Source organism: Lynx rufus, unplaced genomic scaffold (assembly GCF_022079265.1).
Source record: "Lynx rufus isolate CCGP_SWC_20201006 ecotype Redwood Valley unplaced genomic scaffold, mLynRuf1.p SCAF_8, whole genome shotgun sequence".
NCBI classification, from domain to species: Eukaryota; Metazoa; Chordata; class Mammalia; order Carnivora; family Felidae; genus Lynx; species Lynx rufus.
Window position 1 is genome coordinate 116,464,379 of NW_025814896.1, and position 71,652 is coordinate 116,536,030.

Below are 71,652 nucleotides of genomic sequence, written 5' to 3' on the forward strand. Positions count from 1 at the left end.
AGGACGTCTCCTTGTTGACCATGATCTCCTCCTCCTTCCTCCTAGCTTCTGTGTGTGTAAATGACATGCCCAAGTCCCCAGTCAGACCAGAGTATTGAGCCCACAAAAGAATGACCCCCCCCCCCCGCCCCAAGCCCCACTGATCCCAGTCTATTTTAAGCCCCAAACAGAGTCCTAGGCCATCTGTAGAGACTCTGGGCCAGGCTGGCAAGTATCAGGCAAACACCAGCTTGTGTGGCCCTGCTTGTCCCTGCACAGGAGGCAGTAAGGAGAAGGGTCATAAGGCATGGGTAATTTAAAGGCTCTGAAGAGTGACTCAGACATTCCAATGGGGCTTTTCTTTTTCCTCTTTGTTGATGTGTGAAATGCAATTGCAGTCACTTTTTCCAATGAGTTGATAAACCACGATTATCTGTGGCAGCTTGTGAGCCAGGGCCATCTTGAACAACTCCACATGCCAACATTTTTCTCTCTCCCGCCCCCAACACCTAAGATAACCACCCAAGGCTAAGGCCAGAGGTATCTTGGTCCCAGGAATTGTAACAAAGGTGCAGGGTGCAAGTGGTCACAGGCAGTTGTCTGAAAAGAGTGGTCCCATGGAGGGTTGTAAGCTTGTGAGCTCAGACCTGTCCCACCCCCATTCCTCTGTCACCTGGCATAAAGGAAGAGCAGACAAACGGCTTGTTGTGCATCAGAGAGGAGGTCATCAAGGAAGGGAAAGACCTACATCGTTTGGTGAGCACCTTCTGTGGGTCAGGAGCTGAGCTGACTGTCCCCTTCCCTCCATGTGTGTCATTTCATGTAATCCTCTTGACAGTAGAGGACTACTTGAATCTGAACGCATACCATATGCCAGATATTGTACATACCCGATCTTTACAGCAATTACCCCAACTGGTTATGGTCTCCCTCCAGTTTACCCAGGAGCAAACTGAAGCACAGAGAATTAAATCACAGGGTCAGCAAGTGAATGGCAGGAGAGTAAGGGTCTTGAACCAGGTCTAACTCTGAAATCCATCCTTTTGCCCCACACAAGGCTGCCTCCCATCAAGAGCTGGCCTTGTTGGCCCATGATGGCCCATATGCCCAGCTATGGCCACAGAATTGAGCCTTCCAGGGATTTCACACAATGTAGCGGCTCTTGGTTTCCTCCTTCCAAAGAGACACAGGCTTCCAAAGAGAACCTCCTGTCCTCATCAACTGGTTCCTAATCAATAGACCCGCTAGGCAATGGCAATGGACCAGAGGAGCTGGGGAGCCCTGCTGGGTGTCACTGAGTCTGCTGTACAGTCTGTCTTCTCCCAGATGAGGAGACAGGATGATGGACCCTCAGATCGGCACTGGTTTGCCAGGGGCATAGCCCTCACCTCTGGGGGGGAGGTTCTCTTCGGTGGCAGGACTGTTGGGGGACCTCCTCTGCCCCCCCCCCAGCCAGAACCCCAGAGCCTAAACCTGGCTGGCGGCCATTGGGTAAAGGATTGAGAAGTGAGCCAGGACTGGGGTGGTTCTTCTGCAGGCTGTTTAAAGACCTTCTAGCCAGTGGGCACTTCTCACTTCTGGTGGGAAGCCACACTGTAGTCCCGGGCTGTGGTGGTGCAGCCAGCCTGGGGTGGGGTAGTAACAGCAGTGAGAGATGGAAGTGATGTTTGGGAAGGAAGTTCTGCTGAAGGGCTGACTGCTCAGGGAAAGGAATCAGAGGACTTGGCTGTGAACAAGAGATAGGAGACAGAGAGTTTTTTCAGTGGACTTTCTGGAGCACCTGGCTGGCTCAGTCAATTAAGCATCTGACTTTGGCTCAGGTCATGATCTCAGGCTTCCTGAGTTCGAGCCCCGTGTCAGGCTCTGTGCTGTCAGTGCAGAATCTGCTTCAGGTCCTCTGTCCCTCTTGTTCACACTCTCTCAAAAATAAACATCAGGGGCACCTGGGTGGCTCAGTCGGTTAAGCGTCCGACTTCGGTTCAGGCCATGATCTCACAGTTTGTGGGTTTGAGCCCCGCATCGGGCTCTGTGCTGACTGCTCAGAGCCTGGAGCCTGCTTCAGACTCTGTGTCTCCCTCTCCCTCTGCCCCTCCCCTGCTCTCTCTCTGACTCTCTCTGACTTTCAATAATAAACATTAAAAAAAAATTTTTTTTAGGGGCGCCTGGGTGGCGCAGTCGGTTAAGCGTCCGACTTCAGCCAGGTCACGATCTCGCGGTCCGTGAGTTCGAGCCCCGCGTCGGGCTCTGGGCTGATGGCTCAGAGCCTGGAGCCTGTTTCCGATTCTGTGTCTCCCTCTCTCTCTGCCCCTCCCCCGTTCATGCTCTGTCTCTCTGTCCCCAAAATAAATAAACGTTGAAAAAAAAATTTTAAAAAAAAAAATTTTTTTTTAATAAACATTAAAAAATAAAATGGACTCTTCTAGTTCAGTTTGTACTAAAGACTGGGTGAGGTTTGCACTCCCCAAGGTGAGTTTTATTTAGACCCAAAAGCTTAACATTCACAAGTTTAAAAAGAGGTAGAGAGGGAGGGATAGACACTTTACCCCCAAAAAGCCTTGGTGCCGTGAATTTAAAACTGCCACTAATACTGTGGGACTCTGAGCTACTTTCTCATCATTAAATTGAGACCAACACTCCTCAAAGTGGGCTTTGTTTTGTGTGTGGCTGGGGAGGGGGGGCTAGTTCAGGAATCACTTCAATATTAAATCCACTGGAATTAACAGTCTTTTCTTTTGACTGCTTTTAGAATTTTCTTTTGGTCTCAGTTCTAGGTTTTATTTATTGTATCTTATTTGACAGAGAGAGAGCATGAGCAGAGGAGAGGGGCAGAGAGAGAGACAGAGAGACAATCTCAAGTCACAACCCTGGGATCATGACCTAAGCCAAAATCAAGACTCTGATGCTCAATCGACTGAGCCACCCAGGAGCCCCATCAGTTGTTCTTTATTTTAATTTGTTGCATTTAGGTGTGTATTTCTCTTCAACTTTTGAGCAAGGGGTGGGAGGTCGGGTGGCGGTCCAGGAGCCTTCTCGAATTTGTGGGACATTGTAGTTAATCATTTATGACAAATTCTCATCCATTTCCTTGCTGGACATTGTAACCCTTTCATGTTTTCTCATCTGCTTCTGAAGCCCCAACTGGATGTGTACCAGATACTCCAGCTCTGCTCTGTCTCTACCCAGTGTTTTCATACTTTTTTCACCTCTTTATCCTCAAAGTTGTGGAGGACAATGTTTGGCACATAGAAAGCACATGATAAACCATTACCTTTCCCGGTAAAGGTGGGCAAACATAATTATTTGGGCAGGTGGGGGAACCTTCTATTTAAAAGACAAACTGGAGGAAAAAAAGAAAAATGAATCACTGCAAAGTATATTTATATGAAGAATGAGGATTTTTGAACGGTCCTCTATACCTTTGCTACTCAAGGCGGTTTTCCTGGGCTGGCAGCATTGGCCTCACTCAGCAGCTCATTAGAAATGTAGAATCTCGGGGCACCTGCGTGGCTCAGTCAGTTCAGCGTCTGACTTCAGCTCAGATCATGATCTCACGGTTCCTGAGTTCCAGCCCCGCATCAGGCTCCCTTTCTCTCTCTCTCTGCCCTCCACCAGCACCCCCCCCCCCCAGCCCACTGCTTGCTCTCCCTCTCTCTCTCAAAAATAAATACACATTAAAAAAAGAAAGAAATGCAGACTCTCTGGCCACCCCGGACCTCCTGAATCAGAATCTGCGTTTTAATAAGAGCCCCAGAAAATGCATACACACTGTAAAGTTTGACAAGAGCTTCTCCCTCACAAACTTGGCTGAGGGTATTAGAATTGCCTGAGGAATTTCTGAAACTACTGGCACCTGGGTCTCATTCCCAGCGACCCTGACTTCACCGGTCTGGGGTGAGTCCTGGGCATGGAGAGGTTTTTTGGTTTTTATTTGTTTTTTAAGCTCCCCTGGTGATTCTAATGCACAGCAAGCCCTGAGGCATATTCAGGTGTGAGGGGCACCTGGGCCGGGAGAAGCAAAAGAAACAGAGGTTCCCTGCCTTTCCCAGCCAGCCGGAGTCTGTCCTGGGTTTCCCCAACCCCCGCCCTAAGGAGGCCACAGGGCTTAGAGGAAGGAATTTGCCCTGGGATTCTGGGTTCTAATCCAGTTCTGCCTCCCCTCCACAGGCTATGTTCCTGAGCCCAGTAACCACCAGTCAAATGTAGGACTAAGTGAAAAATCCCCTTTTGATTCCTGGTGTCCTTACTGGAAAATGAGGCTACTTACTCCCTCTAGCCACAAGATCTGCCGAAGGGGGCCTCTCCCAGTCCACACCCCAAGCGTCTTCAATAGGGAAGGTGTGTGTGCCCCTAGAGGGTACAGAGCACGTGATTCCATTGACGTGAAGGCGGCAGGAGTCAGAAGAGTGGTTACCCTTGGGGGGGGGGGGGTAATGGGCAGCCAAGGGGGCACTCAGAAGGCTTCTGGGGTGTGATAGCATTCTAGATCTAGACCCGGCTGGTGGTTTAATGGGTGTATAAACCTTCGCTGAGCTATTCATCTGGGAATTGAACACTTTATGTAAATTATACCCCAATTAAAAACAAAGAGCAAGTAATGCTCACAGCATGCCCCGGGGGAATCAAAAGTTCAAATCGCTTGACCGCCAGGAGCTGATGATATCAGCTAGCTTGGGAGCTTAAAGCAGAAACTGGGGAGAGGGGGAGAGAGTGAGAGCCAGAGACCCGGATAGACGTGGACAGAGAAGGTGCTTCTGGGAATAAGTTGGCCCAAATTCCAGGCAGTCAAATTAGTCCTAGGAGAAAAGGGTGGGGTTTGGCCTCTAAGTAGGGTGACCGGTTTGCCCAGGACTCCTGGTTTTAGCACTGGAAGTTCTGTATGCTGGGAAACGTCTCAGGCCAAGGCAGGGGGGACTGGCCTGGCTCCGGGCCGGCAGAGCCCAGGGAGAAGCCCCCTGCACCCAGAGTCCCCCGAGTCATTCAGGAGGAGCCCGTGATGGGTTAGGTAGATAGGCTCTCTCCTCTTCGGCCAGAGGTGGGTGGATTCACACCGAGTCTGAGAGATGGCAGCGGCCACCTCCTCCTAGGCCCTTCCGAGTTCCCCCACCTGCATTATGTCCCCACAGTCTCCACCCTCACAGGGCCCATCAGGCTACTTTGCAATTGTTTATTTGCTTATTGGTGTTTTTCTTGGCTTTGAGCCCCTGGGGGGTATGGGTGAGGCTTCCTTGCCTTTGCACGCTGTATTCTAGCTCTGCTCGGGGCCCCAGCACCAGTGCCTGGGGGCGGGGGGGGGGGGGGGGGAGAAGCTTTTAATCTTTTTGTGCCACGGATCCTCCCCGAAGCTTTGAAGAAGTTTTAATCCTCAGAAGAATGCTTCCAATGCATAAAATAAGATGGGGAGGGTCACAAATCTATTATTCGGAGATACTGCTATCAACAGATTTCTTTAAGTGCCTTCGTGATCGAGTCTTAACCGTTGTCCTTCAGTAATGCTCAAACAGAACCCAGAGGCAGGTGTGATGTCGAGAAGCCATGACTACAGATGGTGTTGCGGGATCCCTGCCGCCCCTGGGCCCTGGAGGGGAGAAGACGCGGGATTTCCACTGGTGCCCATCCGAGGTGCCGCTGGCTGGCCCGGCTGCGGGTTGCCGCCTACATTCCTACTAGAGGGAACCCCGGTTTCACTTAGCAGTTAATGAAAATACAGGGGTATATTTTTGCCCCATCCAAATCCACGTGTGCCCCTGAGTTCTACCCATAGACTTTAGGTTAAGAAGTACTGGGTGAGTGAAGGCAAGTCAGATGTAAACTGTGGAGTGCAGTGCCCCTTGAATGTTGCTAGTGCTTGAGGGACGTGGGTGCTTCTGGGATGGGCAGGGGGGGTGGAGAAGCAGGCTAAAGCCCGCTGATTAGCTGGCAAACTTTGAGGCCAAAAGCAAACAGGGGAGCCTGGTCTCCGCAGCTCAGAGCTGGCTGCAGGCTCTCAGTAAGCTTTGTGGTAGTAAAATAACATTTGGGGAGACCCTGGCCACCTCCCTCCATTCCCCAGGGTGTGGGAGGACACAGGGCTGGTAGAGCCAGTCTCTGCAGCCTGGAGAGAGGCCTTTGGGGAACAGCGGGAGGTGCTTTGGGGTCAGCCCCATGTCAGACCACCGCCTGGCTAAGGCAGAGGCTTTGAGGGCTGCTGGGAAGGTCTTGTCCATCCCTTACAGTTCCCTCCCTGAACACCCCCCTGAGGAAGACAAGCTTCAGGTAAACCCTTCTCTTTTGGGGCAAAAGTCCACCTCGAGGGAGGTGGTACATTCAGACCTCAAGGTCTTAGCAGGAGTGATTTTTTTTATATCACCCTGTACAAGAGTGCAGGGGACCAGAGACCCGGGGTCGGGGGTGGGGGTGGGGGGGCAAGCAGCCCCACTCCTGGCACCGGCCCAAGTGACCGCCAGCTGGAAAACTGCCTTCTAATTAGCCATCAGGAAATCAAGGCAAAGCACAGCGCCAAGCAGCATGACCCCAGCCACAGCCTGGTGACATTTCCACCCTGTAGACGGCATGCCCCTGCCCTGCACAGTGGGGCTGCAGACCCCATGGGTTATTTTTATCTAATGCTGCTATTGTTGGTCATTGAGTAGCTGCTGTGGTGGGTTCCAGCAGCCGTGAGCTTGCAGCAAGGGTTTCCTGTGCAGCTTCCTCCTCCTCCCTCTCGAGAGGCTCCCTCCCTCCACCAAGGCTCTCTGGCAACCTGAGGGCTCCTTGGAGCCTAACCCTGGCCTTGGAGGCTGCCAAGGGCCCTGTGGCCTGCCCTGGCTCTTCCCCCGAAGCCCCACTGCCTCTGCAGAGAAGGGGGTAAAGCTGTTACTTCCAGTTATCTCTCTCACACTCCAACGCTCTAGAAGATAAAAGCACTGCTTTCTAGCAAGCCAGGTTCTCCAAGTCAGTGGCTCTCAGAATGTTTTAACTGTGACTTACAGCAAGAAAAAGATTTTTCATGACCTGGTACACACATCGTAGCTATGTAGAAATGAAAGTTTTCAGAGAATAACAACCTTCTATGTCTGCTGCACTCTGGTTTTTACCCCCCCTGTACTGTTCTGGGTTTTCCTAGTTAGGATTCTGGTTGCAACCCACAAATAAATAGATTTCACAACCCAGTAAGGATTCATGATTCCGTTTGAAAAATGCTGTAGCAGATCGCGCTTTCTGGAGCTAGTGCTCTTTTCTGAACGAAGGAAGGGCCCTGGAGTGTAAAGAGGTCTTCTGAACTAGGCACCGTCCTGGTTTGGAGTTCTGTTCATTTTGCAGAAAAGGAAGCCAAGGCTCCACCAGCCTGAGTAGCTTGCCCACAAATCAGCCACCGGGGAACATGGCAAATGTTACAAACCAGGACTTCCCCCCACCCCTCAGGAAGCCAGCTCTTACACATTTACCAGTGCACCCTTGATTCCAACCCTGTTCTTTCTGGTTCCAAAGTCAGTGTTATTTCAAAGCCTGCTGACCTCAGCTTCCTCATCTGTAAATAACATTAAAAATGCCCACTTCATGGGAAAAATTATATTCCCGGAGTACATTCTGGTAAGAGGGACAGTGACTGGAAGGGAACAAAAATGCAAATAATTATCTGCCTCTGTGATGGATTTGACGTGAGGTCCCAAACTCCACCGTCTTGTGTAATTTCCATCACTGCTAAATGGAGTTTGCATAGAAAAAAAAAATCTCTCTATAAAAACTCATGCTTTGCAAAACTGTTGAGAATTAGAAGAAATGAAGGTAAATCTGTAGCCCGGTGCTCTGTAAATGGCAGCCAATGTTCGACAAGAGGGAATCCACGTTTTTCTAATTGGAAATAGCAAAGGAAGTATTGCAAATGAATTGCATTTCAAAGTAGGACCTTCTTTGCAGGTAGAAGGGAGTATTTTGACAAATATTCTGATGCATAAACTATAGCGACACACATAGCCTACATTAGTCACTAATTTTCAAAATTCTAGAATAAAGGCTTACAGCCTCACATTTATTCAGTCCGGCACAATGGTGCCCCTCTATCTGACAGCGGCCTTGGCCTGTCTGGAACTCTTTCCCATTTGTGGCCACCCTGCTCTCCCAGGGCCACACAGGAGTCTGTATCGTCATCCTCATCATATTTATAATAACTGCTCTATCAGTTTCCCACGGTGGCTGTCACAAATTACTACAAATTGTATGACTTAACACAAATGTATTATCTTACCGCTTTAGAAGTCAGAGGTCTGAAATAGGTGTCACTGGGCTAAAATCAAGATGTTGGCAGGGCCGTGTACCTTCCGGAGGTTTCAGGGAGAACCGTTTCCTGGCCTTTTCCATTCTCTAGGGGCCCCTGCATTTCTTGGTGAGTGGACCCTCCTCCTCAAAGCCGGCAGCATTTCACCTATGGACTTCTCTCTGGCACTCACTTTTCTGCTTCCTCGTTTCATTATAAGGACCCTTGTGATTAGATTGGGCTCACCTGGGTAATCCAGGGTCTCCCAAGCCAGGCAGCTGATTAGCAGCCTCAGTTCCACCTACAGCCCTAATTGCCACTTTTCCCACGGAACCTAGCATATTCACAGGTCCCTGAGATTGGGACGTGATCATCTTTATTCTGCCCACCACAACGTTTCACATTTTGAGTACTTACTATGTACCTGGTACAGTTCTAAGCATGTTACTTATAAAAATGCATTTAAATTTTGCCATAACTCTAAGAAGTAGGTATCCATTTCATAGATGAGGAAAGTGAGGCACAGAGAGGGAAAGTAAATTGTCCAGGCTACACAGCTAGTAAGAGGCAGGGCTGAGGTACAGATTCAGGAGTCTGGTCTCAGAGCCCATTTTCTTAAGCTATAACCACCTTTTAGCCACTGAAGGACAGATGTACAAATCAAATGCCACTTAATTTAATCCTCATTTGGTGATCCAGGCGCCCTTATGGGATGTGATAGTGCCTCAGGTCAATTAATACTGACTGTACTTTGCCACTGGTTGAACAACTTTGGATGGGCTGACCAGTGGATTTCCAGGGGCTAAGATGTTTGACAAGTCTGCTTCCTTACCCAGTGGGCCTCTCACAATGGCCAATAGTGATTCTAAACTCTGGTCTGTGGTATCTGACCTCAGCTACTTCTCTTTCTCTCCACTTCAGCCATTGTAGCTTCACAGACATTCCTCAAAAAAACAAAACAAAACAAAACAAAAAACCACAAAAACAAAAACAATAACAACAACAACAACAAAAAAAAAAAAACAAGTCAATTTCTACCACAGGGCCTTTGCACTTGCTAGCATCCCACCTGGAATCTCTTTCCAGTCTACACAAGACTCAACCATCACTTCAAACAGGTCTCTGACCAAGGATCAAAAAGGAGCCACGCATCAGGCCCACCTTGGTGGGTCTCCCCTCTCCTCTCCAATATTTTGTTGGAAAAAAGACATTAAAATTTTCTTCTTTTCCCTGCTTTCCCCCTTCATGGTGGTGAACAAAAGGGGCAGACTAAGGGAGTTATATTTGTAGGTAGGGAGGTGTCTTCACCTTGAGGTTCCCCTTGGCTCTGCAGTGTACAAATGACCCAGAGCAAAAAGCAGGGGACAGAAGCCAGGGGCTAGTTTCTTAACTGCCAGCTCTTTAAGGGGAAGAGAGAAAAAAGTCTTGACTTACGGGGCACCTGCTGAGTACTCAGTCTTCACATCTCTGTGCAAGATGTACTAGAAAAGAACACTGTTGATACTGGATATTAAGAAATTGACCCAGAATTACATTTTTTTTAATGTTTATTTATTATATTTTGAGAGAGAGAGAGACAGAGTGTGAGCCAGGGAGAGGCAGAGAGAGAGAGAGAGAGACACAGAATCTGAAGCAGGCTCCAGGCTCTGAGCTGTCAGCACAGAGCCCGACACGGGGATCAAACCCACGAACTGTGAGATCATGACAGCCGAAGTTGGACACTTAACGGCTTGAGCCACCCAAGCACCCTGGCCCTGAATTACATTTAGAGGGGCTGAGTAGGACTTGAACACAAGCCCGCCTGACTAACACAGGAAAGTTTCTCTTCCTTTAGGGAGAGAGGAGGTGAACTGGGATAAGGGGGGGACAATATTGAAGCAAGTGACCAACCACAGGGAAAAAAACTTTTTTTTTTCTGAATGAGTAATTATTGTATTTAGAAACTCACAAGGAGACAATGGGAAACAGAAGTGAAGCCTTTGTTTCTGTCCCTAGGGGATATTTGCATATGGATACGCAATTGTTTTAGCACCACTTGTAGAAAAGGCTCGCTTCTCCACTGAGCTGTCTCAGCACCTTTGTCAAAAATTAACCGACTGTACTTGTGTCTGTTTCTGGACTCCCTAGTCTGTTCTATGGATCTATTTGTCTATCTTGATGCTAATACTACACTGTTTTGATTACTGTAGCTTTGTAGTAAGGTTTGAAGTTGAGATTTGGATCATCTAACTTGCTTCTTTTTCAAAGTTGTTTTGGCTTTGCATTTCCATATGAATTTCAGAATTCAGATTGTGGATTTCTGCAAATAAAGCTTGCTGTATTTTGACTGAGTTGAATTTATAGAACAATTTGGAGACAACTGCCGTCTTAACATAGAATCCTCAGATCCATGGAACATGGTATACCTCTCTGTTGATGGAGGTCTAATTTAATCTTTCTCCGCAGCGTTTTGTAGTTTTCTTTGAACAGCTTTTGCACATCTTTTGTCAAATGTATTCCTATACTTTATATTTTTATGCTAATGTAAGTGTACTTTAAATTTCAATTTCTTTTTTTTAAATTTTTTTTTCAACGTTTATTTATTTATTTATTTTGGGACAGAGAGAGACAGAGCATGAACGGGGGAGGGGCAGAGAGAGAGGGAGACACAGAATCGGAAACAGGCTCCACGCTCTGAGCCATCAGCCCAGAGCCCGATGCGGGGCTCGAACTCCCGGACCGCGAGATCGTGACCTGGCTGAAGTCAGACGCTTAACCGACTGCGCCACCCAGGCGCCCCTAAATTTCAATTTCTAATTGTTCATTGCTACTATCTTGAAGTATAGTTGAGTTTTGTAAATTGATCTTAGATCCTGCAAGCATGATGAACTCACATGTCAGTTCTAGTAGGTTTCTTTGGGGGGGGGGGGGCGTAGATTTAATAAGATTTTTCTATGTAAATGATGTTATCTGTGAATTAAACCATTTTATGAGGGGCTACCTTCAAGGAGGCTGTGTTCTAATACATTGCATCTCAGGCTATTAGAAGGAAATAGAGGGACAATCCAGGATGAAGATGATAGAGGGCTGCAAGTTATTCTCAGGACAGCAGATGCACAAATCTCATGGTTTTATTTAGGCTAGTGCTAAAACGGATCCATAGTCTATCAATACTGGCGGACACTCTCAGCATAGATCACTTGATTATCTATAGTCCCCATGGTTATGAGCCCAGTTGTGGGCCGAGTGAAGGCAAAAATATCCAGCTTTTTGTTGGAAAAGTGTCAGAAAACCCTTCCCACAAAGCGCCACCTCCCCTCACTGCCACCTCCATGAATCCTCCTTCCTGATCTCTGGGCCTTCCATCCTGTCCCCTCCAACCCCATCTCCAAAGAGCCAGACTGTGTAAAAATGTAAATGATACCATTCTATGCCCTGTACAGAGAAGAAAATCCAACCTCTTTCCCCAGGTGTTAACAGCCTTCCTGGCACTATTTCCCTGCTCCCACTAGTTAAGCTCATTCCCAGCCTTCTGATGGAAGCACTCTCTCCGTGCACCTCACCCCCTTCTTCAGGTGTCCATCTTGGCCCTCCCAACAGATACTCTCAGGGCATCCTGTTTTCCCGGCCTTGAACTCACCACACTTATCATTTTACACTAAAGCAGGGCAGTGAGGGCTGAGAATACTGCCCTTGTGTTTACTCCAATCTCTTAATGATGCTTGTCAATCATAGGCACTCGATGCATGTTTTGAATGACTACCAGAGCTTTTAGCGGCATAAATGTCCATCCTTCACCCCCAGTCTTTGTGGATGACCTTACAAGGTACCCTGGGTGTTTCTCTTTCCTTAGAAAGGTGGCATAAAACTGGGGCTGTGTGTTAAAAGCTCCCCATGATTCTAAGCAAAACGAATGCTCAGACCTTGTCCTAGCCACTGAAATCCAAGTCTCTGGGGGTAGAACCGAAGTAGTTGTACTTTTAAAAAGCTTTCCTGGTGATTCTGATGTGCATCCAAAGTTGAGGACCACGGGCGCAGAAGGAAAGGCTGCTTTCATTCAGCCAGGTGACAAGAACCATGGGTGGGTTCACCCCGGAAGGGCCAGTGGGCAAGATATGGAAGGGACCCCAGTGGAGCTCCTCTGAACTCAGCCTCTCACAAGAGTTGCATGCCGGTGCCGTGCTCTGCCCGTTCCAATGGAAGAAAGAAGGAAACCAGACCAGAGTGGAAAGCATTTTCAAACTTTATTTACAACTGTCACAGTGACAAAAAGTAGTTTGGAAAAAAAAAAAAATGCTAGTTTCTCCCTGAGCCTCAAAAAAGAACAGATAGAAGTTACAGGAGGTTCATCTTACAACAGGCATTTTTACTGAAATACTAGGTGTTTTTTTTTTTTAATACGATCAGTTAGAAATACACACAAGTTACTTAACAAAAAAAAAAAAAAAAAAAAACCCAAAAAACAAAAAACAAAACAACAGGAGGCCAGATAGGAGCTCAGCCACTTGTCTAAGAGTGGCTGGGTCCCTCCAACAGGCTCGCCGCGGCAGGCCCTGACTTTAGTTGTCAGCCCCTGGCCTGCTCAGACTCCAAATGGTCGTACAAAGGCATCTAGCGACCAGCAAAATAATAAGACACCCCCATAAACACACATATACACAAAGTAGATTTGTTATGCAGTTTACAAGCACGTTCCTAGCACACGGCAAGACCAGGACAGATGAGAGAAAGGAGCAGATGAAAGGGACACAGAAACACAGGATTTTAAAAGGCAAGGCCCCATCCACAAAGGGAGGCAGGTGCGGGATGAGGGAGGGAGGACTCTCTGCAGCCAGAACAGGACCAGTGGGAGCATGAGGGATGCCCTGGCGGTGCGGGCTGCAGGCCTCGCCCATTCCCGAGGAGCTGGAAGAAGTTATTGCCATCGGTGTGTGTGACACAAGCAGACAACACAGGGGGCAGGGCGCGGGGGGGGGGGGGCGGGGGCTGGGGGCTGGGCGTCGGCTTCCCAGAACCGAATCCTGCTGAGGTGTTAACCGCACACCCTCATCCCCCTGCACCCGCTCCCCGGAACCACGCTAGCCTTGAGGTATTAAATCCAGCTCTCTATACAAGTCCCAAACTGCGGTCCACCCAGACCCACTGGAGAGCTGCAGGGTGCCTCTGCTGGCCCAGTTCGGCCTCCAGGAGGATTTCGAGCTCACCTCTTGGCTGCACACTCATGCTGTGAGCTACAGGAGGTTTGAAGAGTGTGCCCTGCAGCCTGCTGCTCCAGAGGGTTCTTAACCATAAGAAGCTCTAAGTCCAAGGCTAGCTTTCTCGCACAACTGTGCCCTTGCAGGGGACAGGGGAGAGGTGGGAGGGATGAGGGCCAATGCCTAGTGCTCCCTCATCATCATCACCGTGCCATCCACCCACCGGCATCCGGAACATCACGAGGACAAGCCAGGGATCTCATGACACCTTCAGTTTCAAACTGCTGCAAGAGAGCCCTGTTACCCCCATCGGCTAAGTCTCAGATTTGGAATCTCCATTCAAGTTCATCTCCCCAACAGGAAACAGAAGGAGCCTCTCCTGCTCTCCACTCGGCTCCCACCAAAAAAAAAAAAGAAAAAAAGGCCAGGAGCCCACATGGGAGTGGGTACCTCTGCTGGTCAGGCTGGCTGAGATTGGTAACCACCTCTGCCTGACTGCTATGCCCAGGGGCTGGGGAGGGGTGGGTGTCAAGGAGAAGGAGGGCGGGCCTGGTCCCGCAGCTCTGTGCCTCTCTCAGAACGGAGCAGGCCTGGGGGAGCAGGGGGCAGGGACCTTCGCGTCCAAGAGACCACCCCGGTCCTTCCACAAGGGTGGGACACGCTCTCCCTCTAGTCCCAAAGGGCTGGGCCGGCAGTGGGGGGGGGGGGGGCGTGCGCAAAATGGAAAAGCTCAAGAGCGCTGCCGCTTAAGGAACTTCCAGATTACAGCGGGTATGTGAGCCGGCCACGCCACGGCTGGAGCGAGGGTGGAGGAGGAGCGGGGAGTCCTTTCTGCCCACGCCTCACCTCCGGCCGGCTTTGCAGGCAGCCGGTTTCTACTGCTTTTCTTTTCTGCCTCCCGTTAACAGACCAACACAGCCAAAATAAAAGCAAAGGCTGGTGGCGGGCAGAACTGGAGAGAGAGAGAGAGACGAACACGTTGTTTCCTGATGCCCCAGCGCTGCTGGCGGGGAACTTCCTGGCTGCACTCCTCTGCTGGATGCTTTCTTTCAAACGTGTATTTTCTCTCCCTCTCCTGTTTGTTCTCTTACCCCAAATGTTCCTCGCTCGCGGTGCACATACCCCATCCCTCCCCCCCACCCCCCGGAGCGCACTGGAATCCCACTGCTGCCTCTAGCCTGCTCCGGGTTCAGATACCGATCTCAAAGATGCACCACTTCCCCGCACCCCACCCCCCCACCCCTGCTCTACGCAGCTTCCTTTCTCAGAAGGCCTTGCAAATTGTCGCAGAGGGCTCCACTGCCCAGCATCTCAAAAAAAGAAAAGGAAAGAAAAGAAAACCAACTCAGTGATTTGCAGGTGCAAAACGGAAGCCATCATTTGACATTTTCAGAACTGCTGTGGCTCACTCCCTTCTTCCATGGGAAAGAACACAGTTCAGGGACAGATGCCGTCTGGTATGGCCCCCAGGGAGGCGGCGGGGACTCTATTGCTCCTTGTTGTCTTTCTCTGTGTCTTCACAGTTGTCCTGCTCGTCCTCCTGGACCACGAACTCCTCGGGGGGCCACCGGAGCTCCCCGCTCTCCACCTCGCCCTCCGTGGGCTCTACCACGATGGAGGGCAGGCGGTCCTTCACTTTGCAGGAGCGGTCAAAGTCCGACGGGTCAGGGAAGATCTGGAAGAAAAACAGAGCAGGTGTCGGGTCACGCACAGTACCGGAAAAGAGAAATCCTGTTCCTTCATTTCACATACACGTGCAGAACGGAGCCCCTCCGGAGGGCCCGCCACTGTGCCAGGCTCTCAGGATCCCAGAAGTGAGCCCTAAGGCGGGAGTCAGGGAGAGGCTTCGGGGGCCAACACAGAAAATTGTGTCTCAGCAGACATTAATCCCGAAGCTGCAAATTTTCAGGGCAGTGCCACCAAATTTGTGGTGCCTCTCTGTTCGTGCCTTTTCTTGTCTTTTATTTCCAGATAAAATAATTCAAAATCATGTCACCCAGAGTAAGCCACACCTGTCTGCAGCCAGCACGTTACCGCCGCAGTCTAAAGCATGTCACAGGTACCTTAACAGTGAATTCCTCCCAGAGTAACGATCAGCACCTAGTAGGAGCCAGCTCCCGGGTGCTTTACATATATAGTTTGGAACTAATACAGTTGTGCTGCAAAAATAGGTGTTTCTGATACTACCTTAAAGAATCTCAGGTTTGAAAAAGGAGGCTGCCCCAACCATACAGCCTGGAAATGAGTGGTTGTGGAATGGGATTCCAGCCCAGGTCCATCTGACCCACGTGCCCAGGCCCCCAGAACACCCTGCCCCTCAAACAGATGAGTCCTGATCTCGCTGCAACTATAAAGTCAGGGCCAAATCAGGGTTGAGGGCATGACAGGTCCCAGTCACAGGCAAGCCAGGAAGAATTCTGTTCTCCCTGTTTTCACCTGTGAGTAACTCTTGGCTCCTTGATGGTTCTACACCTGGAAGAGTCTTTTCAGAGTCCCGCCAATGAGGCTTCTTTTTTAAATGCCTATTGTGTGTCCTGCCTAGAGCTGGGAGAAATCCCAACCCAGGGGATAAAAACGAGGGCCACGAGGGGCTCTGCGGATTCCCTCTGTACTCACTGCCCTATGACTACAGCTGACCCAATTCTCTGCCCAGCAGCTTAAGTACTTAATCTGATGGGCTGCTGGTCCCTTGCCATCCACAGCCTTCGGTGACACACCCGAGAGCAGGAGAGAGGCGCCTCCGTCTGGGACACTGAGGCTTACAGAACACCGATGTTGAGAGCCATGTGGCGCCTTCAGAGCCACCTCTTCCAGTCTCTCCATTTGGTAGATGAGGAAACCAAGGCTCAGAGGGGCCCGGAGACTTGCTCAAGGTCACACACCTTGTTAATGGCAAGAGAAAGGAAAGCAAAATCGGAGTGGGTGGAGACACACATTTGAAGAGAGCCTGGAGATTGCCCGAGCTGGGCGCAGATCAAGATAGGCCCACGTCAGCAAACAAGGGTCCTCTTTTCAGGAGGTAGCAGAAATGCTCTCCTACAAACTCAAGGCCTTCCCAGCTTTTGTGATGCCCAATCTTATAGCACCCCAGCCCTGAGCACTGCCGTCTCAGTCACAGACCATGTCGCAGGCCACGTCATAGGCCACGTGGGGCTTCCGAGAATCACGGGCCTCAACAAAACCTCCCCAATCCCTGCAGACAAGTGATTATTAACCATTTATCCAATAAAGCCCTATTGCTGGGGATTAAGCCTTAAGCCAGCTGCACAACCAGGCATCATTAAAGACTTAACAGGCTCATAAAAAGTATCGTAATGGCAGCCAGGAGGAAAACAAGCCAGAGGCGGGGTTAGAGTAGTTGGGGCGAAAGGAGGCATGGGGACAGTAGACCCACGCTCTAGATTTTCTCTCCCGGGTGGGGCCAGCCCTGCAGTTCTGCCCTTGGGCTGTGCTGTGCACACAGACCTGATGTGCTGAGCAGGGAGAGGGTCGAGGGGCCCACTTGGGCCCCTCCTCACTTCTCGAATGGAGCTGGAGTCTGTCCATGGGGGTGAAGCACAGGTGCCTTCTGTGAATGACCTTTGGGACTGAGCAAGGGGAAGCCTGGCGAGTGGAATGCACGCCACAGTTTTCAAAGCTCTTTCAGACATCCCCTCATGGAGGTGCAGAGAGACCCCGGGCTCTGCGGGACCCATGGAATGGCTAGGATTCAAACCGAGATCTGCTGTTTTCAGTGCCTGTGCCTTTTGAAAATTGAACGGATGCCCGTTTCACACATAGAAAACTGACCAGGGAGAGTGGGCAAGACTCCGGGCCTTAACCACCCATTCAGCTGCTAGACACTCCAGCTTAGGAGCAAGGATGACCTCTGGGCAGCTAGATCTAGAAGATGAGCTTCCCAGTCTGGACAGTTGGTCTAAATCTTCAGGACCTGAGACAGAGCTATGACATATCAAAAGGAGATGGCCGCCTGGCTCAGCACGGACCTGGGCCTCTTCCCTCTGACCTCAAGCCCAGGGCTGGGCCTACCTGTGACATCCCAGCAACTGGATTCTAATTATGATCACCCGAGCCAAGTAAGAGCGAAAGGGACAAGACGTAGCAAGGCCAGCTGAAGGAGGAGGAGGACAGTGAGAATGGAGAGCATGTCATTTCGTTTCAGGATGGGAATAGGTCTTTAAAATTAGGGTGGGGGGGAATGTTAAAATGATGATGATGGTAATAGAAGATAAGCCAGGCACATTTGGTGGGCAGAATCTCATCCTTTACAATCCTATGAAGTAGTGATCCCTATTTTATAGATGAGGAAACTGAAGCCCAGAGAAGGCAAGGGACTTACTCAAGGCCACACAGCTAGGAAGTGGCTGAATGGGGACCTGAACTCAGACCTGTAGAACCTCAAATTTGATAACACATTGTGTAGAGCCACAGACCGCAAATTCTCTCTACGTCCATGACATTACTTCTATAACCCCAATCGGGTCCTCTCGACTGCCAGTGACTCAGTTTCTCCTTTTGAGAAGCGAAGCGACCTTCACATCTCACTAGATGTGTACAACTTCTTGGCAAACACACAGATGATAAAATGCTTTGAGGACATATGCTGAATTCAAACTGGAATGTCCTCTTTGGAGTCGTTTCAACAAGACTACAGTAAGTATTCAATCTCCAAGCAAGAGGCGGCAATACTCACATGGTAATTAAAATAACTCCAAACAATGCCTTTCATACCAGGAGCTGCACAATTAAGTCTTTTAAGTCCTTGGGGGAAGTCTGAGCACTGAACTTCTGATACTGTTCAGATGCCAGAGAACTTTGCTCCCTGAATGGCTCAAAGGAGGCGCCATTAAAAATTTTTTTTCCTTTACAAAGCCTGTTAATTGCATTAAAAAAAATCACTATAATAATCATACCTTTCCATCAAAGGTTTTATTTTATTATCAAATAATGCCAATTTATGCCTCTGAAAATTGTAGCTGTCTCCAAAGACAAACATGAGCCCAGACCAGTTTCTCATTTCCTCGCATGCAGACAGAAAGCCTTGCAAAGTGTTGCTGAGCATTTTGCCAGCACAATCTTATCTCCGACAGCTGCTTAAGAGGCTGACCCTAAGGAGGTCGAGATTTTTCCACTAAGTCATGCTTTTTAATCATCTAGGCAGCAGAAAAATGAGAGGTTGCAACTGCAATTTGACGGGGTAGGGAAGGCAGTGGAAAAAAGGACTAAAGTCAGACTTGCCAAGCACATGACAGGTAAGGCCGGGGCGGCAGGCCAGCCTGGCATGCTGTTTGCCTGCAGGAACTGGCAGGGAATAAAGAACGGCCCCTGTTCCAAAAAGAAACTGCTTCTGGTTCAACCTCTTACCCCAATGTGCCCCTTGTCTCTGGACTAGAGAAGGGGAAAAAAAAAAAAAATCCTTTTCTCTTCTCTCTGCAGCAAAGACTCATCTTCAAGAGGTCCAGAAAGGAAGATGGGAGGCTCTGAGAAGCCTTTCCCACCATAACCCCCCTGCATAGGGCAGGGCAGATCTAGAAGTATCCATCCCCAGCTGTGAGTCTCTCAGCCCTGTCCCTCCCTCCCTCTGCCGACATTGGATTCCACATCCAGCTATCCCACTGTCACGCTTGGCTGCCGGAGCTGATGGCTTGGATGAAACTAACAGACACTAAGTTCCTTCCTTTGCAAATGGAGTGAAGTGTTGAAGTGCACACACAGCATCCCGGCCGGATCCTGTGTGTCCCACGGTGTGGGAAACAGCAGGCGTTCAAACTTGGCACGAGTGAATTTTACAGAGGATACTTCTCCAGGTGGCCTCTAATCCCAACAAGCCCTGACATTTTGGGAACTCAAATGGGTTCACTTGAAAGGTCAAGGGAGCTTTAGAACCCTCTACGAGGAAGAAATGGTCTGTGAGATGTAGTTTGGGTGCCAATATACTGGAATTTCTGGCTGTATGGATGAGAGCTGTCCATTAGGCCTTTCTGTGATAATGGAAATGTTCTGTCTCTGTACTAACAGTAGCCAGTAGCCACACTGGCTATTGAGCACTTGCGATGAGGCTAAATTGTTAAATTTTCTTTAACTTTTATCAATATAGACTTATCTTTGTAAATATAAATTTAAATTTAAATAGCTGCATGTGGCTAGTGGCTACTGCACTGGGCAACGCAAACATAAATAGTTAAATACGAGGACCAGGAAAACAGGCTGGTCCAGGAAAACTGTCAGGATGTTTGGTTGATGGACCAACATGGGCAGCCTCACAGCAGAGTAGTCTGGGGTTGGGGGTGAGGAATTAGAAGGCTTTTCGCTTGAATGTAAGAATTGCTGGTCAGTCGGCTCCCATTTCACCCATGGAGGGGAACTGAGAGGTAATATCAAATCTCCAAAGGCCTGAAATTTGGGGGCCTAGCTATCAACTGTCTGCCTCTAAGCCAGGTGACCTAAACCTGGCTGCCTCTGCAGTGGGGAGAGAAGAGAGATGTCTGGCACCTGGGATGGAAAATGTGAGCAATTCTGGTGGGAACAGCCCCTCCCCTGAGTGCACGCATCCCTCAGCCATCATTCCTGACAAACGACTCACAAGAGCTGGCCACAAAGAGGGCGGAGGGCTCGGCAAAGAGCTGAGAGATGCTAACAGGGAAAGCGGACACCAGCCAATGCAGGAGATGAAAGGTGGCTAAATGGATACAAAGGGCTAATTACCAGCTCTGCAAGCTGAGACCTCAGGGGCCTGGGCATCCTGCTTCTCTGTGCTGGGCTGGCACAGAGGGATGGGGTGGGGTGGAGAGGGGAGGGAGGGCAGAGGCCCTGAGGTGAATAACCTGGCAGTCCCCAAGGCACTGGGAGGGATCTGCCTCCGAACACAAAACCAGTGAGCCTCTCCCCTCTCGGGTTCCAGAGTGGGGATAATCAACCTCAAACCTGCAATGGAAAATCGCCATTCCCACAGGTGGTAGGCCAGAAGTCTGTTAAGACTTGGCTTTTACTTTGTCCCCCATTTCTTATTACTTCTGTGACCTTGCTCAAGTCATTTTAACTTCTCTGAGCTTCAGTTGCCAGAGTAAAATGAGGAAGGAATTTCTGCTTTATAGTATCGTTGGCATGATTACATGCAGCTCCATGTTGAGAACCAGCATGGTACCCAAGGGGCTCAAAGCTGTGGTGGCCGATTCCCGAACTCTTCTCTTCATCTATAGATTGGGATTAATGTTCATTCCCATCTTATAGTGCTTTGGAGAGAATCAAATACCAGTATGTGTGAACATGTTCTGTAAACGTGGAATTCCTAATAATGGTTCTTATCAGGTAAAACTGCGGTCCCCAAGGAGCGCTTAGAGTGAGGGACTGAAAAGTCAATAGTCCCAATTGCTTGGGACGGGCACAAGTGAGCAGAACTCCTGGGTGTGCACTCACAATTCTAGGCCAGGTTCTATGGAGAAAGGATTTTGACTTTATCCCTTCCCTCCCAATGCTTCTGTTTTCCCAGGGTTTGGGTTGGGACAGGTGGAACGAAAGCCACTGCCTTGGTCCAGGACCTAGTCTAGTCTTCAGTGGATTCCCTGTAGCTAGTGATCTTCCCATCATGCACCACCCCACCCCCACAGACCTTTCTAGGGGCCTGCTGCCTCTCAGCTTCCCTAAGTCCGGGTTTCTTCTTTTTCTTGGAGAAAAACAATGGATTGGCCTTGTGTGTTTATTCCTTCCTAGGAGGGGCTGGTTTATAACAATGGGCAGATCTCTACCAGCATCCTGCTCTGCCAAGGGCTGAACGAATGAGCAGCAGCTAATCCAAATGAAAAGTCACCCTGCTTTTTGACCCCTAACAATATGCAAAGGCAAGAAATATATATGTTCTTTGAAACATTTGCCTCCTGCTATTGTACCACCACCACCGCCGCCATCATCATCATCATCATCATCATCATCATCGTTATTTGCATTTTAATGACTTTTCAAAGTGAAACGTGGCTGGTAAGAACAGAAAGAATTATAGCAAAGGGACAGAGTGGTTCCTAACTGGATTCAGGGAGGAAGAAAAGTCTCATCTCCATTGGGATGCTAGTCACCTCCTTCTCTCCATCCGTGACACTTTCACTATGCTCAAATCCCCATGGCCTGGGACTATAGAATATCCACCTCACCCTCTCTTACCCTTCTCCAGTGTCTCTAATCCTATGGGAGACTTGAGGAGAGATTTAAGGCTTTGTAACAACTGTTGGATCTCCTTCCTTTGGATTAAAGATGCTTAAGCCTCCAGCCCAGAAACTTAAAAGAAAAGGAAATCCTCTAGATAAACACCATCCTTCATAAACATCTCTCAAACACACACCCATCCTGCAGGTCAAGAGTTCCAAATTCCAATTAATTAGCACTAATTGCTGCTGATAACTCTGGGCCCAGTGAGTTGACAGGGCTTTTGGAATGTTAAAGAACACTTCTCTCAAAGTTCTTCAGGGCAGTGAGAAAGAGACTGCAGTTATCTGGCATAGATGATTTCAAATCCCCACATCCTACCATCCTAAGGACTATATTAGTATTGCCCTTTAGAAAGAAGACTTGCCTCCTGGTCACCTCTGGGCCTCTAGGGATGACAGATAGCTTTTTTTCATCCCTCTCCATTGGTACAGCCAAATGCCCAGAGCCACACCTACTCTCTCTCAAAAAGCCTAGACTGAGGCAGCCAACCATTCCCTCATTTTCCATTTTGGAGACAAAAGTCTTGAATATTTGGCCTAGTCCCACAGCCATCCCACCCTTGTGTGGAGTCCCCTTCCGAACCCCTACCACATGGCTCCCAAAGACATCCCTGCATGGAAACAAGTCTCTCAAGTCTCTGAGGATTCCCTTACAGCCCTGCCCCATGGCTTTAGCTCGGCCGTCATGCAAAACCACCACCTCTGTGTCACACTACCAGGTCATTTGGCTTTCGGCTTCACAGTGTCTCCTGATTCTTACGGCCCTGCTCTCGGCATCATCCTAGGCTTTTCTTCAGACTCAGCTTCCTGGCTTCTCCTGTCCATCAGAGGAGGAGGATTCCCCAACCTACAGCTGCACTTCCACTTTCTCAACTTCTGTGAAACATCTTCATTTGGATGACACCCATCATCTCCAACTCACCTTGTCACAAAGTGGGGTCATCAGCTAATATACCTATCTTTCTTTGAGTTAAAAACATTATTTTTTCTTCCCAAATAGGAAGTTTTGCTTGATAGCAGGTCCTATAAAAGACCTGCTGGAGATTTTAGTTGGTCAGAGCTGCAGTATTGATGCCACAACATGGATACAAACAGGGTTGTATTCCTAGAGGCTGTCTACACTAACCGTGAGGCGATGGCCCTGCTGTCCTCTGATCAGACATATTCTTTCTGTTTAATCTAGAGCAGCCATTCTCAAAGCTCATATCCCAAGGTCTTTTCATGGAAGGAGTGTACGTGGGGTTAAAATATTTTCTTAATACAAAGATGTTATTTGCCTTTCTCTCTGTGTTGACACCTGCACTAATGGCATAAGGAACACTGGTGGGTGAAACTGATGGCACCCTGGCAAGAATGAATGGTGTAGCAGCAAACTGTACTTACAGGTATTATATTCTTAACCACAACACACAATAAAAAAAAAGACTTAGTATCCTTGACAAAGCTGTAAAACTTAACTTTTATTAAACATTGACTCTTAATTTTTTTAATTTTTATTTATTTTTGAGAGCGCGCGCGCGCGCGCGCGCGCGCGAGAGAGAGAGAGAGAGAGAGAGAGAGTGGGGGAGGGACAGAGAGAGAGACGGAGACGGAGCGTCCAAAGCAGGCTCCGCACTGACAGCGCTAAGCCTGACGCGGGGCTCGAACTCATGAACCTTGAGATCATGACCTGAGCCGAAGTCAGTCGCTCAGCTGACTGAGCCACCCAGGTGCTCCTAAATATTGACTCTTAGGTACATGTTGCTTTAGTATTCTATGTGATGAAATGGAAAGCCGGCAGACAGCTCGCTGCTGCTGTACTTCAGAGCACATCTCAAGGAAGAGCATGCGTGCAAAGGAGTTGCCAGCTGAACTAGCTATTTCCACGGAACCCCATGGTTACTTGAAAAAAATGACCGCCCAACAAACCATGGTTATTTTGACTTGGGTATCTGGGGGACATGTCCTCAAAAGTGAACAAAACAAGCATGTCACTTCACGGAAAATGACGAATATTTGTTACCAATGATAAAAATCAAACTTTCAAGCATAAATTATATCAGCCACCATAACCTTGTCAGCTTCCTAATTACTTGAAGACTTTCTGATGAGACCAGTAAAGACATGAACAAATGTGACTTTTTGACATTTTATAATGACACGTGTCAACATTTGGAAGACCTGTCTTGTTCAGCGAACATGTGTCTTCCAAATGACCGACGCACCACATCACAAAACCAAACATGGGTAAAAGACTCATTCAAAGTGTAAGACAGACTACTGGGTTTTAATGTAAGAGTACAACTACTTTGTTGATGAGATTTCAGATTCCATGTTGCTACTAACCTTTAAGAAACTACCACTTGCTGAGTTTTGGTGAAATACCAAAGAAAAATATCTGAATAAGGCTATTAAGATATTTCTTCCTTTTCTTAGCTTTTCTAATATATCTGCATAGGCCCGATTTTCTTTATTTACTCCAACCAACACTTATTGTAACAAATTGAATGCAGAAGCAGACATGAGAGGCTAGCCATTTTCTGTTAAGCCAAATATTAAACAGGTTTGCCAAAATGTAAAACAATGCCTTTCTTTTCACTAAACTTTTTTTTATGTTAGTTTGGTTTTGAAAACATATTTGTCTTTATTAAGAACTGTTATTTATATTAACATGCAATGGTTTTACAGTTATTTTAAAATAGGGTTTTTTAAATATTTTCTAATTATATTTGAAAGAGAGAGAGGGGGGGGGACAGTGCTTGAGTGGGGTAGGGGCAGAGAGAGACACAGAATCTGAAGCAGGTTCCAGGCTCTGAGCTGTCAGCACAGAGCCCGACGCTGGTCTCAAACTCATGAACTGTGAGATCATGATCTGAACTGAAGTTGGAAGCCCAACCAACTAGGCACTTGGTTTTACTGTTTTTTTAAAAGAATTTCATTTACTTATTTATTTATTTAGAGACAGAGCGTGTGTATGAAAGCGAGCGGGGGAGGGGCACAGAGAGAGAGAGACAGAGAGACAGAGAGAGACAGAGAGAATCCCAAGCAAGATCTGCACTGCCAGCACAGAGCCTGACACAGGGCTTGAACTCATGAACCATGAGATCATGACTTGAACCAAAATCAAGAGTCTGACACCCAACCAACTGAGCACCCAGGCACCTTGGTTTTAAAGGAGTTAATACAGAAAATTTTTACACATTCTGTTTTAATATCAAAAGATATGATCCACATAAACAAATACCTCCGGGGGTCCTAAATAATTGTTAAGAATGGAAAAGGGACTGAGATCAAAACATTCGAGAACTGCTGACCTAGAGAAAGAAAAAGCACCCTCGGGAAGATGACCACATAAGTCAAGGTTGAAGCACAGTATGTTTTCAGACTGAAAAGATTTGAGAGGAGCATAAAGCTGCCTTCAAACAGCCGGAAGGCAGACATGAAGAAAAGAGAGCAGATTTTTTAATTCCAGAGGGTGGATCAATCTATCTAGGATCAGGGTGGAGGATCTCACCTCATCATACAACAGTCTAACAGAAGTAATAGCATCGGCCCTCTCCCCTAGAGATGGGGAAATCAAGGCCAAAAGAGGTGATGTGAGTTTCCTTAGGCGACACAGACAGAAGCCAAGCCAAGATTAGAAACCAGTTATCCAGATTTGTAGTCCATAATCTTACAGCTCTGAGAGGTTCTGAAATCCACGTCACCGGCTGTGTCCAAAGAGCACCCAAGTGACCCAACGTCATGCCACTGTTGCATGCGCTCCCACGTCTGAGATGCTAGAGTGTCACGGTTGGATTCCACTTTTTGTTTGTATACTCTCTAAAAGAATTTTGAAAAATTCTGTCATTTCACTCATTTTTAAATCGACACCTAAAACTTCTGATATATCATAAACATCAACGTTTTAAAATAAAACGTTTATACCATTCTTTTAAATGTACCCAATGCCTTGTAGAAGCATTTAAAAAAAATTTTTTTTAATCTTTATTTTTGAGAGAGAGAGAGAGATAGAGTGTGAGTGGGAGGGGCAGAGAGAGAGGGAGACATAGAATCTGAAGCAGGCTCCAGGCTCTGAGCTGTCAGCACAGAACAAAGCCAGACGAGGGGCTTGAACTCACGAACTGAGAGATCATGACCTGAGCCAAAGTCAGACACTCAACCGACTGAGCCATTCAGGCACCCCTGTACACAATGCCTTATAAACACCAAAGCAACTTGGTGTCAACCCTCACCCATTAAAAAACTCATAAACAAGCTCTTAAATTTTATCCTTTTCTCTGCTTGAAAATGTTTCTCCATTCTACTGTTCTATAGAATTTTAACTTAATAGAAGCTTTTAGTCATGAGGTTTTCTCATACTTCTCTGCAGTAAAGAAATGTATTTATGGGTATAAATTGATAGTTAATATTTGTATATCAAATGACCCTAAGGCCTGTTAGGGAAAAAAAAAAAAAATCTGGATTGGCTCATTGCAGCTATTAGTATGTAACTGATCAATAAAATACCACAAATAATTGTTACATACAAAAAGTAATCTTTTTTATTGGTTTCTTAATGTGATAGATAGGTGGGATTTACGGAGCTTCCCAGTCAGTAACATTTTGAATGGCCCATTTGTTTGGTTCCCTCAGGGCTTCAACACCCTGGGGAAAGTACCTTCAAAGATTCAGGAGGGCAAGACACAAGTCCTTCTCTTATAAAAGAGGAGGAAAAGAGCACCTGGGCGGCTCAGTTGGTTAGTCAGACTTCGGCTTGAGTCATGATCTCGTGGTTTGTGAGTTCAAGCCCCACATCAGGCTCTGTGTTGACAGCTCAGAGCCTGGAGCCTGCTTCAGATTCTGTGTCTCCCTCTCTCTCTGCCCCACCCCTTTTTGTGCTCTCTCTCTCTCTCTCTCAAAAACAAACATTAAAAATATAATAAAAAAATAAAACGGGTGGAAGGCAACCTTGACAGGAAAGGTAGGGAAAGAAAACCGGAGAAGCCCGTCTTCAGGAAATGCAATGTTAGAAAAGCAACAGAAGGAAGCTGAAGATGTGGAAATAGGTTTCCCGAAAATGCTCTCTGCTGTCACGTCCCTTGGAAAGTTCCTGTGAACCCCAGGGCAGCTGTCCTCTGGTGTTAACACTTTGTTAAAACATCAAGTAGTACATACATAGAACATCATTAAGAAGTCATTTGGCATGAAAACCTCTAATATTAGGGTGCCAAGGAAAATAGCCAGGAAGGATCCTAATGCTCCAACTGTCACATCTAAGGGGGCAAATGACCAAAGAAATACGGAAATCACAATGGAGTGTTAGCTGATCTTTAAGAATGCTTTCATCTAAGAGGATACAACGGTTGAAGAAAAGAAATTCCTTCATGGTAACAATAGTGATGCCAGCCTTGGGAAGTTGGACACCACTGAAATTATTTATCCCTCCATGTCCACATACACATTATGGCTCAATTATATTTTTTCCTTACTCATTTGTTTAAAAAATATTTTAAAAAAATGAAGCAGTATCACCACACAGATGGAAAACTAGTATTGCTTGTCATAGGCGGTAACCATGAAAATACACTAACATTTGTGAAGTTTGTCCGAGTAACACCTAAATTGACTAGTCTGTGAATCCTACTGGAACATCGGCTTAGGCTGTTTACTTGTTGCCAAGAAGCTCGGGCTTGCACAGTTGTTGGGTAATAAGCCCCTGAGCACTGCGCCCAAAACTTCCATTATATTCAGATCTACTTCTAAGAGCACAGTCCTTCCTGAATTCTGAAGCAATAATTTCTAAACCATGACCATTCCATGAGCCAGACCTGGAGCCCCAGAAAACCAAGATGGCCTAAGGGACTACCTGAATGTCCATCCAAATTTCATGGGTCTCCAGTCAGAGGCGACTTCACTAGTCTTCCTCAAGGTCACGTGGTGCTCCAATGTCATTAATAGAATAAAGGAGACAAGGAGAGCAATCACTGACCCATTTATATCTATAATCCAGAGTGTGTCAATCTACCCACAATGGGACAAAAATATAATCACCAGCTATTTTGCAATGCTGGCTAAATACAGCCTAAGCATCATTAATTGTTATCATCTCTGCTCAAAATAAGCAATTAACGAACTAAAGGAAGATGTACAACATCTAAACACTCTGAAATAACCAAATACCTTTCTGACTCTACCCACAAAGTTCCTCCATGATCCCAACTCTACAGATTTTACACCCCTGAAATTCTGTGTGCTAGAGCTTTCCAGACAAGAAGCTTATATTTTGATAAACACTTCTATTTGTTTTGTTTTTTAAGGTCATATATAATCAAGAGGCTTAATGATGTTGAATCTCTTTGAATTCTCAATGAATCTCTTTGAATCAGTAGCTGTACTTCCAAGAATTATTCCAAGGAAAGAAATCAGGCCTGTGCAGAGATTTATGTAAAATAACGTTCAGAGCAGCATTCTCTGTAGGAACAAAATACGCCACAACCAAAGATTCAGCAGTAAGAAATGGCACATCACGAAATGAAACACCGTTTTACAAAGAAAAACAAATGGACACAGTCACAAATTATAGTAAGTGAAAAAAAGACTCACTAGAGCGTATGTATACGCTCTCTCTATATTATATATATATAATAAATATACATATTTGTCTCAATTTTGTCTTTTTAACATAAAGACAGACAAAAATACTAGAAGCAAACATACCAAAATATTTCAGTGATAGAAATATGGTGGATTTTTCTGCATTTTAAATTTTTCTAAATTTCTAAAAGGAATAAATATGACCTTTTTAATTATCACACACACACACACACACACACACACACACACACACACACACACACAGCATCTTTTGACTTTAAAACTCTGTCCTAAGACTCTACTCTGAGGAAAATAGTATTAACTATGGACAAAGATTTATATATAAAGTTATATATAAATTGTCACATTATTTATAGGAGGAAAAACTTATACAATCTAAAAGTTTTCAACAACTGCAGAATGGTAAAAAGAATCATGTTGTAACTGTGGGACATGACATCGTTCAGTTATTAAAACTGCTGGCTTTAAAGCCTTTTTAAGACAAGTTGTAATGATGTGATGCTGATGACTTACACACTGTGAAGTAAAAAAGGCACAACACAACTGTGATTTTGGCTACGTGAAAATACAAGTGCGCTGGAAAAGAAGGGAAAAGTTGCTACAATGTGAACAGCTGTGACTCAGGCATGGTGGGGTTATGATGATTTAGAAAACAAAAAGGTTAAAGAAAGTTAAAATTCCATCACGGGCAGAGGTTACTTTTAAAATTTGAGGAGTAAGCGAAAGAACAATAAAATACGTACTTTATCGGTGAAAATATAAACTAACTGGGAAGAGGGAAAAGGAAGAGAAAATTTTCCTATAATCTCAACACTCCAATCTAAAACAACCACTATTAACATTCCACCGTCTGCCCTTTTGGTCATGAGGGAGTGCGTGTGAGTGTGTGTTTGTGTGTGGGCGTGTGCACGTGTTCATGTGAGTGTCTGCGAGTGTGTGTGTGTGTGTGCACGTGCACACATGTATGAGTATATGAGTCTCAGCAGGCACCTCGGGGTCGGTCCACAGAGATCAGTGGCTGAGCTCAGTGCTGCCCACACCCCTTGGGCTAATAATGGTGATCTATTAAATTAGAGCTTGTACACAGGGCCGTGTCCGGAGAAAACATTTAGGAATTTGGGAAAGCAGAGACGCCTCTCAAATGCAGGGTGGATGAGTGTTCTACAAAGCAAAGGCAGAAGGTGAATCCAAGGTATACTTTTAATTCTGTCTGGGAACCACCTTCAGATTCAAGTTAGGATAAAGTCAGACCTAGAAATCTAACACCTCTGAACTGAGATTTGTGAAGGCCCTCCTGGCTCAGGCCATTTCTACTCTGGGTGAGAGATCCAGAACCTTCCCTCCCATTGGCTCCAATAAAATTCATGGCTGAGCAGCAAGCAGTCAGTGCTGCCCTGGCTAAATGCTTGGGTGCCTCTTCTCTACAGTTTACCTAAGAAAGGACCTTCCGACAGTGCCAGCAAGGCAACAGATTCTAGTTGGGGGTGGGGGGGGCAAAGGAACCCAAACTTCCCTTAAATTCAAAATGCTAGCTGAACAACAGTCTGGAGAAACTTCTGGCAACTTTTAAGTTTTTCCACCCCAGGTCTGCGCAGGAAGGAGCCCTCCCCCAGCCAAGGGGGGAAGCAGCAGAAGCAGGATTTGATTTGCCGATAAAGAACCCTCCCGGGGTGGGCTCAGGGACAGGGGAAGGGCAAGCGGGGCAGTGAGAGGTAGCAGAAGGGTCCAGCATCTAAGAGACTGGAGAGAAGTAAGACCCTGACAACTCTGAGCCCCATGTGAATGAGGGCCTGTTTTCATATCCTCTGAGGATTATTTCAGGACTCGGGCCTGAAAGATCATTTCAGGACATTCACTAGACACCCAGGAATAGCTCTTGGCTCCAGAGGCAAGATTCGCCACCCAAACTCACCCCTTTCCCTAAGGGTACAATCCTCCTTTCTATTCAACTTGGAAGACTGTGCCCATGTCAGGAAGTGCTGATCCTATAAAAATCTATGCCGTGGGACAGCCGAGGTAGAGGGAAAGGGAGAGAGGAAGGTCCCATCGATCCTTCAGCACTCACCGTGCAGCTGTTCGCAGGACACTGTGGCCGGCGCCATAGGAACAGAGCAGTCTAAGACACAGCCCCCCACGCTGCACAGCGATGAACATATCACCACCTGAGAGGCGTCAGGCCTGACACAGGCCCTTTGACAGAAGGCTGGTTGCTTGGTTCTAGCATGTAACACGTTGCCCAGGAAAGCAAAGAAAGCCCGTTCTCTCCCTGGCCGTGCTACAGACTCACCCTTGTGACCACATTGCGTGTGATGGGGGGGGCGAGGGTGGGGGAATCCCCCAGGGGACCAATTCCAGCCTTCTGCAGGCCTCAACCGGGGCGGGGGGGCATTCCAGACTGTAAACACGACGTGTGTGTCAAGGCTTTGGGCATAAAAAAGAAGGTGCTGGATCCCTCATACAACCTAGAGTTGATATGAACAGGGTGAGCACTGACTCGAAGAGAGATTGCGTGTGCAGACACAAACCCACTTGGAAACAAAGCCTTCCTGCTACACCCTGTGGCCCTAACTGGCTGTTTGGCATCACATTATTAAGATTTATACTAAGAGGGAGCGGAGTGGAGGGAGTGGGGATAGAAAAAGGAAAACTTGCTGTGATTCCGGCAACATGTCGTGTCCATGGCTGGATATCTCCGGCCAAATGCTTTGCAATTTTAGCTTTATTTCTCTCCAGGGACAATCAAGGGCTTTTTAAGATGATGGTTTCCTAGTGACCATGGGACTTCCGTGAGGCCACTCAGCAGGGCTTCCAAAACCCTTGAGAACATGGTGGGGTACCACAACTGGGAAGGGACACAGGGGCATGAGGAGGAAGAGACCGAGCTGGTGAAGGAGTCACCAGGCATGGCCTCCTGAGCAGAGGCTTGTGGGAAGCGGAGACAGGGACTCACAGCTCCAGCCTCTCTGAGGGCTGAGCCTGGGGAGGAAGCTCAACCAGTCACTTGCTGCACCGGGTACGTTTGCACAGCAGGGGACACCCAGGGAGAGCCAGGCTCAGGGGTCTTCATAAAGAAAGACTCTGCACAGAAGGTGTTTCTGAACTGCTGCTTGACTTCAGAGATTAACCCAAGCCTGTTGGCTGAGACAGGAGCTGCTGCTTCTGATAAAGGGAAGTGGTAGGTGCAGGGTGCAGGCAGGGGGGCGGGCAGGGGGAGTCGGCTGTCATTGGGCCTTGCAGATAGAAGAGAGCTAACACTCAGGCTCTCAGGCTCTCAGACTGCAAGAAGCAAAGGACAGAACTGTGGCGAGAGGTCAGCCCCCCACTCTCCCTCCTCGCTCTGGTGCCAAACCCAGGATATCCCTCCCTCCCGTCTTAGGAAGCAACGGGGAAGAAGCAGGGAAGCCCTGAGCTCAGGGGATCAAAGGGAAAGCACAGGACGCAGAACGCTGTGGTGTGTGAAGAGCTAGCTCCTTCTGATTTACGGCACATCCTCCCGGCTTCCCCGAGGAGAGCCCGCTGCCTAGCGGACTGGCGGATGGATGTCAAATGGTAGGAGTACGTGACCAAGAACAGCAACAGGGATACGAAGGACAGCCAGTGAGAGACACGCATGCCGATCACAGAGGAATTTAAAAAGCTTAGGGAAGGACAGAGTTATCAGATCTCGGTCCGGATGCTTTAGAAGGGGCAGTTTTCGGAGAAAACCAAGGAGCCATACCTCTGTCTAGAACTTAGTGAGGGCAATGCAATCGCAGAAGTCTCAGCACTGTGCTGGGGGGCAAGTCAGGCAGCAAGGCCAGAATGCCCACAGCTCTTGGGTCGTGGCAGTGGCAGTGTCTATAGGCAAATTCTCAGGACCCTTCCCCACACAGGACCTGGGCCAATTCAGGTGCAGCATGAAAGGAGGCCCAGCCAGAGAGGCATTCCAAAATGCTACATCCTTAGAGCCCCCAGAGCCCAGGGAGGGCCCCGCCAGGCAGCCGCTGACCTGCTTCCTTGAACTGGGGAAAGTAAGAAGGTGTAGGCAGCAGACATTCCTGTCCCACGGGTGGGTCAGAGAACAGGGGGTCCGCAGCCACAGTACAGGGAGGCAGCTGCAGCAATTGGGGACCTAAATGTCCTCCCGGGGACCCTCCCGCTCAGCCCCAGTGAACGGACTGCTACCCGCAGCCTGCCCAACAGGTACTCAGACTTTCAAGTAACCATTTATTCACCCACCCAGCCAGGTGTCCTGGTTCATGCCAAGTGGGTGCACAGACATGGACTTCACATACGGAACGGACTCTCTAAATAAAGTTAAGATGCACCAAGGCACTGGCTCCGCAGATTTGTATACAGGCTCACAAAATGACACTATCATCCTAGGCACGAGAGGTAGGACTTTACCTGAACTTTTCAGAGGATAAAAAGGCATTTATCTGAAGCCTTGACAGGCATGAGCTGAGGCAGCCCTTTTAAAAACCTTAAAGTAGAGGTGAAGACGGCCAGCTTTAGGATCAGAAGACTCAACTTCACCAGAACAACCACCAGCCACTTCGCACCTGCTCTGTGAAAGCATGGAGCCAACAGGCACCTTGGGTTGGGGAGGTGATGGCTGATGGGCACAGAGAGGGAAACAAGGCATCCCCTGCCCTCAGAGACCGGGGCAGGGAGAAGGTCAGGCAGGACCTGCATCCTCAAAGCCTAGGGAAGCATCGTTTCAAAGCACACCAGCCAGAGGTGTTGAAAGAAGAAAGAGGTCCCATCTGGGGCAGAGAGATTAGGAAAGCTTCATTCTGGGTAGGTCTGGAAGGTGGGGGAATGACTGACAAAGTTCAGTGTGCCTATTTATTTTCTGACCTTGTTTCAAGGTCGAATCACAAGCCTGAGATTCTATTTCATCTGCCAAGTCGGGATTGATGTCTCCTTCCCACTTTCAGTTCCTTGGAAAAGCAGGTCTTGGTAAAAGCCATGTACTATTATTACCCTCGGGAAGAATGCCAAGAACAGAGTTCTGAGATGTCCCGCCCCAGATCTGAGCCCAGAGGATGAGCTATCCAGCCAGCGCAGTCCCAGCCAATCCCCAGAGCTCTGGTGGGAATGCGTTTCATTGGGTGACATTGGCTTTGAGGGGACCCAGAGGATATCGGTCATATGACAATTGTCAGATCAGCTCGCTGTAGAGCCCTGCACGTGGCATAAACAGGGACAAACCAAAGGGGTATTGGGACACACAACAAAGTTAGGTTAGAGGTGGAGGTGCTCTCTTGCAGTCCTAATTTTCTTTCAAGGCCCAGCCCCAAGTCGGACGTTCCAAGCCTTCTCGTTGCCATCCACACCTGGACTGACCATGGCTTTGCATTGCTTTACCAGACTGCCTATGTTCCAGTTATGGTGCACATGCTGGTTTCCCTCGGCGCAGCACCCGCCCACAGCGCACTGCACACAGCCAATGCCCAGTAAATGTGGCCTGGTTAAAGATTACACCCTCCCCCGCCCTTCTCTTCATCAGGCAACGAGAGGACCTTTCTGAAATCTTGTGACAAGAGTGCTTTGAAGTTCCAGGTAAGAGATCTTGGAACTGGACAGTCGCCCCCACCCAGGTAGCAGGAACAGATTTCCTGAGTGGCCGTGAGAACTGGGCCCTCAGGCCAGCACCACAAGACAAGATCTCGGGCCCTTTCCTCAGGCCGCATCATGACATTTTGGGAGCCCAGAGGCAATTTTGTTATTTTCCCCCTGCCACTGCAATCTCAGCTTGGCCTTCCTCACCCAGAGCTCAGCCCCTTCTGCCATCTTTACCTGTCCCTCAGATCCAGCAGAATGGCCTGAAGGTGGAGACAACAGCCCTCTGGGAAGTGGCCCTTCACCCTGGGACATGTTCAGGAGAATATAAAAGGCACACACAAGACATCCTGACTGTGTTTGGAAACGTTCTGTGATGGAAATCTAAAACCCAAAACTGAAAGAAGGTCTCACCTGTAACCACAGAGAGATTCGGTCTGATTCAGTGGCTTGGAAACTGGTATCCAAAAACACCCTGGCTGGTGGGCCAGGAAACTTCTACCCTCCCACAGGCTGTGGGGCCTTTGATTGTCTCTTTCAGACCCTCTCTGGGGGTGGAGGGTATAAAACCAACCAGGAGAGGGTATTCCCCCTCCTTCCCTCATCTCCTCAGGCCACATGAATACTTATTTCCAGCCAATGAAAGGGGCTTGGCCAGACTGACACAAAACAAAGGGGCCTTCTTGAACCTCCCAGTGTGTCGCCTACCAAGTTACCTTACCCAGACTTAGCTTTCATCTCAGCTCTTCGATCAACGACCCCACCCCCCATCACCATCACACGCCCGCAGCTTTCTATTTGTTTCTTCCTCTACAAAACAAATGCCCTGGAATGGTTCTACAGAATGACTGGCCAGAGCAAGTCCAGATTCTAACCAAGACCAGCTCCAGGCACAGACACACGACATGTCAGAAGAGCAAGGCTTTGGAGTGCGGGTCTACTCAGTCTGAGCCTGTCTCTTCACCTGTTAAACGGAGCAAGAACTCCCACCTCAGAGCTACGGTCAAGAGTAAACGAGTAAATTTGCAAAGTGCACGGCTCACAGCAGACATTGTTAGTATTTGCTGAATGGGCCGGCCCATCACACCCTATTCATCTTCCCCGCGCCAATGCTCCCAGCACCAAGGTCGTCCCTTAAAAACAGACTCCTTCCTCTCCCACGTGCAATAACCTAGGAACTCCTCTTGGAAATATGGAAACAGTCTACTGTCCCAGAGGTATCTGAAGATGCTGTGTAGCCGGCCAGGCCAGCGCACAAGGGCATGGCAGGCGAGGAAGAGCACTGTGCTAAGAATCTGAAGGTGTCACTTGGGCCACTTTTTGAGTCCTTATGTATTCTGGATCCATCACACAGGATGAACTCTAATCTACATGCCAGCAGTCACATCCCTGAGATAGCTTGCCTTTGGGGACAGTTCTCCTCAATACTAAGTACTTTGAACATTAACTCTGTTAGCATCAGCGGGTCAACCATCAATCTGAGGAAGAAAGCAGCATGTGACACAGATATTCTTCCACCAGATCACCTTTGCCCATAAGCTACCCTTCAACAGTGATGTTTCTATTGCCCAAGGCCTGGCTGGGAAGGGAAGTTCTGGTCTGAACTGACTGCACAAATCACGTCTCCCCTTTGCTGCTGTGAATGGGAGGGTCCACAGCAGCCAGCATGACTAACCAATGACGTCAGTTCATGCTCGCTGAACCCTTACTGTGTGTCCCAGGCACGATGAATGCTTTCTCCACACCACCTCATCAAGTTGGATCTTTACCACCATTTTCCACAGTAAGGACTATCGTTGCCCCATTTTACAGGTGAAGAAACTGAGGCTTACTGGCATTAGGGGACTTTCCCAAGGTCACATAGCAGTTCCAAGTGGCACTGGGATGCAGAACCACGTCTGCTCCAGCCCCAGCAGAAGTTGCCAGGCTCTGAAGAGCCGGAATGAACCCAGTACTGAACTCACCTGATAGGAAAGGCCATCCTTTCGGGGGTTGAGGCCAATCTCCTCCATGGATGGGGTGTTCATCATCACCTCAGTCATCTCGGCAGATCTCAGGTAGTCAGGGCTGCCAAGAAACCCAGACCAAAAGTCAACAAACACACGCACTTTCATGTTCCTATCCTTGGTGCGTTCTGCTGTCAGATCAGGGGGACTGTCTGGAGGCAGGATGAGAGGTGTTCAAAACAGACCTCACAGAAAAACAAGCTCACACCCTGAGGAAGTGCCGTACAAGCCCAGGGCAGCACGGCTCTCAGTCTCAACCAACAAAGCCCCGAAACTGCCTGGAAACCTCTCTGGCAAACCTCTCTTCCCTCCTCTCCTGTACAAGTCCCCACTGGCACAGAGCAACTCTGGATTTTCTTTTAAGTGACAGAACAGAAAAAACCATACCAGTAGGTATCTGAGTCCATTTGTCTCTATTAAAACCAATTCAACCCGTGTCTTAGAGAACTGCATATTATTATTACATAATGATAACAGGTCAACCTCAGGGAAACCAAGTCCAATAATGCTGCCTTGCTAAATTTCACACGCTCTCTCTCTCTCTCTCTGGTGTTCCTTTTTGCAAAATATCCCACTTAAAGCCCCAAGGGGTCAGCTTCCTGCAAGCGTCACATCTGCCATCCAATCCCCTTCCCTAGCCCAGCCACAGCAGCTGCAAGCTCACAGCTTGAAAAACATCCCCTGGATTAAAAGCCTTAAAGATGCCCAGACTCTGATTGCAAAGGAAATTTCCAGAGGGGCCAAGCTGGCCCACCAATGGCTGACATGTGAAAGTGCTTTGTACTCTGTAAGCAGGATACAAATGTTCCATTATCCCCACACAAGCCACGGGCACCTACGGGGTCCCGAGTGCACAGTGCCAAATAGTGCATACCAAAGTCAGTGTACGCCCTACACAACACCCAATATTTTCACCATCATGTCTTTACACATTGTTAGAAAAAAAGAAAGCAGGCAAGGCTGTAAGACCGACTGCATCTAAGGAAGCAGGGTTTCCTTAGATTCTTCTTCATTTTATGATGACTACATAGAGTAGAAATAGCGCTGGATTTGTGAACAGAAGCAGGAGGTCTGGTCCAAGCTCTGTCACTCAAAAGCTGTGTGATCTTGAACAAGTAATCTAACCTCTCTGAGCCACAGGTGCTCTGTTTCTTACCATGATGCTAATAATGCATAACCCACAGTTATGCTAAATGGCTAATCTCTGGGGGGAGAAAAACCATTGCAAACTATGAAGTGCTAATCTACTATGAAATAATTCCCAATTATTTTATTTCCCTTCATTTCTCAGGGGATAATAACCCTGATGGGCCCTGACACCCACCTTGGCAAGTTTTGGGCGGTCAGGGGCACAAAGCCTCCAGTTCCCTTGGAAGTCTCACCCACATGGCACCTGCTGCTCACACAGCACGGAGGTGGGGGGGAAGGGGCGCGCATCAGGAGGGGGGTACGCAAGCCTCACGGGTGGGGGAATTTTTACCTTGTTTGGAGAGTTCATGTCCCTAAACAGAGCCAGCGTGGGGGGGGAGAGACAGAAGATGCTGGGCTTCGGGCAAGGGTTAGGGTCAAAAGTGGGGACTCCAAAGGCAGATTCATCCGGGGTCGTGGAAAGGCTGCCGCCGACCCCCAAGGAAACGGGCCCGAAGAGCGCCCACCCGGCCCCTCGCCTGGTGTAGCGGCGCTCGCTCCTCGCTCCGGGCTGTGGCGCGGGCCCGAAAAGTTGAAGCGAGAAGCATGAACTTTCCGGTTTCTGGGCTGAGCAGGACCGCGCCGAGCGGGAGCCCGCGGAGCCGGTCAGCGGCGCCCGCACCTGAAGGCGAGCTCCGAAGCCGCCAGTGCTCGACCCCTGGCCGCTCCTCCTCTTCCCCGAGGCAGGAAGGAAGCGGCAGCCGGCGCGGCTGGGGGCCTCGCTCCGCAACCAGCGCGGCGCCCGCGGCGCATCCCTCCCGGCCCAGATCCCCGGTCCTTGCGAACCTCCTCCGTCCCCTGCCCGGCCCCGGATTCTTCCAGCCCATCCGGCGAGGGCGGCTCCCCAGCCCCAGTCCCGGCCCCCACAAAGCCGCATCGCGTTTTACGGGTTCTGGAGAGGAATGAGACCGAGAGGGTGCAGCGTGTACTTGTACTGCTGCTTGTGGCTTTAACCGGGTTCCGTGTGGGGAGAGCAATTTTCCCCACCCCTCGAAGCTCTGCAAAAGCCGCCCGCGCTGCACCAGCTCGGCCCCGCGGCCGCCGGCCTCGACGCCGAGACTTGCATGCAAACAAAAAGAAAAAGGGGAGGGGCCCGGGGAGATCTGGAGCCCCCTGCGCCGGCCCGGGCGCGTGCCTCCTGCAGCCCTCTGCATTAGGGTTTTATTAGCGGGGTTCAAGCTTGATTCCTGGTCCCCCACCCCCACCCCACCGCCAGCACATACACACCCTCGCAGCCGTCACTTAAGTGACGGCTTCGAGTTCACTCCCTTTGTCTGGATGCTCTCGGCACCCCCTCCCCCCACCCCCACCTTTGCAACCTTGACGTTGACTCCTGCACGGGTTGGGAGGCGGGCGAGTGCGGGCGTCCGCGCCGCCTGCTGCCCTCGCACCCGAGCCCGCAGGAGCAGGAGCCCGGGCCCCGCAGCCATGGCCGCGAGACGGATGCCCGCCGAGGGCGCAGGATACTCACCAGTGAATGGGGAAATATACAGACATGAAGTCCTAGGGGAGGCTGACCCACGCCCTTGTGACTTAAAAACGGTCACTGCGTCCCGAGTAAGGGTGTCAGGGGCGCAGACAGGCGCGGCCCGCGGCCGAGTGCAAGCACTAGGCGTTCGCGGGTCCGCCTTCCGGAGACAGCCCCGCTGCCAGCGGCGTCCGCAGAGCACACGGAGCTCTCGGTTCTCCACCGAGCTCGCGGCCCCACAAAGAGCCCGGGAAGCCGTATTTATAGGGGCGGGGGGCGTGGCTCGGCCCCGGGAGACCCCGCCCCCTCTCACCCACTCCTGGAATAACGTCACCAAAATCATGAATGGCTTCAGCTCTCGCAGCTCCCGCGGGCGGCGGCTCGGGGGCGCGCTCAGGCTCAGCTCCCCCGAAGGCCGTGGTTTGCTTCTAGCCGGCCTCCCTCCCCACGACTCACACACGCACACACGCGCGTGTACACGCGCGCGCGCACACACGCACGCACCAGGGTGGGAGTTCAATGTCAACGCCGCTTCCCGCCGACGAACCCGCCGGCGTCCGCGCCCCTCTCCGCGCCCCCCTCCTTGCACAGTCCCCTGGGCGCTCCGGGAGGAGGACTGTGGGCTAGAGGAGGGCGCTGGGCGGGTTCCGGACGTGACCGCTCGGCGGCCGCGCTGCGCGGTAGGAGGGCGCCATCCTTCGACCCTGGATGCCTGGCTCCAGCGCCCTCCTTTGCACCCTCTCCTCGTCCCCAACCCAGAACTCGGGACTCCTCTTCCGGCGTTCAGCCCCCAAACTAGGCCTCTCCCGCGACACCTCGATCCCTGCGCGGGAGGCGCGTCCTTTCCATCTCTGGCAAGCTGCGTGGAGATTAGAGCACCGCTGAAAAAGAGGCGGTGGGAAGGTGGGAGGGGACGCGAAGCTGGGGAGAAGAGTTAGCTTGCGAGGGGCTGATTTGCAGCCTGTAGATCCGTGGAGGGTTTTATTTGTGTGAGAAAGGATGTGGTGTCGTCGTAGGGTTTTTCCACTGGACACCTACACACACCGTGGCGCGGGGCATGGGGTGCAGGTGGGCACTGGGCAAGCCCACCCCACCATCCTTGGCTCCCAGATCTGCTGCAAAGAGCAGAAACAAAGAGCTTCGGCCAAACCCCTCCCACGCTGCGCAAGAATTACAACGCCAGGGGTCTGTCCAGGTGGTCAGGCTTCACTGTCCCCACAGCCAGGATGGGAGTCTGCCCCTCTGTGGCTGGAGCGCGTTGCTTCACACCTCTGCTTCAAAAACTCCTGTAAAATGGCTTTAGAACCCTGATCTATATGTGTACAGGGAATTTGAGGAAGTGTGTGTATGAAGAAGAGGAAGGGGGAGCTATCAAAAACTTGGCAAAATTGAACGTGCTTTTGAAGTCAGCTCCTTGAAAGGTAGTGGACGTATTAAATCCATAGATATGTGCTTAAAAGTGGAAATACATACACGTATCTCAGGTAAAGGATGGTAGGATTGATGGTGAGGGTTTAACAGTGGCAGGACCATGAGGAAGCCCAAATAAAAATAAGGATAAGAATTAAATAAAAATAACTTTGCTATTTTTAGTCAGTCATATATATACAACCTAAGTTATAAACAGTGTACTTCCTATGAAAACACAGCTTCAAGCCCCTCCCCACAAGCTGTTCCTTTCAGCCAGAGAAATTCAGGAGCTTCTCCCCACCCCAACTCCACCCGGTAAGATAAATCACAAATTGATTTATGCTGCCCAGTACCACCTTCATGCTGCTCCTCTCCAGGTAGTGTCCTGATGGAGGTCAATGCTTCTATGGACACGTGCTAAGCGGAGATGCTCCAGTATGGGGTTACTGCTAACAGCTGGGTGGGGGGGCAAGGGGGGCGTTCATGCCTTTTGCATAAGGTGGAGAAATTTCTGGAAGGCTGGGTGTGACATGTTGTCATCTCCGCAGCCAAAGAAGCCAATGCTTGGAGAGCTGGTTTCCAGGTTGAAACTTGACAAGGCCTGAGGTAAGCCCTGGGAGAGCAGAACCAATGCCCTCTGCCATTTCTCCCCGGAAGCAATCCCTGGCAAGACCTGGGATGAAAGACTGACTCACCACTTTTACATACCAACAGTGCCACGTTACATGTTTGTGATTATTGCTTGTGAGGTTTTCTTTACTCAGAAAGCTACCCCCGACCCCTGCAACACACACACACACACACACACACACACACACACACACCCTTAAAGTGTCAAAATGGCCTCATTTTGAAGAGGTTGGGAAGTAAGGCCTCTGCCAGCAGATGTCTGGCCTCCTGCAAATTTCCTACATTGGAGAACCTTCAGGTAACTAACTACCTGATGCCTGCTCTTGAGGAAACTTTGTATTATGCCATTTTAACTAACTTTACCTCTTGTCAGTAAGTTGGAATGGAAAGCAAGCCTTGGGTTAGAACCCGAATCTACACTTTCTGTTTCCCCACTGGAGCCACAGTGGTGCATTCATTCACATGAAAATATGGGAGGCAGGGGCTAAACTTTGGCATAACAACTATGGCATTTCTTGATCGTAATACTTTTTGTAGCGCCTTGCAGTTTTTCAAAGCATTTTCATGATCTCGGCTTTCGGAAGAATGTAAGAAGATTACCACAGTACTACATACAGTCCCTAGCTTACAGTGTGCAAACGGAGACTGGAATAAATTACGGCACTTGCCAAAGATCACACAGCTACTCCGCTACTTTGCTCTGGATCAGCTCTGTAAAGACACAGGGTATTTGAACATGCTTCCCAATATCCTGTGAGATAGGATACCTTCCTTCTGTCCCTACTGCCTTCGAATAAATAAACAGAAACACCAGTGAATGAAGTTAACATAGAGCCCCAGAACATTAGAGCTAAGAGACCTTCCAAATCACCGAGTCCAGTCTCCTCATTTTACAGGTGAGAAGACACCTAAGAGATTAAATGGCATGTCCAAGGTCACCAGGCTATTGAATGGTGTAGATGGAATCTGAACACAGGCCTGCAGACCACTGGGCCAATGTTTTTTCCACTGCCACTCTCTGTCTTGCGCTGCCTCTGTCGAGAAGTCAGCAGCAGAAGTGAAACACAGGACCTGGAGTCTCCAAACCACATCAGCCCACAACTGACATTCACTGAGCTTCTATTATGTGCAGTCCAGTGAACTAAACATCCTTCTGCACTCCCTCCGTCTTCCACCTTTGTCCCCGGGAACTCACGGGTCCCAGTGCAATTCTGCTTCAATAGAAATCCAAGTGTGATCAGCCCTGCCTTGCTTTCCAACATCGCATACATCCAGTTTCCCAGCTCTTTCTCTCTCATGCCTAAAATAAAAATTCCTTTATATATTGTTAGAGTTCCCTCTGGCACCACTGTGCCAGGTATGCAGGCCACGTAGCTAATTAGTCATTAAGTTAAAAAGTCTCCATCTAAATTCATTTAGCGATCTGGTTCCATGCTTTATCCTCCCCCTGCCTTGCAAAAAGACAGTATTGTATGTAATCTGCCTAGCAGTGGTGCCTCTGGTTAGCCGTAAGGGGCTTCATGAAGCAGCTAAGTACACTGAGATGCACATTTGTGCTTCGCAATGACTTTAAGACATAGGCACCGTTCCATTTGTCAGATGAAGGAAGAGAGGCTCTGAGAGATTAAGCGGGCCATGGCCACACAGCTCGCAAATGGCTGAACCAGAATTTGACTCTGGGTCTTGTTGGTTCTAAAGCCTATGTTTTCCCCACAATCCCACATTCATCCTGGCCCTTGTGGCTTCATTGATTTGTTTTAACAGAGAAAGTACAAACTGAATATTACAATGTTAGTTCCAATGGCAAAGACCAGGACTACTGGAGTCCATCCAGTGAGGTAGGGCTGGTGGAATAAAAACATTTCCCACCCACCCTGGGAATCTGGGAGCTTCTTAAAGATATGTCAAAGGCGTGGGGTTAAAAAAAAAAGTGAGTAGGAGAAGGGGAGTTTCTAGCCAATTTTTTCAGTGAAACTTGTTTGAGTACATAAGAAATCTGAAAGGCAAGAATGTGTGTGGGTTGATGTAAGGATGAAACGAGATAGAGTTATGAAAACACTTGGTAAGCTGGAAAGCACTGAACAGATACAGGGCTTGTTTTTAAGGTGCTTGGGGGGAAATATGGGGTTCAGCAGAGTTGATTGCATCTGCTTTGGTTTTTCACTCAGTTCAACCACGGACTGCCCCATTTTCCCCTGGAGTCCCTTGACTGAAGCTTCCAGCTCCGGGTGGGACAGACAGTGGAGGCAAGCAGTGAAGCTCTGGCTGGTGGGTGCTGTGGTGGCCCCAGTGTCCCCACGTCACCCCTCACCCCCCCCCCCCAAGAGTTCCTCCAGTCTTCGGTGCTCCGCAGCACATGTCCAGCTGTGTTCTGGACGCATGACGAGTGAGCAAGGCCTGTGTGTGGGCATGCTTCCCACCTCAGCCGTCAGGGAATCAGTCCATGCACAAACAACCCAAGCCCACCAGACCAAATCCTCTAGCCTTTGACTCACTTTGCTGTCCATTCTCAGGCACATTGCATGACTGCTCTGTTAGGAGTCCCAGACTCCTAAAGCAATAAAGCAGGCAACAGGAATCTTTTTAGCTCTCAGGACACTAATAAGGCAAAGAGAAATTGCTCTATAAATGCTCAGGGGAAAGGGCTTTGCATGCTATCATCAGGGCTCTGAGGCCCGACGTAAAGCGTGTGGGTACTCTTGCACTGTGCTATCTTGGGGGGGGCCTCCTTCTTTCCACCCAGAATCCCTTCACCCCACCTCCCACCCCCCAAAAGAAGGCTGGGACCTGCCAGCCTACAAGCTTTTGCCTTCCCACATATCAAAGAGATTCGGCCCTGGCGTTTTCTTTATTTCTATCAAGGGGCCTTTGAACCAAGGGGATTTTTAGAGAAAGAAAACGCTATGGAATCTTTAGGGTCCAGGCTCTTGAAAGAAAACACTAAAACTGGAGCCAGTTCAAGGCACTCGTGTCCAATTAAGGAAATGCTCACATTCCGATCCTAGCTCTGGCTCTAGCGTGCTTTCTCTCTTTCCACATCTACACAGGAATGCACTTTAACAGCCAGAAAAGAGGTACCTCTCACCAGGACATGTATCATATAGCACAGGGATCCTTGGGGTGGGCTCCAGCAGGCTGCTACCTTCCCTGAATTAGACAAAGAGCACAGACCACGGAACCATCCAAACTCCCTTCACACCCCCCTGTCTGCCCCTCCCCCCAGCTCCCCCTATGTCACCCACAACTCTGGACCAGAGAAACTCTGGCATACCTGTGGGTTAGGAAAACACAATAGTTTCTCGTGAAGGACAGGACTTTCGGTTTTCTTTTCAAGTAGACAGGATGTCACCCTGCTTCCTCCAGGGGCAGCGGCGTCCCTCCTGGCTTCACACCCGTGGCCCCTCTGTGGAGGAGCAGTGAATTATGCACCAGCGAAGAGCTCCTTCAGACCTCCTGTGCCAACTGTAACCCGAGCTCACACCAGCTCGCTGGAGCCCTAGGTGTGTTTCACACCCACAGAGTGCCCAGCCTCGGGATCAGATAGCTGGGTCCATGTTACACTTTCCTGCCCTTTTTCAGAGCAATTCAACCAGGCCTTAGGCACCTACCGTGTGCCAGCTGCTGGTGGCTCCAAGGAATCGCTTAGGGGAACTTGGGCTCTCCTAAATCCATCACCCCTCAAAGCCACCCAAATAAACACGCTCTACGTGATAACTGTGTATCTGCCAGGCCGACACAGCTTTAAGACAAATTCCTTAAATTACTTTAGTTATACCTTACACAATCATAAGGCTGAGGAAAAACGGCACACATGCATGTAAGTTTTGCATATGAGTTTGCATATAAGCCCCCTCACCTCTGCCTATCCTACCAGATTTGTTCCCCTTGAGCTCCTTATATAATATAAAGAAATCGAGGGCTGCCTCTGGTGCTTGGCATGGGGTCCATCACTGGGGAGACTAGGAGGACCAGACGTCAGCCCCCTCTGAGACCATAAGATAACCACTGCAGTAGAGACAAGTGACCATGGTGAGGGCTGTGATTCCTTTCCTCTTGGGAAGAGGGGTGCTGACCACCAGAATATGAGCTCTGTAAGGGTAAGGACTGAGTCTGTTTCGTTAACTGCTCGACGTCATCACCTAGAAGAGTGCCTTGCATGTAGTAGGTACTCAAGACATGTTTGTTGAATGAATGAATGAATGAATGAATGGTATCAGGAAAAGCTAAAGAGAAAGGATAGCCATTGAGCCAGCCTCAAAGGATGGGTAGAAGCCAGAGAAGGGCAATCCTATCTACAAGAACAGCAAAAATAAAGGCCCGGAGGTGAAAAAGTGCCAGGGGTGTGCTGGGAGCTAGGAGTGAGCAGAAGAATCTTTATCTTGGGAGGGAGCACTGGAGCCCCCCACCACTCCAAATGTGCACACTGAATGGAAAACCTATTGGCTAGTAAAGGTCCTTGCACTCTGCAGAATGGACTGTGCACAGAATTTCTAGCAGGAAAATGTCCCTCACCTCTACACTGAGTTAACATCGGCATTTCTTTTCCAGTTAGGTGGCGGCCCAGGCAGAAGTGTTAAGTAGGTCAAATTGAGTTTATGTGAACCGTGTCTTCTGAGACTTCCCCTTTCCACTCCCTCTCATTTCACACCTCTCTCTGACCCGCCCCAAGCGCCCACTGATCTCCAGACACCCATGCTCCCTTCATAATAGCCTTGCAAGCTCCAAAAACGTGCTTTTCTTTCCTACACGAGTATCTGTCTTTCCAATCCCTAATCCAGGCAGCTGCGAGGTAAGCAGGTAAGCGCACTTGACCTGACACATAAATTCACACTATGGTGAGAGAGAGACACCTACAATGCTTCCAGGGCCTCGTGGAACAATGGCATTTCGGGCAGGGTAAATGGGTGAGAGGAGGGAGTTCCGTGGTCACAGAGACTGGTGATGGTTGATGGCAGAAGTCTGCGGGGAAACCATGCCAGGGTAAGACAGAGCAAGAAGCGAACAACTCAAAGGGCGGGGGTGGGTGCAGCCAGGGGGCTTTCCTTCTGGAGGGATCTGACTGGAATCCTTGCCCCCAGCTGTCATCTGGCAACAGCACTCTAGTGGATTAAACCCAGTGATCAATGCGAGGGGGGGAAGGGTCTCCCTCTCCCTTTTTGCTAAGAAGGTACAGAGCTTCAGACTGACGGGAACTCCTCTGAGTGGGCTCCAGGCACCCAGTGCACCTGCCCAGGCCCAAACCAGGCCAGGCAGCCCAGGTGTGCACCAGCGGAGCAGTCCTGCAGCAGCCTGAGAAAGCCGACGACAAGCCTTGACAGTGAGAAAGGCCATATGCCTTTTCACATGCTTAATGAGGCCCTCGGGGCAGCAGAGGCTCCCACACAGGGCTTCTTAGCCTCGTGAGCATGTGGACTGGTACGTATGGGTTCAGGCAGGAGCCGCGTCAGCTACTGGGGATGGTGGGGCAGCTGGGCACCCTCCACCCCCACTGCTGAAGCCTGCACCGCTGCAGCAACCCAGCCTTGCACTCCCCACCTGCCCTACCTCATTCCTTTTCATCCAGGCCTTCTCTTGGGAAACAAATGAGAAAGATGCAAGGAGATTCTCCCAAGACTGTTTTCTAGCTAGATGCGTGCTTAAATGCCCCTGATGTTACTATTGAAAACAGCTAGAGAGGGCATTATGTGTGCTTGAGTCTCTCTGGAGTTTGGGTGGGGGGGGCATTCCTCACTCGCAACCACCTGCTCTTTTGAATTGCAGAGTGCTTGGAGAGGCACCAGTGAGAGCCTTGACTCACCTTGCTTCCAGTTTCCCCCTAGAGGGTCCCCTACACAGGGGTCATTCTCGTTTCATTGCTTTCATCTGCAGGACTCCAACCTTCCGCAATGCTTAATAATTCCTCAATTTAAAAAGAAGAAACTATACGGATGTAAATTAAAAACATAACATTTTTAAAAATTTAAAAAAATAGATACCAACGTCCCTGGCAGAGGGGGAGAATGTTCTCCCTCTATACCTCAGAGTATGTTTTCAAATTTACAAAAGGCTCATCTTAATGATAGAAATAGGTCCTACAACATCAGAGTTAATGTGGTATAATGTGTATGTATTGTTTTATTTAAGTGTTCTCTATAGCAAGCAGATTAATAGTGACTTGCATTTTATTTCGCACATATTTCTTATTCATGGCTTTGATTTCCAGTTGTATATTGGGTAACATTTCCAAACAATGTTTTCTAACAACAATAAAATGTTTTTCACTAATAAAAAAAAATAACAAGAAGAAACTACAAAGACTCATAATCACTACAAATTATGATGTTGTCTGGCATTCTCAACAAGAGAATGAACAAGCCTCGTCACTTGGTCTCAGTCTACTCTCCGTAAAATGGGCCTGACGTTTCCTGCCCTCGGCTCACTGCGCAGTAAGGACCTACTAGTGGCGAGTTCTCGGCTTCCTCAGCAGAAAGGTGCGATATTAAATCATCCTCCATTGGATCTGCTCAAAGAGGAAGAGTATAGAGAAGGGAAAGTGAAACTCACATTAATTACTTCATTGTATTGCTTGTTAACAGGAAGACAAGGGCAGCAGCCCTCTCTGGGTTTCTGGGAAAGTGAGGCCAAGCCAGTTCTCTTAGAAGAGAAGGACGCTAAGTCTAATGGTTGATATCCCATCTCTCCCTCTTTCCAGCACTTTCTTGGAGCATTTGCCCTGGCTCTCGTACTTGCCGTCACCCTGGCTAGAAGCATCCTAGCTCGTGAGCCACTGGGGCAGTCCAGGGAGGTTATACTAGCCCTCACCGGCAGGTGTACGGTCTCCCACACGCACAGCCTGCCGGTCTACACACGACGATGGGGCCATTTTAAAGCCATTTGTATTACAGGGTATTTCTCAATACCCTGGTATCCAGTGCCAACGAATCACCCGGCTCTCCTTTTGTCGTCGGGGCTCCACACGTCCACGCAAGCACACGCACTTATGTGCCAGCGACACCTCAGAAGCTGACAAGTGCCGTCTTCTGGGTCCGAGGTAGGGAAATCACACTGACCTGAATCCAGATAGAAACAGAGACGTCTCATCCACCTCACATTGTTTTACCACCTTTGTTTGTGTGTGGGTATTTGTGACAAACAGCAACAAACACTTCCCAGTGACTTCGGGGGAAACAGGTGTGAGGGACTGGTGTGATTTCAACACACCCAACACTCTCTTCCTCCTACAGAGCCACGCTGGGGAGCAGGGGAGGCCTCTCAGTGATAGGAGCCCACAAGGGGCGGGGTGCTAGCCATCGGACAGAAAGGAGGGGTGAGCTCGAGAGGGGGTTCTGCAGGAGGCTACTGCAATGGCCCCAGGGGGAGCTGGCGCTCGCGGGAGGGGCAGGTGATGGCAGAGGCAATGCAAAGGTGGAGGTTTCAGTACTTGTTTGGATGCGGGAGCAGAAGAGAAAGAGAATTGGAGAAGACGGGTTTCTTGAGCCTGAGCCATTGCAAAGCTGGCAGCACCTGCTGAAAAAGCAGAAGTGCAGAAGGGGCCGGTCTGGGGAGAAGGGGGTCCGGCCTTTCAGGTGGGTGGGGTTCCCAGGAGATGACCACCCCTGAGCTGTAGCAATGGCTACATGCTAACACACATTCCACACCAGTTCTCTCTTTCACTCTTGGGTCCATGGAAGCCCAAGCTTCTGTTCTGAAGGCCTGGTGCCTGGCCAGTCTGGGCGCTGTGGGTGCTTGGATGCTGTTGTGGATGGGTTCTTCAGAGGCAGATGTGGAGACAGGGTTTGGGACCAACACCCAGGAGAGGCAGGGGAAGAAGCAGGCTTCCAGAAGGAAGTCTAACGGAAATGCAGACTCCACAAATCTCGGCCGATCCTATGGGGAGCTTCGGAGCAAATCTTACCTGTCAGAATGCCCAGCATTGAGACAAAATTCCAGTGCCTTCTTTCCTCTGCCTTGTTGGGTCCACAGTGTGGGCTGTCCCGGGGAAGGGCATGACCTTGAGAGAGATGGCTGTCTTTGGCTGGTGCCAACCTTAAAAAGCTGACAGCTGGAGGCCGTCTGCTGACCCCACTCACCACAGCTGGGCCCTGGGCCCTCCTCTGGCTGGGGATCCACGTGGCACATTTCTGTTTCTACCACAGATCCCAAAGCTTGCAACTCCACTTATGGCCTCACTTCAGTTTGCCATGCATGCATCGCAGAGGCCTGCGGGCCCAGGGAGTCCTCAGGGAGGGCACAGATGAAATGCTAGTTCATCTCCATTTGCGGGTGACAGAACTAAGGCCCAGAGAGAGGAGTTGCCTTGCCTCAGCTGTGACAGTCAGTGAGTGGTGAGCTCAGGACCAGCACTTGGTCTGGGCCTCTGGCTCCTTGGCCTGTGCTCATTCTCAGAAAGGAGACTGCTCTGTGCCCAGCAGATCATGGTGGGGACACCACTGCTCCCAGCCTGGGGATGGGGCTGTGGTGCCCCTCAACTTGCCCACCACCATCTGCAGGTTTGCTGGGACATCGAGGGGCTCACTCCCCAAAGCATGGAGTGAAGGCGACACCAGACCTGGTGAAAAGACTGACTTTAGATTTCCAGAGGGGAAGGGCCCAGGGGGCCTCAGAAGTCAGCTCTTCAGGTTCTTATTGTGGAAGTAAGCCAGCTCAGCAGGGGCAATTCTGGATTCTTCCATAATTGCTCTTTGTGGACCACGCACTGTCGTGTCCATGAGCCCGCACTGGGGTGTTCTAGGAAACATCCCCACGAAGCAACACAGAGCTGGAGTCGAGGCCACACTTCATGACGTTCATTCCACTGTGTCTTCTGATTCTCCCCCTGGGGACCCTCAGCGCCAGGATTGGATGCACCTCTCTGAAGGTCCTGCTGCTTTTTTGCACGTCATTGGTGCCATGGGTGCTTTTCTTTGCACTTTCACTCTATAGGTTAGGGAGTTGGAGCCTGATGTGAGGAAGCCTTAGTCCAAGGACACAGGACCTCACGGTATTTGAGGAGGTATTAACCACATCAGGCTTTTTCCCTTTTACCTCTATTTCCCCCCATATTCTCTCTTATTTTGTTTTCAACTTTGTTCTATTTTACGTGGTGTCTGTAAACTCCCTCAAATGCTCTCTAGAATGATGTAATACGTAAACAACAATAGTATATCTGACTTCTTTGGAGGCCTCCAATGCGCTTTCTGAGTGTTTTCTTCTGTGTAACAACTCCCCAGGATGGAGTGGTGATCGGTCTCTGGGAGGGCCTGAACTTGGCCTTCCCTACCCTACAGTGCAAGTCATGGTCACATCTCCAAACTGCCGTGGGTGAGGTTCAAATGCTAGTGGCGTCCTGGGGGAGTCTGACCTGTTGAGTGGCCACCAAAAATCAGGTCTTCCGACTGTCTGCAGGGGAGTCTCTCATTGTCCCCGCTTTGCTATGCATAGTGCCTGGCCAGGACCGGTCAGGAGGGCTGCCTCGCTCCTTAAGATCTGGACATGATGCAAGTTCATACCTGGAGGCTGTCTGGCTTTTGTAAGCGCACATCACAGTGCTTCGAGATATTTAATGTCTCCAGGTCAGTTAGTCAGTCCAATTATAATTGCCATCACTTTGGTGTTCCCACAGGCTGGGGCAGTTTTTTTTTTTTTTTTCCTCTCGCAATCCTGACTGGTCCTAAGAGGCAAAGAGGCATTCTTTCCAAGCTGACACATCAAAGCATCTGCTCCAGGTATTAAGAGTCTCAAGCGGCATGTCGTAGGGGTGAACACATGAGCACCAGAGGGATTTAAAACAAGGCTTGTCCACCCTTCTGACTTGCTGCCTCTACGGAGGCCAGGACTTGCTAGGCCAGATATTAATTCTAGGGTTCCTGCACTCCTGTGCTTGGCTCTCACAATTCTGTACAAAAGGAATTACTCATTCTCGGGTATCAAGAGGGCAAATCACCATGGGCAGAATCACCCAGCCCGACTACAGGGTGTTTATTATCCTTTGTCTTCAGGTTATTTCAGATCACTGGGAAGGGAGGGAAGGTAATGAAATCTCTTGGAAATGACACGTATATAGCACGAATTAACCTCTCTTAGCCTCTATTTCCTCGCCTGTCAAGGAGGGGTGGGGATAATAACACCTCCCTCACGGAGCTGGCACGAAGAGGACAAGAGCTAGAGGCCAGAAACCACCTGGTCCAGCACCTGTCACAGAGTCAAGATGGAGCTCCTTAAATAGTAACTATTTCGACTGTGTAAAATGCACACAGTCATCTGCACCCTAAGACTTTGTTAGCTCTCAGTGTGGTCTGTAGACTGGCCCGGCAGCTTGTTAGAAATGTGATTCCTCAGCCCTGCCCCAACCTGCTGAATCAGAAGCTGCAACTTAACGAGATCCCCAGGTGACCATATGCACATTACAGTTTGAGAATCATCGAGTTAAGGAACGTCAATTTTACCGTTGAATCCGGTGGATTGGATGGCATTTCTCTTGGCAACCAACAAAGTCAGTAATGAGCCCGTCAATCAAATGCAGGCAATATTTACCTAACACAGCCCGCTCCTGGGGCCAGTCCGACTCTGTGGCTCTGGCCAGCCTGCTGTTCACCATGCTCACCTGCCTTCTGCGGTCACCTGCGAGGTGGCCAAGGCTCCGGGGAGATGAGAGCTCCTCATATACTGGGCAAGCACAGATAAGGTTTCTCACAGCCCCACCTGAGTGCCTGTGCCAAGGTAAACTTGCTCTCCAGAATTGCTCCCTGACTGGAAAATGTGTCAGTCTATTTATTTCTCACTCCCACTGGAAAAAAGGTTGGGGGGGGGTGCAGGGAGTGGTTGGCCATGATATCATTCTTTCCACGGAACTTCTCAAAGGCATTGCATTTCACGGTGACTTTCAGGCCACTTGTGTTTTGCTGCATAGTATGGAACAGAACTGGCCGGGAGCCTGAGTTTCTCTTCCTTCTCCACAGCACTGTGCCCTCTCCTCCCTACCTCTTTCTGGGGTTTTCACTCTCTGTGGGTTTTGCAGGCAGCTCTCAAAAGGAACCTGAAAGCCAAGACGTGGGTGAGAAAATTTTCCTAGCATATCTTGCCGAGGTGACCTGTATCTGAGGACACAGTGGCTGGTTGGTGGGTATGTAGGCCAGGTGTTGGCTCCAAGGGGCAGGAAAGGGGACTGCCTGGGGGCAAGGCTACTCCCTTCAGACACATCAGAGAGTTGGGAATCAAGAGCAAAACAATTTTTCCAAAAGCCACACAAAGAGTCAGCACCAGTTGGGGGCCACTGCATTCATCACCATTCTTGTTTACACTTCTCTGGAGAAGAGCTAAGATTTTCCAACTGGGTTTCTGGTTCCTACTAGCTGCTGAGAGATGCTGCAGGCTAGCACACAGCACTGGAGGGAACCTGGACTCAGGCTGGGAGGGCGAGCGCATCACTCGTCCCCTTTATCAACATCTCCTGTAGGTTCACATTGCTTCCAGCCAGAGTCTGAGGCACTTGTTAAGACAATAAGAGAGGGGCCTTGCATAGACCTGTAAAGATAATGAGCTATGGCCTGAGAACTATGATTAATCCAGCCTAATTTAAGAACTATAAAATTTTTATTCGTAATTTTTCAACATGTAGATAAAATCAGAGACCAATACAGTGAACCCCTGTGGATAAACTTCCCAGCTGTATCAGAACAGACATGGTTATGCTGTCCTAACAAACATCCTCAAATCTCAGTAGCTGAGAGCAATAAAGGTTCATTTCTTACTCATCCACCTGTCCTCCATGGGTTGTCTGAGGATATCATGTCCGCTCAAGGACTGGGGAAGAGAGAAGCTTTGACTCCGTGCTGCTATGTTGGCCAAAACTTTCATGCACTGGCCCCTGAGGCCAGAAACATAAGTCACATCCACTCCAGCTGATTGGCCAAAGTAAGTCTCCAGGCCACGCCTAACCTCAGAGGGGACGGGACATGCAATCCTACCATTGCAAGGAAGGCAGAGAGCCAGAGATATTCGGTGGGCAGAGCTAATGATGGCCACATCAGCTTTAGCCAATATCAGCATATTGCCTTATTTGCTTCCTGTCTTTCTACTTCAAAGACAGCAAATATTAGAGATACAATGGAGTTCCCCTCTGGACTCGTCCCCAGCCCGTCTCCTCCCTCATTTCCCAGAGCTAAGCACTGTTTTATTTTTTAAGTTTACTTATTTATTTTGAGAGAGAGCGAGAGAGAGCTTGTGAGAGCGGGGGAGGGACAGAGAGGGAGAGAGACAATCCCGACACGGGGCTCCATCTCAAGGCCATACAATCATGACCTGAGCTGAAATTGAGAGTAAGATGCTCAACTGACTGAGCCACCCAGGTGCCCCTAAGCACTGTTTTGAATTCAGTGTTAATCATCCTCATGTGTGTTTTTACGTTTTTTACTATTTTTATTGCATTTTTATGTATCCAAAAACATTATAAAGTATTATTATTCCCTGCCAGCTTTTAAACTATATATGTGTATATATACAATATCATAATCTTCTGCAGTGTTCATTTCTCCCTTAGAAATGGGAGATTCGCATTCCAATTGTGAGATTTTTATCTATGCTGACACATGCTAGACTACATTGCATTGTATAACTGTAATATGATTTACTTATCCATTCTCTTATTGATCTCCATGCTATAGCAAGCATCTTAATACATGTCTCTTTGTGCTCACATACAGGACTAGATGCCCAGGAGAAGAATTTCTGGACATGACCACCTACAACTTTCCAAAGTACTTGTACCAACTTACAATCCCACTAGCAGGGAATGAGTTTCCGTGATTTAACAGCTTTGCCAACACTTGGCGTTGGCCGACATAAATTTTTGCTGATCTGGTAGGTGTAAATGGTATTTTATCAATGTTTTGATTTGTATTTCTTTGCTTAATAGTGGAAGCAAGAATCTTTTTGTATTTCTATTGACCTTCTGAGGTTCCTCTTCTACAAATCAATAGTTTATATTCTTTTCCCATTTCTCTCCAATGCTATATATCTTTTTCCAATTAACTTGAGAGGTTTCTTTATACATTACACTCACTGCAAGTACCTTCTCCCAAGCTATGGCTTGTTTTTCACTTTGTTATAGTGGCCTTTTCTTATGCAGAAGTTAATTTTAATGTAGTCAAAATTATCAAATTTTCATGTTTTCTATTTTTTTTAAAGAGAAATTGCTCCTTATTCTTAAGGTCATAAAGAATTTTTCTACATTTTCATCTTATGCTTTAAAATTTTTCCTTTTGTTTTTAGTTCTTTATATAGGGTTGATTTAAGGGAGAAATCTAATTTTGTATTTTCCATATGGACAAAAGTTGTTCCTAGGATTCATTTATTAAATAGACCACCCTTTCCACATGGATTTGTAACACCATCTGTAACTGGTATTGTTTCCAAACATGGGTGGGCCAGTGGCTAGGCTTTCTGTTCTGTTCCATTGGTTTATCCTTTTGCCCAAACTCTGTTGTCCTCATTACGAAATATTTTGATAATAAATCTTGATACCTGGTAGGGCAAGTTGTTCCACGCTCTACTTTTTCAGAATTGCTTCTCAGTTATTCTTGGACCTTTTGCTCTTCCAGATCCATTTTGAGAAATCAATTTCTTCCAAATCAGATTGTCTAGTTCCAAACAAAACAACACAAAACACCTGTTAGACTTCAAATAAAATTCTACTGGTGAATATGACACCTTTATGATTTTGAGTGTTCCTATTCATCTTCCTTTGTATGGTACCCACTTACGATTTCACAGCCCTTGATAAGACCCTCCTTTCCTCCTCCACTCCCCCCTCCAACCCTTCTGAGTTTGACTCAAACATTGCTTACTTCCTGTTTCTTACTATAGCTTCAGTATCTTTATTTCTAGTACTCACCTCTTTCAAAGGTTTCCTAATTCTTTTTTCAGTGTGTAATAGGTAAACCCCAGACATGCATTATAATGATAAGGGGGTAAAGGAGAGGGTTCTCATAGTATCCTGGGAGGAGATATGACAGCATAATTACATATGGGGGGTACACAATAATCTTTTCTGAGCTTTATGAGGTAGCATGGGTAGTAGTTAAGAGGCCAGACTGCTAAGTTTGAATCCGAGCTCTATCATTTACTGACTCTGATCTTGGGCAAATTACTTAGTATCTCTATGCCTTAGTTCTCCCTTCTGTAATGTAGGAGTAAAAGTATTAATTATCTCATAATATTATTATGAGAAATAAACAAGTTAACATATTTAAAGTACTTGGGATAGTGCCTGGTATATTGTGTTTTATCTATTATTGTCATTACTAAGATAGGATTTCCAAAGCACATCGGGAATATGGCTAGTTTGAATTTTCAAATTAGACAATGTCAGAGTAACTCACTAATCTTAACACTGAACAAAGAAGTTGCTCTTAGTAAGCAGAAGGGCACCATCCACATAATTGAAGGTTTAATCATTAGTGATCCACAGTGGCTGCTAGTTTAGTGTTAACTATGTTGTAAACTTCACAGAATCAATGAGTTCAGAGTTGGGTGGTACCCAAGATAATCCAATCCAATGTCCCACCCATGCTTAAAGCCTCTTAAAATAAAGCTATACAAAAGGAAGACTGTTATGAAAGAAGATCAGAAAGGCACGAATATTGAAAGGACATCAAACTTATTTTAAAAATAAAAAGGAGATGGTAGGAAATCACATGACTCAATAAAATTTCGAAGGTTGCTGGGAGTGGCCATTAAGAGAAGCCAAAAGAGAGGGTGTTTCTAAGAGCTGGTAGCCTAGGTCCAGGAAAGAGAGTCTTATCCAGAAAAATATCTGTATGTTGGAAACCAAGGGAGTATTTGTCCAGATTCTACATTACTACGTATGTGGGCTATTTGAGGGGTTTGGAATATGTCCTTCTCCCTCCTGACCACCAGGCTGCCAGGGGACCTGACATTTCCACCACTGGTGCTCTCTTTGGTTAGGACTTTGGCTGTCTATATGAGTAACCCATGAGGAGTAAACTTAGATCATCTAGGAGACCCTTAGATTGAATTCCTCAGCACAGGCCTAGCTGTGAGCAGGGTCATAAGATGTAGATATAGTGAAGGAAGTTCTGCTGGGCAGAGGAGAAGGGATGTGGGGTCCTCTTACAAGCAGTGGATGCCAGACTGGAAACTCAATGAGACCAGAGGAGGGGAGCAGGAGGAGTGGGGGATGGGGTGGAGAAATAAAGCAGAACTTTGGGGCTAAGCATGTAGGAGGGGAGAGTGATGAGCCTGGAGTTTCTGATCCATCTGGATGGAAGCTGGCTCTTACTCCCAGAACTTTCTTCCCAATGATGTGGAAAGCCACAGACCTGTAGGGAGTCTTGACCCCCTCCAAGGAAGCAGGATTAAATCCAGGACTCCATATTACCATGGAGATTCTCCCTTCAGAACTCAGACCTGAGGGCTAGAAGCTCTTATGTGCATTGTGATATGTCCCTGATGATAGCAACACCTGGTTATGTGCAGCTCTTCACACTTACAAAGCACTTAAACATCTCTTTTGCTGCTCTTTATACCCTTACAAGCTGGATGAGGCAGTGTCATTATCCTCACATTATAGAAAAGGAAACTAAGTGTCAAAAAGCAGGACAACTTGCCATAGGTCCCACAGCTGGACAGGAAAAAGTCAGATCAGCTTCACTTCAGGGTCCCCACTACTGTCAGAGTACAGCTTGAGGCCAGAATTGGTTGAGATATGGCAGTCATTGTCTCAGAGCATGGCTGAGCTAGGCTGGCTGGCCCAGGTGGTTATTCACACAGGGAGGGATCTGCTAAAGGGGCTGCCACCCTGATAGAGGTTATGGGTGCATGAAGCTTGGTTGCTGCCCTGACACCGTAGTACCTCCTGCTCCAGCCCTATGGACTCTCATACTCCTCCATTCTCTTAACTTCATTCATTCATTCATTCATTTAACACACAGTGGGCATTGATGCACTAGGAATACAGATGGAAAATTAGACTCTATCATTGCCTTTCAGAGTGTGATGGAGCAAGGCAGTACCTAAACAGACAAGGACAACAAAATGTTGACTCTCTTTTCAGAGAGGAAGGATTGTGTAGTGATTAGGATCATAGACTTTGGAGACAGATGGGAAAATAAACTATGGAGAAAGGATATATTTAAAGGTATCATAACCAAGAATTTCTTAGAAATAATGAAAATGGATAACTTCAGATTGAAAGGATACAGTATTAAACAAGATAGATAAAAAAGGAATTCACACTTAGATACATTGTAGTGAAATTTAAGAACATTAATGATGGAGGGAAATTTCTCAAAACATCTATAAAGAAAAAAATAGATCAACTAAAAAGGAAAAAGAATGACACAAACCCTCAATAACAGAACTGTACACAAGACAATGAAGTAATATTTTAAAGTGTTGATGGAAAAATAATTCAAACCTAGAATTTTATATCCAGCTAAAATACCATTTAAATATAAGTAAAATAGGGGCGCCTGGGTGGCTCAGTCGGTTGAGCGTCTGGCTTCAGCTCGGGTCATGATCTCGCAGTCTGTGAGTTCAAGCCCTGCGTCAGGCTCTGTGCTGATAGCTCAGAGCCTGGAGCCTGCTTCAGATTCTGTGTCCCCCTCTCTCTGCCCCTCTCCCACACATGCTCTGTCTCTCTCTGTCTCAGAAATAAACATTAAAAAAATTTAAAAATATATATATAAGTAAAATAAAAATAGTATCAGGTATATAAGACTCCAGATAGCCTGTCCCCAAACCCCTTTTTGAAACATTCTTGGAGCTAATTTTTTAGTGTAGGAAGGAAGCTAGAAAAAAAAAAAAAAAACAACTTCCAGAATAATCCTGAAGAAAAAGAAGATGAAGAGGGAGGAGAAGGAGGAGGAGGAGAGGAAGGAAGGAAGGAAAAAGAGAGAGAGGGAGGAAGGAAAGAAAACATATACCTAAGGTCAAAAATCAGAGAAATAGAACATAGCAACAATAAGACATTAAATAAGCTGGTGTTGTGAAAAAGATTATAAAATATACAAATATTTGACATGACAAATACATGACAAAACTAATGGGGGAAAGAAAGAGAAGATATAAACCTGTAATAAATACTGAAAGAAACCACAAACATAGCAGAAAGTTTTAGACTAACAATATTATGAAGACTTGTAATTAGGAGACAATAAAATTGATATAATTTTGGCAAAATGTGAAATTCCAAAATTAGAACAAGAATAAATAGCACACTGAGTTATAAGTATTCAACTAAGAATTACAATACAATCAAAGACCTCCCTCTTCCTGAAAAGCCCTAGGCTCAGATGGTTTTACAGAAAAGTTCTAGCCACCTATAAGAAGGAGATAATCACATAAGATACATAAATTGTTCCAGAAACTAAAAACTGGTTTCTCTTTTGTTGTACGACTGGTGTAAGCTTTATTACAAAGTCAGATAAGGATTGTAAAAACAAACAAAAAACTATCAGGCTATTCCATATTTGAATATAGATATGAAAGTTATAAATAAAATATTAGCTAACTGTACCCCACAATGTATTTAAAGAGTTATGACCAAGCAAGGTTGATTCTAGACTATAGGAAATTGTAATATGAAGAAGAGAAACTATTAAGGTCATTTTTACCATTAAAGAAAAATGTCATGCATTTTGTGCATTTAAAGCATTTGATAAACACCTTGGAATTTTAAATCGTATATTTTCTCAACTTGATGAAGGCTAGTTATTGACTACCTACAGCAAATATAGTACATGGAGAAAGTTTAGATGCATCCCTGCCAGCACAGGTACTTTCTATCCCTCCCGTGGATGAGCAGAGTACTAGAGGCTTGGCCAAATGATACAATCAGAACAACACATAAGAGCTATAGGAAGGAGGGAGAAGTATGATCGGCTGCACGGAAAACTGAACATAGGAGCACCTGGGTGACTCAGTCAATTAAGCGTCCTGACTGTTGATTTTGGCTCAGGTCGTAATCTCACAGTTCGTGAGTTTGAGTCCCAGGTTAGGCTTGGTGTGGATGGCATGAAGCCTGCTTGAGATTCTTTCTCCCTCTCTCTCTGCCCCTCCCCTGCTCATGCACACTCTCTTTCTCTCTCACTCTCAAAATAAATAAATAAACTTAAAAAAAAAAAAAAAAGAACTACCATAGGATCCTGAAATCCCACTTCTGGTTATACACTTAAAATAAATGAAAATAGGATCTTGAAAAGAAATATACATTCCATGTTCACTGCAGCATTATTCACTATAGCCAAAATTAGAAACAACCTAAGTGTCCATCAACAGATAAAGATGTGGTATATATATGTAAACATGTACACACACACACAGGAATATTATTCAGCCATGAGAAAGGACATCCTGCCATTTGTGACAACATAGATGAGCCTTGAGCACATTATGCTAAGTGACATGAGTTAGAGAGAGGGCAAACACTGTGTATCACTTACATGTGAAATCTAAAAAAGGTGAACTCATGAAAATAGACTAAAATGTTTACTGGGGATGGAGGGTGGGGGAAATGGGTAAATGTTGGTCAAAGAGTATAAACTTCCAGTTACAAGATGAGTAAGTTCTAGGGGATATAATGCACAGCATAGTAATTATAGTTAATAATACTGTATTATATACTTGAAAATTGCTAAGAGAGGAAAACTTAACCGTTTTCGCCACAAAAAAGAGATGGTAATTATGTGATGTGATGGAGCTGTTAGCTAACTCTACGGTGGTAATCATTTTACAACATAGAAGTATAAAAATCAACACTCCTGTATACCTTAAACTTACACAATGTTATTATGTCAGTTATATCTCAATACATCTGGGGGATAAAACTTGAGTGTGCATAAAAATCACCTGGAGATCTTATTAAAATGTAGATCTAATTCAGTAGAACTAGATGTACCTGATATTCTGCACTTCTAACAGGCTCCCAGGGGATGGCAATCCTGTTGGTCTGGGGACCACATTCTGGGTAGCAATACAGTAGATCTACACTGTCCAATAGGCAACCACTAGTCCCATGAGGCTATTTAAGTTTTCACTGAAATTAATTAAAACTAAAATTTAGCTCCTCCGCCACATAAGCCACATTGCAACTGCTAGATAGCCTCATGTCACTAGTGGCTACCATATTGAAAAGCACAAAAATATAGAACATTTCCATTAGCATGGAATGTTCCATTGGACACCACTGCTGTGTCATTCAACTATTAAAATACGTAAAACTATTACAGAGGATCAAGATCAAGGCAAGAGTATCAATGATTTACTGTCAGCCTTACAAGGAGTTAACTTGGACCTTTTGGTGACGGTTGAGGACTGACCTAAAGTGACTGATTCTGAACATCATCGTCACTGCCTTGGATGCAGGAGTCAAAAGCATGTATATACAGTAAATAAACAAATAATACAAAATGAGCAGGGAAATGCCTCCAAGCTGAGAATTCCAGTCCAGAGTAATATAAAACAAGTCAGAAGCCAGTAAGAATAAAACAAATGAGATAGGTACAAGTAGCAAGTTATATATTTTGGGATGGCAGGAGTGGGGAATGAAGAATCACCGGGAATGAAGCAGAAGAAGGACCAGAGGTTAGGGCTGAAACAATAATACCAAAAAAGAAACACTTATTAAAAGCATCACAAGCACAGTGGTGGTCAGAAATGTATCTGGCTCAAGCATCCGAATGAATGAATGAATGAATGAATGAATGAACAAATGGACTGACCATCCCACCAACCAAATTGGAGGGAGTGCCAGTTTGGGGGCTAAGAAGGGGTGTGGAGGAGTGGAATACAATGAAATTAAACCAAACAAGAAAGGGTCTTTGCACAGCTTGATAATGGTGATAATAAGTCGAGAATGGTGTGCTTAGATTTCTATACCAGAAATTTTTTTTTTTTTTTTTCAACGTTTATTTATTTTTGGGACAGAGAGAGACAGAGCATGAACGGGGGAGGGGCAGAGAGAGAGGGAGACACAGAATCGGAAACAGGCTCCAGGCTCTGAGCCATCAGCCCAGAGCCTGACGCGGGGCTCGAACTCACGGACCGTGAGATCATGACCTGGCTGAAGTCGGACGCTTAACCGACTGCGCCACCCAGGCGCCCCAGAAAAAATTTTTTTTTAATTTTTTTTAATGTTTATTTATTTTTGGGACAGAGAGAGACAGAGCATGAACGGGGGAGGGGCAGAGAGAGAGGGAGACACAGAATCGGGAACAGGCTCCAGGCTCCAAGCCATCAGCCCAGAGCCCGACGCGGGGCTCAAACTCACGGACCGCGAGATCATGACCTGAGCTGAAGTCGGACGCTTAACCGACTGAGCCACCCAGGCGCCCCTCTATACCAGAAATTTAAAAAGAGAGAAAGATCAGATGGAGAGGGATGGAAGGTCTCTGTTGGTGGTAACATTAGTGCAAGGTGATGTCTTTAGGGCCATAAGACCAGGTCCTGAGTTTGTTTTTTAACCATTGTATGACTTTAGGCAAATCAGTTAAGCTTGACAGATTCTTCATCTTAAAAAATGGGGTTAAAGGTATATTCTGGCCTACCTGCCTCTCAGGATTGTTGGCCTGATGAATAAAATCATGGATGTGACCTGAGGTTGTGCCCCTGGACAGAAGCATAGAGAGTTGTGAGCCGTCAGAGGGCTTCCGGGTGTGTGGTCTCTCTCTGGTGTTTCAGTGCTGAGCTATCCGGCCTGGAGGGACTTTGCCCACAGTCCCTGGGGTGGAGGGAGCTGGGTCACATTGCTGACCCTCAATTTTTCTCAGCTGCTACCTGGGGAGGCTCAGGGCTTTCCTCTGGGGACATAGGATCCCCGGGGACCGACAGCCCATTTGCAGCACACCACACTGGGATGGAGTGTCCTGAAGGCAGGGCAAGCCCTGCCAGAGAATGCGGGAAGGGGCATCCCCTTCTCCCTCTATTTATCACCTCGAGGCCAGCCAGCGCCTCTCCCCCAGCCCTCCAGCACCCATGTCCACATGACCACCTTGTCAGTAGCTCACGTGCCAGTGAGAGACGATGTCAGGGGAGCAGCCTGTGAACTCACATGAACCAACCTGTGTGCAACCTGCAAGTACACTTTATAGTTTGCAAAGTGCTGTTGCCCTGATTATTCCCCTCGTCCTATGAGGCAGTTGTTATGATCTTTTCGTGGATGCGGAAGCAGGCACAGAGGGGAACGATGACTCAAGCTAGAAAACAGCAGGCTGATGACCCGAGGTTTGGATTGTTCGTCTTCAAATCCTGTGCGGGTTCTAGAGTCTTGTGCTGCTGCACGTCTCCTGGGGGCATCCTCCTGCCAGATGGGAGGGCTCTTTTTTCCATGCCTCTGGCTCTCCAATGCACACTGCCTGAGATTGGCCTTTCCCGCGGTCCACATTGGTGCGTTCCTGCTCTTTCTTTAGGGCTCTCAGTGAAAAGGTCTGACTGTATGGACTCCCAGGCCCGCCTGGGTTTTAAAGGATGTAAGCATGGAAGATGGCAGGCTTCTGCCGCCTCCTGGTGATTCACGAGCATTGCTAACCCATTGTCGAATTTCACCAAATACCTTTTCTTCTTTGAGATCATTTTCTTTCTTGAAGATACATACTCTGGGGAATTTTTCAGTTTTTACTGTGTCTGAACAGAATACAAATCAGGATATCATACGATGAGCCACAGATGAAAAGTCAGGAAACCTGGACTCAAACCACTTGTCTTTGTGGTATACTGGGCAAATCTTTTTTTTTTTTTTTTTTTTAAATTTTTTTTTTTTCAACGTTTATTTATTTTTGGGACAGAGAGAGACAGAGCATGAACGGGCGAGGGGCAGAGAGAGAGGGAGACACAGAATCGGAAACAGGTTCCAGGCTCTGAGCCATCAGCCCAGAGCCCGACGCGGGGCTCGAACTCACGGACCGCGAGATCGTGACCTGGCTGAAGTCGGACGCTTAACCGACTGCGCCACCCAGGCGCCCCACTGGGCAAATCTTTGAGCCTCAGTTTCATTATTTGTAAAGTGGGAATACTATCCACATCTTGGAGGCATCAGGAGGGTTGAGCCATGGGACATATCAGTGTCACAGAGCAGGGCTCAAGGAAAGTCCCGGTTATTATTTGCTCATATTCATTGTTTTGCAGGATTGTCATAGGTCCTGCATTTGCAGGAGACCTCTTAAACTCAATTCAAGTATTTCAAAGAATTGTAGAATTGGAAGGCAGTGAAAGCAGGTCAAAAAGTGACTTTCAGAAGTTCTTTGTAAGGCTCCTTAAAAGTAGTTAACATCCCAAGCACTGCTCAAATACTCCTGTCCCAACACCTTACCTCATATCCACCAGGGAAAGTCACCATCTCAAGAAGCAGTCCATTCCTTCTCTGGCCAGCTCTGCCTGGGAGCAGGTGCTCTCTCCTTTGTGGGTAAGAACTTCACTTGACCACACTTGCTGAGGCCCAGAAGTGAGGTCAAAGGGCGGACTTAGAGGGGCACCTGGGTGGCGCAGTCGGTTAAGCGTCCGACTTCAGCCAGGTCACGATCTCGCGCTCCGTGAGTTCGAGCCCCGCGTCAGGCTCTGGGCTGATGGCTCGGAGCCTGGAGCCTGCTTCCGATTCTGTGTCTCCCTCTCTGTCTGCCCCTCCCCCGTTCATGCTCTGTCTCTCTCTGTCCCAAAAATAAATAAACGTTGAAAAAAAAAATTAAAAAAAAAAAAAAAAAAACAAAGGGCGGACTTAGAACCTATTTTCTTCCAAAGTCCATTTGCTTTACTCTTCGGTGGCTTAATTTAAGTTTGGGGCCACCTGGTTTTGCCTTTAGTAAAATATCTCACTCATGAATTTCCCCTCTGTAGAGTGGCTTTTGGAGTAATAAACTCCCATCTTACAAAGCAAGAGTTCTTGCATGGGTCTCTTGGCCATTCATAACTCGGTATAGAGTCCCTAACTTGGTGTCTACAGCAAAGGAGTCAGGACTGCCTTCGCTGAGAGGTAATCTGGGGACAGGCAAACCTGGATGGGGTGAGGGAGGTATAGCAATGGGGGGACCAGTTGAGACCATCTGGGAAGAAAGGCTCCCAAAGCTGGAGGTTGGAGAAGTGTTCAGAAAAGGAGTAAGAGAGCAGTGGAGAAGGTGGTTACAGTTAGTTGACAGTTTGGTAGCAGAGCTCCTGAAAATCATCTCATACTCAGCCTTGGCCACTTGCAGGAACCATTAAGAAATCATCCAGTCTGGGATGCTGGGTGGCTTGGTCAGTTAAGCGTCTGACTCTGGGTTTTGGCTCAGGTCATGACCTCACGGTGTGTGAGTTCGAGCCCCACGTCAGGTTCTGCACTGACAGTGCAGAGGCTGCTTGGGATTCTCTTTGTCTCCCTCTCTCTGCCTCTCTCTCTCTCTCTCTCTCTCTTAAAATAAATAAATTAACTTTAAAGAAATCACCCAATCTGGAAGGCTACATAACTCCTTGGGTTCTTATTGAACCTTACTTATGTATCTTCTGGGAGGAAGGGGAAAAGAAAGGAAGGACCATGGAGGACCAGGTTCCCCCATCTCTGTCTCTTCTTTTATTTGTATGTTACAGCAACATTTCCCTGTTTCACTGCTTACGGGGCCTCTAGATAAAATTAGTTCTGCATGTTTTATCTCCCCCTAGATGGTGGATGCCTTCAAGGTAGGACTGGGACTGATTTACTCATGTCTCTGGAGCCTCACAGAGTGCCTGGAATAAAGCAGATGCACAAAAATGCCTGTTGAATTTAAATGGCCAGTAGGTCATCTGAGTAGTTTAAAGTTGGAAACTTGACATCATTTAGTCTAGTAGTTCTCAAACCTGGATGTGCATTAGAATTGTCCTGCGAACTTAAAAAAAAAAAATTAGTGCCCTAGTCTCTACTCAGGCCAATTAAATCAGAATCTTGAGGGCAAGATACTCATAGTTTAAATACCCAGAAAGCACTCACTACCTGAAGGCATGATACAGTAAATCCTTTTATAAAACTGAGAAATCACTTTCTAATGCACAATAATTATCCATTGTATCATGTTTGAGTTATCTTGTAATGCATTCTCTTAAAGTTGAGCCTGTGTGTACAAAATACATAGAACTTGAAATTTTTAAAAAGGAACTAGGAAACATATAAGGGGAAAAGCTAATTTTCACTGGACTTTCAGAGACTTGCCCATTCACAGCATGGCAAAAGATTCAGCATAATATCATAATGCTTGAACTGAATTTCATTTAAAAAAGTTTTTGTTTTTATTTGAGAGAGAGAGAGCGCGCACCTGTGTGTGCATGCACAAGAGAATCCTAAGCAAGCTCTACACTCAGCGTGGACCCCAACGCAGGGATCCCATGACTCTGGGATCATGATCTGAGCCAAAATCAAGAGTCAGACGTTCAACTGACTGAGACATCCAGGTGCCCCTGAATTTCATTTTTTTAAAAAAGAAGACAGATAAGTCAAAGGGATGGAATAGAGTGAGAGAAAGGAGACTCCACCCTTTGTTAAGAGTCTTTGTGTGGCCTGTTGGGGCAGATGCTGTCCCACAGACACCTTCTTTTGAAATCTGTGTATATTTGAATGTCCTTATGTTTAAATGGGGTAGAAGGGATACAAACCTAAGTGTGGATTTTAGTTATATTCAAGGATCTGTTAAGAGATGCTTGTGTGGCCAACACCTTCCCTGCACAGACCCAGATGCAGGAAGATGGCAGAGAGGGTCTACTGATCTCAGCACTTCAGTACTTGAGCAGGGTAGGGACAGGAAGTACCCTGGCACCTGTTTCTCTAAGTGTGGTCCTGAACCAGCGGCATGGACCTCATCTGCTTGTTCCCTAGAACTACTGATATGAATCTGAATCTTAACAAGATTCCTGGGTGATTGATTTACAACATGTGAAAGGTTAAGAAACACTGCCTTGAAGGATGCCCCACTCAACTCCTTCTGAAGCTTGCCCCTGGCCTCACATGGAGAGGCTTGATCTTTTCTTATTCACCCCAGTAGCCAGTATGTAACTCTTCCAATATTTGAACAACCTTTCTGAGCCCTCCTGATTTTTTTTTCTCTTTATAGGGAAAAGAAAAAATAAATGAAATAGCTGTCATCACTGATCTTAGGCCCAGAGGGAGAGAGGAGAAGATCAAAAGTCAACATCTGTGATTCTGCAAATAGAAAATGAAATGTTTCCCAGGCGGGCTGGGAAGTAGCTCTCGCGTGTTTGGCTGGTCCTCTGTGGTCCCATCTGAGGTGACTGGGCTCCATCCAGAGCCTTTAAAGGGAACCCCGGGGCTGCCCATCGTGGGGCAATAGGAATGCTTAGCCAAACTCCTGGGGAAGCTTGAGGCAGATCTGCCAAGGCCCAGGCACCAGCCAGGTGGGTCACTGACAGCTCTTCTGCTCACTGGAGAACTTCCAAGAAGGAGTAGGATGAAAAGTCCCCTGATACAGGACACTCTGTACAGGTAATAGTCCACTTACCTCCTCTCCTCATCCCCAGCTCTGAGCCAGCACCTTGTCCTTCCTCTGTCTGGGGACCATGTCTATCTAAAAAATGAGATAGAGTCTCAAGCCTTCTTTCTGTCTTTCTGGAGTTCTTGTCAAGTTGTTTCTCCAAAAGAAAAGCCAGAGTGCTACAGAATAACTGAGCGGCCAGCATTGTGGGCTGGGGACAAACATGGTGGGGGGAGGAGTAAGGGGTTTAGTTCCAGAGACTTGGTCTCCCAGAAGTCCCTGTGATCCATACCTGGACAGGCATCCCCATCAGGGCTCCCCCACCCTCTTCCAGTGTGCCCGTCTTTTCGTCTTTGACAGTGAGGCTAATCTGTTCTATAGGACAACATGCTGCATACCTGTTCTCCTTCACCAGCACACTTGGCCTGCACCTCTGCAAGGCCTACCTTCCCATAGCCAAGGACCTCCAAACAGGCTCACCTTGGCTCACATGCAATTTCGCTTTTCTTGCTCTGGATTCTGGCCAAGGGGAAGCCTCAGAGGCACTGGCCTCAGGGACATCAATTCCTCCCCGAGAGATCCTATAGGGAGGGTGTTGGGCAGCCAGATCTAGAACAGTCCCTGTGCTATGCCATGAGGTGTCCTCTCTACACTGGACCTTCCTCTCCAGGAAGGTAGAGGAGACTGGGAGCAATTCAGCACTTAGGGGCCCTGGGCTGGAAGCTCATTGCTGCCTGGGTTTGTGCCTTAATTAAGAAGCAGAGTTGGGGATTACTGAGCAACTATTCATTTCTGACCTAGTACCCCTAAACAAGCAAAACTAGGTGTATTCCTGGCTTGAGGGTTAAGAGTGGGGAAAAAAAAATTCCTTGCTTTCTTTTGATATTTTTTTCTAGATGTTCAAGTTATGGTTTATTTGGGGATAAATCTTTAAATGTTGGCACTCCTTAACCAATGATTCCATCTTCCTGAGGACATATTCAAGCATATGAACAAAGGGCTCCACAGATGTTCATGACATTGCCACTTAAGATAGCATAATGTTCAACAAAGTAGCCTAAATGATCCATGAAAATATCATAAATGTTCAACACCAAGGAAATGGCTAAATCAATTATTATATAGCTTTATGGTGGACAATGATACCCATTAAAAGTAATATTTTCCGGGGCGCCTGGGTGGCGCAGTCGGTTAAGCATCCGACTTCAGCCAGGTCACGATCTCGCGGTCCGTGAGTTCGAGCCCCGCATCAGGCTCTGGGCTGATGGCTCAGAGCCTGGAGCCTGTTTCCGATTCTGTGTCTCCCTCTCTCTCTGCCCCTCCCCCGTTCATGCTCTGGCTCTCTCTGTCCCAAAAATAAAATAAACGTTGAAAAAAAAAATTAAAAAAAAAAAAGGAATATTTTCCAAGAATTTTAATGACTGGGAATATACAAGAATCATGTTAATAGAAAAAAGTGGGTCCCAAAAATAAAAAAAAAAAAAAAAAAAAAAAAACGTTGAAAAAAGTGGGATTCAGAACTGTATAAACATTAATTATAATTGTGAAACTATATGTAATATAGATGCGTATATATATGTGTGTATATATAATATAGAAAAAAACACCAAACCTTAAGTATTAATAGTATGGAATCTGTGGATTATTTAAGTATGGTCTTGTTTACTTGTTTCCTTATCTAATCTTTTCATGTTTTCTTGTTGGAATTAAAAAATGTATTCTAGGGGTGGGAAATTTGTATCAGGGCCCTCCTTATTCCCTGTGCAATCAGTCCCCACCGTGTGGGCTGCCTGGGGCCTGGCTCACCTACTCTGCGTGGGGCGGCAGCTGAGTCCACTGCCCTTCTGCTCCCACCAGGCAGTCGTCTGCTTCTTCAAATCCAAGCCAGCTGTGTGTGTGGCTCTGAGGGCCACCAGCCAATCCTGCATGTCACCTGCATCACTGAAAGGAAGCGAGACAAATCCAAGTTCCAGTTTCTCTCCCAGCGTCCCCATCCATCTTTGTGGCGTCTGGTTTGTCCTTTTCCTCCCTACTCTGTGTCCATCCTCCCTTCCCAATGTCCATCCTAGGGACTTTGGGCCCCACACTGGATGCAGGAACAGCCACATTACGTAGACCGCTCAACCAACATCCACAATTGCATGAGGTCTAATCCCCCCAAATGTCTATTTTCTATCACTCATAGAGGTTCTGCCTCTCTGATCAAACCCAATGGGTATAGGGAGGAGCCCAGGGACATCCAGACAAACACCCCCGAGCCAGGCTTTGATCCCAAGACACACTACAAAGAACAAACTTCTTCTATAACAGCATGTCCCTCCTCTTTTAATCTCCGATACCCAGGGCAATCTGTTCTATGGGACAATTGGCCCAATTTCTGCAGCAAGTCAATAGCATGGAATAAAAATAGCAGTGAAGAATGGGGGAGAATGGACTGCTAGGTTATAAGAGAACTGAGAGACAGGATATCTAATGTAAAGTGTAGCTAGATCCTGATGAGAATAAACCATTTTTAAAGAGATAGTTTTTAGATAAATCTAAATCTGGTTAGATGCTAGATGGTGGATATCAAGGAATTATAGCTTATTTTGGTAGGTGTGACAGTGACATTGGAGTTCCATAGGAAAATTTCTCCCTTTTGAAATACGTTCTGAAATGACACAGTCCTGGTGATTTGTATTAAAATATTTTGGCAAAGAAAAAAAAGGAAAAAAGGATAAATGAAGCAAGTGTGGAAGATTTCAGATGGTTGCTGAACTCAGGTGATGGATAATGGAGGTTCTTTCTACCATTTGCTCTTTTGTTTGGATATGTCTATGTCAGCCCTGTTCCCTCCGGCACATGGTGGGGTTTGGGCATAAGTCTTTAAATTGCTCCAGTTGATTCCTTGCCTGGGAACAGAGTGGGGAGCTAAGCTCAACTCTTGATGCTCAGGTTGGCGGTCCCCCAGTCGTTGCTTCATATGTCCTTTTCCCAAATGTTTCCCAAAGTTCATGGGTCAGAGAAGTGCAGTTATGGTGTGTCCCTTGCCCTGTGGCCTCTATAGTCTGTGTGGCCCCATGAAGAGGAAACAGAATGTGCTGCTCCCAGCTGAGCTGGAGGGAACTAGTGTCCAGGACTTTCTGTGGTCCACAGAGAGCAGCAGCCTCTACTTCCTCCATCCCAAGAGCAGCTGCTCCAAGTCTTGACATACAAATTCAACTTTGTTTGGGTTTACATGGGTAAAGTCCCAGTCTTCTGCAGACCAAGAGCCTATGCATTCTATGCCTGCTGTGGTTAGGGCCAGTGCAATGATGTGGGTGCCCTGTGCCAGGACTGTGAGGGGCTCTTTCTGCAGCATCTCATGACAATAAATGGAAGGTTCCATTCCACCCCTGGCCATGCCCTGCCTCATCGATTAACAAATATTTATTGAGTGCAAGGGCTGGAAGAGAAATTAGAAAAAATGATAACTCTCTATCTTAAAGGTGTGAAAAAACTTAAAGGTGTCAGAGAAGTGTGCTGACCTGTTGGGAATTTCTTGTTTTGACCAGCTGCAATCTGGATACTTTCCTGGAGGGGGGGGCGGATTCCTGAGATAGCTACAGGGCAGGGACCCCTGCACCATGGAAACTGGAAGCTGAGGGAGGTTGGGTGCTCTGTACCTCAGTCCTGGCAGGTGGGGGATGGGCTCATGAGCCCTGGGAGGTCACTCCTCCCAGGTCAATGCTGCTGCCTAAATCCTAGTGGGTAAGATGAAGGTGTGAGATGAGGCAGGAGGGGGCATCAGCAGCATGTGTCCCCGGCAGTGGTGCCCACAAAGCTAGTGGCAAGTGTCCAGTAGGGGCAGTGTCCTAAGCAGGCCATTCCCGGGGCAAGGTTTCACCTATGCCTCACCCACCAGGGCCAGGTTCTCCAGGCTGCCCCTCAGTTCTCTGAGCTGCCTCCTCACTTGCTATATTAGTTCCCTTTTTCATTTCATTTTATTTTTTTACTTTTTATTTTTTTTTTTAGTTTTTATTTATTTTTGAGAGAGAGAGAGAGAGCAGGAGAGGGGCAGTGAGAGAGGGAGACAGAGGATCCGAAGTAGGCTCTGCACTGTCAGCACAGAGCCTGATGCAGGACTTAAGCCCACAAACTGTGAGATCATGACCTGAGCTGAAGTCAGATGCTCAACCAACCGAGCCACCCAGGTGCCCCTTACTTGCTGTATTAGTTCCTATTGCTGCTGTAACAAGTTACCACAAGTATAGTGACTTAAAACAACACAAACTCATAATCTTACAACTCTGGAGGTCAGAAATCTGAAGCAGGTCTAACAGGAATAAAATTCGGATGTCAGCAGGACTGGATCTTCCTGGAGGCTCTGGGGAGAACCATTCCCTTGTCTTTTCCAGCTCCTAGGCAAGGCCTTTTCCTGCATTCCTTGACTCATGGCCCCTTCACCTGTCTTCAAAGCCAGAAGAAGAACACCTTCAAATCTGTTTCTGACCTCTCCTTCCAATGTCACATCTCTTTCCCTGACTCTGACCTTCCTGGGTCCTCCTATTAGAACCCACCCAGATAATCCACAATAATCTTCCCAATTTGGGATCCTTCATTTACACACATCTGCAAAGCATATTTTGCCATGTGAGTTGACATATTCACAGTGTCCAGGAATTAGGACCTGGACATCTTCCAAGTATCATTTGGCTGACCGTGCCCTCCAAAAAATTCTTATCTTGTTTCAGAAAACCAAGAACCCTTTCAATTACAGTGGACCCTTGAACAACATGAGGTTGGGGGGGTTAACTTCTCACACAGTTGAAAATTCACAGATAACTTTGGATTCCCTAAAAACTTAACTAATAGCCTACTGTTGACCAGAAGCCTTACCAATAACAGTCGATTTGCACATGTTTTGTATGATATACTGTACTTACTTACAGTAAAGTAAGCTGGAGAAAAGAAAATGTTACTAAGAAAATCACAAGGAAGAGAAAATACATTTTACAGTCCAGTACTGCATTTATCGAGAACAATCTGCGTGTAAGTGGATCGGTGCAGTTCAAACTGTGTTGTTCAAGGCTCAGCTGCATTTGCAACTGAATCTCCTGACCGGCACTGTCACCACACTTGGAATCGTTAGAGCTAGGACTGGAATCTGCTTTCTTTGAAGAAAATGGAATCTACAGAGAGTCAGCTCCACGCTGAAGAGCGTCTTTCCCAGTATCTTGCAAACCTGCTTGACTCCCATTACCCACAGTCTCTCCAGCCAGGAAGGAGGCTTCACTTGCTTGGTGCTCCACGGGGTCCCTGCGTTGGCGATGCCTGGGGAGATGACACAGAGCCTCTGTGCTGGGACAGCAATGGCCTCCCCTAGACACACAGCCAGGGAAGGCCACCTCTGGGGTGAGCCAGGCTTTCCACTGTGATGGGCGCAGTCCACTGGGAACAGTGGGAAGCACTGGGAGACACGTGACGGACGTGAAAGCCTGAAGTTGCACGGGCCACACAGCTGAAGGGATCCCTCTGCAGGCGAGTCTGAAAGGGCCAAGGAAGCGAGGGTTTTGCAGACTTCCCCGATCCAATTCCATACACATGTATCAAATGCTTGCCATGTGCTGAGCACGGGGTAGGAACAGCCGCCCGGATGAGCAGAAGTCCAGGCTCCGTTCTTCAAGTTGCTCACACCCTCAGGGGGTGGCCCACGCGTGTGCAACCACAGACTGGAAGGCGGGGCCGGAAGGGGCCTCCAAGAGCTCGCTGACCCTTTCTGCCCCCATTATAAAGAGGAAACTGAGGCCCAAGGAGGTAAGGAATATAAGCTCAAAAGCAAGAGGTGGCAATCCAGTTGTATTAAG

At 47.7% G+C, this 71,652-nt stretch overlaps 1 protein-coding gene across 1 annotated transcript; it reads right to left on the bottom strand.

Moving 5' to 3' along the window:
- Positions 1-12,416: 12,416 nt before the first annotated feature.
- Positions 12,417-38,587, bottom strand: LBH (LBH regulator of WNT signaling pathway). The gene is made up of 3 exons (XM_047068453.1): positions 38,370-38,587; positions 35,669-35,771; positions 12,417-15,061 (listed from the first exon to the last, which is right to left on the bottom strand). Exons 1-3 carry the CDS (start codon positions 38,393-38,395, stop codon positions 14,873-14,875), a joined length of 318 nt encoding a protein of 105 aa, XP_046924409.1. The 5' UTR covers positions 38,396-38,587; the 3' UTR covers positions 12,417-14,872.
- Positions 38,588-71,652: the final 33,065 nt, after the last annotated feature.

Excerpts from the sequence above, each read along its gene's own strand:
- LBH (XM_047068453.1), bottom strand. The coding sequence starts at position 38,395 with ATGTCTGTATATTTCCCCATTCACTG. Across the intron at positions 35,772-38,369 it reads GTATATTTCCCCATTCACTG|CCCTGACTACCTGAGATCTG; the intron begins GTGAGTATCCTG and ends GTTTCTTGGCAG. Across the intron at positions 15,062-35,668 it reads AGGATGGCCTTTCCTATCAG|ATCTTCCCTGACCCGTCGGA; the intron begins GTGAGTTCAGTA and ends TTTTTCTTCCAG.